This window comes from Lolium perenne, chromosome 1 (genome assembly GCF_019359855.2).
Source record: "Lolium perenne isolate Kyuss_39 chromosome 1, Kyuss_2.0, whole genome shotgun sequence".
NCBI classification, from domain to species: domain Eukaryota; kingdom Viridiplantae; phylum Streptophyta; class Magnoliopsida; order Poales; family Poaceae; genus Lolium; species Lolium perenne.
This window is the reverse complement of record NC_067244.2, coordinates 88,408,903-88,479,727: the sequence shown is the minus strand read 5'-3', so window position 1 is coordinate 88,479,727 and position 70,825 is coordinate 88,408,903. Positions and strand designations below refer to the sequence as shown.

Below are 70,825 nucleotides of genomic sequence, written 5' to 3'. Positions count from 1 at the left end.
TTCGCGACGGAGGCTTTAAATAGGCGAAGAGGCGGCGCCAGAGGGTCGAAGGGGTGCCCACACCATAGGGTGGCGCGGGCCCCCCCTGGCCGCGCCGGCCTAGGGTTTGGTGGGCCTGTGCCCCCTCTCTGGCGGCTCTCGGGTGTTCTGGATGCTTCCGGGGATTCTAAGATCTTCGGCGTTGATTTCGTCCGATTCCGAGAATATTTCTTTACTAGGATTTCTGAAACCAAAAACAGCAGAAAACAGGAACTGGCACTTCGGCATCTTGTTAATAGGTTAGTTCCAGAAAATGCACGAATATGACATAAAGTGTGCATAAAACATGTAGATAACATCAATAATGTGGCATGGAACATAAGAAATTATCGATACGTCGGAGACGTATCAGCATCCCCAAGCTTAGTTCTGCTCGTCCCGAGCAGGTAAAACGATAACACAGATAATTTCTGGAGTGACATGCCATCATAACCTTGATCATACTATTTGTAAAGCATATGTAGTGAATGCAGCGATCAAAACAATGTAAATGACATGAGTAAACAAGTGAATCATATAGCAAAGACTTTTCATGAATAGCACTTCAAGACAAGCATCAATAAGTCTTGCATAAGAGTTAACTCATAAAGCAATAATTCATAGTAAAAGCATTGAAGCAACACAAAGGAAGATGAAGTTTCAGCGGTTGCTTTCAACTTGTAACATGTATATCTCATGGATATTGTCAACATAGAGTAATATAACAAATGCAATATGCAAGTATGTAGGAATCAATGCACAGTTCATACAAGTGTTTGCTTCTTAAGGTGGAGAGAAATAGGTGAACTGACTCAACATAAAAGTAAAAGAATGGTCCTCCATAGAGGAAAAGCATCGATTGCTATATTTGTGCTAGAGCTTCTATTTTGAAAACATATAGAGAGCATAAAAGTAAAATTTTGAGAGGTGTTTGTTGTTGTCAACGAATGGTAGCGGGTACTCTAACCCCCTTGCCAGGCAAACCTTCAAAGAGCGGCTCCCATTTTATTTTATTTTTGGATGGCACTCCTTCCAACCTTTCTTTCACAAACCATGGCTAACCGAATCCTCGGGTGCCTGCCAACAATCTCATACCATAAAGGAGTGCCTTTTTATTTTAGTTTTATTATGATGACACTCCTCCCAACCTTTGCTTACACAAGCCATGGCTAACCGAATCCTTCGGGTGCCGTCCAACAATCACATACCATGGAGGAGTGTCTATTTAGGTTAATTAATTTGGGACTGGGAATCCCATTGCCAGCTCTTTTTTGCAAAATTATTGGATAAGCGGATGAAGCCACTAGTCCATTGGTGAAAGTTGCCCAACAAGATTGAAAGATAAACACCACATACTTCCTCATGAGCTATAAAACATTGACACAAATCAGAGGTGATAAATTTTGAATTGTTTAAAGGTAGCACTCAAGCAATTTACTTTGGAATGGCAGGAAATACCATGTAGTAGGTAGGTATGGTGGACACAAATGGCATAGTGTTGTTTGGCTCAAGGATTTGGATGCATGAGAAGTATTCCCTCTCGATACAAGGTTTAGGCTAGCAAGGCTATTTGAAACAAACACAAGGATGAACCGGTGCAGCAAAACTCACATAAAAGACATATTGAAAACATTATAAGAATCTACACCGTCTTCCTTGTTGTTCAAACTCAATACTAGAAATTATCTAGACCTTAGAGAGACCAAATATGCAAACCAAATTTTAGCATGCTCTATGTATTTCTTCATTAATGGGTGCAAAGTATATGATGCAAGAGCTTAAACATGAGCACAACAATTGCCAAGTATCACATTACCCAAGACATTATAGCAATTACTACATGTATCATTTTCCAATTCCAACCATATAACAATTTAACGAAGAAGAAACTTCGCCATGAAAATTAAAAGCTAAGAACACATGTGTTCATATGCAACAGCGGAGCGTGTCTCTCTCCCACACAAGCATGATGTAATCCAATTTATTCAAACACAAACAAAAATAAAAGCATACAGACGCTCCAAGTAAAGCACATAAGATGTGACCGAATAAAAATATAGTTTCAAGAGAAGGAACCTGATAATTTGTCGATGAAGAAGGGGATGCCTTGGGCATCCCCAAGCTTAGACGCTTGAGTCTTCTTGATATATGCAGGGGTGAACCACCGGGGCATCCCCAAGCTTAGACTTTTCACTCTTCTTGATCGTAGTATATCATCCTCCTCTCTTGACCCTTGAAAACTTCCTTCACACCAAACTTCTCATAAACTTCATTAGAGGGGTTAGTACATAATCAAAAACTCACATGTTCAGAGGTGACACAATCATTCTTAACACTTCTGGACATTGCTCAAAGCTACTGGAAGGTAATGGAACAAAGAAATCCACCCAACACAGCGAAAGAAGCAATGCGAAATAAAAGGCAGAATCTGTCAAAACAGAACAGTCCGTAAAGACGAATTTTTAATAAATACTTCCGTTGCTCAGATCAGAAAACTCAAAACTAATGAAAGTTGCGTACATATCTGAGGAACACGCACGTAAATTGGCATATTTTTCTGATTTTTCTACAGAGAAAACAGCCCAGATTCGTGACAGATAGAAATCTGTTTCTGCGCAGAAATCCAAATCTAGTATCAACCTTCGATTAGAGGCTTCACTTGGCACAACCAAACACAAAACTAAGATAAGGAGAGGTTGCTACAGTAGTAAACAACTTCCAAGACACAAATATAAAACAAAGTACTGTAGCAAAATAACACATGGGTTATCTCCCAAGAAGTTCTTTTCTTTATAGCCATTAAGATGGGCTCAGCAGTTTTGATGATGCACTCGCAAGAAATAGTATTTGAAGCAAAAGAGAGCATCAAGAGGCAAATTAAAAACACATTTAAGTCTAACATGCTTCCTATGCATAGGAATCTTGTAAATAAACAAGTTCATGAAGAGCAAAGTAACAAGCATAGGAAGATAAAACAAGTGTAGCTTCAAAAATTTCAGCACATAGAGAGGTGTTTTAGTAACATGAAAATTTCTACAACCATATTTTCCTCTCTCATAATAACTTTCAGTAGCATCATGAGCAAACTCAACAATATAACTATCACATAAAGCATTCTTATCATGAGTCTCATGCATAAAATTATTACTCTCCACATAAGCATAATCAATTTTATTAGTTGTAGTGGGAGCAAATTCAACAAAGTAGCTATCATTATTATTCTCATCAAGTGTAGGAGGCATAGTATAATCACAACAAAATTTATTCTCCATAGTAGGTGGCACCAAAAGACCACTATCATTACAATCATCATAAATAGGAGGCAAAGTATTATCAAAGAAAATTTTCTCCTCAATGCTTGGGGGACTAAAAAGATCATGAAAACCAGCTTCCCCAAGCTTAGAACTTTCTATATTATTATCAACAATGGTGTTCAAAGCGTTCATACTAATATTACTACCAGCATGCAAATAAGATTCCATAGGTTTTTTAATTTTCGCATCAAACAATCCATGTTTTAAATCAGGAAATAGAATAAGAAGATCATTCTTGTCCATTATGCCAAACTAGTGTAAACAAGAAACAAAAAGTTGCAATTGCAGGATCTAAAGGAAATAGCTTCGAGTACTTACAACGGCGAAAATAGCTTAGTAGCCGAGATCCGGAGTGTGAGTACCTTTTACCTTTCCTCCCCGGCAACGGCGCCCGAAAATAGCTTGATGTCTACTTCCCCCTCCTTTTCCTGTAGACAGTGTTGGGCCTCCAAGAGCAGAGGTTTGTAGAACAGCAGCAAGTTTTCCCTTAAGTGGATCACCCAAGGTTTATCGAACTCAGGGAGGAAGAGGTCAAAGATATCCCTCTCATGCAACCCTGCAACCACAAAGCAAGAAGTCTCTTGTGTCCCCAACACACCTAATAGGTGCACTAGTTCAGCGAAGAGATAGTGAAATACAGGTGGTATAAATAAGCAGTAGCAACGGTGCCAGAAAATAGCTTGCTGGCATGTAGTTGATGGTGGTAGTATTGCAGCAGTAGTAACGCAGTAAAACAGTAAACAAGCAGCGATAGCAGTATTTAGGGACAAGGCCTAGGGATTAGACTTTCACTAGTGGACACTCTCAACATTGATCACATAACAGAATAGATAAATGCATACTCTACACTCTTGTTGGATGATGAACACATTGCGTAGGATTACACGAACCCTCAATGCCGGAGTTAACAAGCTCCACAATTCAATGTTCATATTTAAATAACCTTAGAGTGCATGAAAGATCAATTCGACTAAACCAAGTACTAACGTAGCATGCACACTGTCACCTTCATGCTAAGTAGGAGGAATAGATCACATCAATACTATCATAGCAATAGTTAACTTCATATTCTACAAGAGATCATGATCATAGCATAAACCAAGTACTAACACGGATGCACACACTGTCACCATTACACCGTGCAGGAGGAATAAAACTACTTTAATAATATTGCTAGAGTAGCACATAGATAAATTGTGATACAAAACACATTGCAATCATAAAGAGATATAAATAAGCACCTCACTATGCTATTCATAACAGTGAATAAGTATTCTGTGAAATATAGCCTAAGAGACCCACACGGTGCACACACTGTCACCTTTACACACGTGGGACAAGGAGTCTCCGGAGATCACATAAGTAAAATTCACTTGACTAGCATAACGACATCTAGATTACAAGCATCATCATATGAATCTCAATCATGTAAGGCAGCTCATGAGATTATTGTATTGAAGTACATAGGAGAGAGATGAACCACATAGCTACCGGTACAGCCCCGAGCCTCGATGGAGAACTACTCCCTCCTCATGGGAGCAGCAGCGGTGATGAAGATGGCGGTGAAGATGGCAGCGGTGTCGATGGAGGAGCCTTCCGGGGGCACTTCCCCGTTCCGGCGGCGTGCCGGAACAGAGACTCCTGTCCCCCAGATCTTGGCTTCGCGATGGCGGCGGCTCTGGAAGGTTTATGTGGGTTTCGTCGAACGTATCAGGGTTTTCGCGACGGAGGCTTTAAATAGGCGAAGAGGCGGCGCCAGAGGGTCGAAGGGGTGCCCACACCATAGGGTGGCGCGGGCCCCCCCTGGCCGCGCCGGCCTAGGGTTTGGTGGGCCTGTGCCCCCTCTCTGGCGGCTCTCGGGTGTTCTGGATGCTTCCGGGGATTCTAAGATCTTCGGCGTTGATTTCGTCCGATTCCGAGAATATTTCTTTACTAGGATTTCTGAAACCAAAAACAGCAGAAAACAGGAACTGGCACTTCGGCATCTTGTTAATAGGTTAGTTCCAGAAAATGCACGAATATGACATAAAGTGTGCATAAAACATGTAGATAACATCAATAATGTGGCATGGAACATAAGAAATTATCGATACGTCGGAGACGTATCAGAACCCCAAGAGGAAGGTGTGATGCGCACAGCAGCAAGTTTCCCTCAGTAAGAACCAAGGTTTATCGAACCAGTAGGAGTCAAGAAGCACGTTGAAGGTTGATGGCGGCGAGATGTAGTGCGGCGCAACACCAGGGATTCCGGCGCCAACGTGGAACCTGCACAACACAAACCAAGTACTTTGCCCCAACGAAATAGCGAGGTTGTCAATCTCACCGGCTTGCTGTAACAAAGGATTAGATGTATAGTGTGGAAGATGATTGTTTGCAGAAAACAGTAGAACAAGTATTGCAGTAGATTGTATTTCAGTATAGAGAATTGGACCGGGGTCCACAGTTCACTAGAGGTGTCTCTCCCATAAGATAAACAGCATGTTGGGTGAACAAATTACAGTTGGGCAATTGACAAATAGAGAGGGCATGACCATGCACATACATATTATGATGAGTATAGTGAGATTTAATTGGGCATTACGACAAAGTACATAGACCGCTATCTAGCATGCATCTATGCCTAAAAAGTCCACCTTCAGGTTATCATCCGAACCCCTTCCAGTATTAAGTTGCTAACAACAGACAATTGCATTAAGTATTGCGCGTAATGTAATCAATAACTACATCCTCGGACATAGCATCAATGTTTTATCCCTAGTGGCAACAGCACATCCATAACCTTAGAGGTTTCTGTCACTCCCCCAGATTCACGGAGACATGAACCCACTATCGAGCATAAATACTCCCTCTTGGAGTTACTAGCAAAAACTTGGCCAGAGCCTCTACTAATAACGGAGAGCATGCAAGATCATAAACAACACATAGACATAAATTGATAATCAACATAACATAGTATTCTCTATTCATCGGATCCCAACAAACACAACATATAGAATTATAGATAGATGATCTTGATCATGTTCGGCAGCTCACAAGACCCGACAATTAAGCACAATGAGGAGAAGACAACCATCTAGCTACTGCTATGGACCCATAGTCCAGGGGTAGACTACTCACACATCACTCCGGAGGCGACCATGGCGGCGTAGAGTCCTCCGGGAGATGATTCCCCTCTCCGGCAGGGTGCCGGAGGCGATCTCCTGAATCCCCCGAGATGGGATTGGCGGCGGCGGCGTCTCTGGAAGGTTTTCCGTATCGTGGCTCTCGGTACTGGGGGTTTCGCGACGAAGGCTATTTGTAGGCGGAAGGGTAGGTCAGGGGGCGTCGCGAGGGGCCCAGGAGACAGGTCAGCGCGGCCAAGGGTGGGGCCGCGCCGCCCTACCCCCTGGCCACCTCGTGGCCCCACTTCGTTGACTCTCCGGTCTTCTGGAAGCTTCGTGGCAAAATAGGCCCCTGGGCGTTGATTTCGTCCAATTCCGAGAATATTTCCTTACTAGGATTTCTGAAACCAAAAATAGCAGAAAACAAAGAATCGGCTCTTCGGCATCTTGTTAATAGGTTAGTTCCAGAAAATGCATAAATATGACATAAAGTATGCATAAAACATGTAGATATCATCAATAATGTGGCTTGGAACATAAGAAATTATCGATACGTCGGAGACGTATCACTCCCCAGACCGAAATTCGGCGCTATTTAGTGCCAGATGGATGAAACTTTCGGTCTGAGGAGGCCTAGTTTTCCAACGGCGAGCTCAGGGGAACGTGGCGAAAAACTTGTAGTATGAACGAAAGTTGTAAAAACACAATGAAATTAGGCGAAATTTAGGCTAAATTTGTACATATTAGACGAGTTCGAAGTTTTTTCATCGATTTTTTTACCTATATGAATTCGAACATACATACGCTAGATAAAAACAAAAAAAATTGGCGTCCACATGCCGAAATGACGATAGAACGCTGTGTAGTCGCCGGCGTCCTCGTCCTTCGCCGGCGTCCTCGTCCTTCGCCGGGGACAAGTGTTGCTGGTGGCTGCTGCCTGGCCTGGGTCCCCGACGAGTCGCGGCGGAAGGGAAGGCGCTCCCCCATCATCGTCGCTATCATCGAGGACGACGACGAAGCGGGCGTGGCGCAACGCTGCCTCCTCGAGCAGCCGCTACTGGCGCTCCGCCTCCTCCTTCTCCCACTCCGCCTTCGACCAAGCGAGTGTTGCGCCGAGCGGCATCTGGAGATCGGCGGGATGACATCGTTCGTCGAGCGCGCCAGCACCGCCTCGAGGATGGTGTCTTCCTCGGTGTCGAGTGAGGTCACGGGCGCGGGCTCCTTCTTCGGCTTCCGGACGCCCGCCGACGTGTCCTCCGTCCTCCTCCGTCTCGCGCTTGAAGCAGACGAGACGGCCGCGGGCACCTCTCGCGATGACTACGCCGCCTCCTCGGTTGCGCAGCGGTGAGATGGAATCCGGCTTTACGCGGAGCAGGGTCATCGGCGTCGCTAGCGGCGCAGAGCCCGTGGAACGCGAGCGCGACGCCGATCCGGAGGACGGAAATGTGGATGTTAGAGTATACGTACGGTTTAGGTAATCTAGGATAGAGATAGATCTCGTGTCTTGTCTTACACTCCAAGATGATCCCTGTACGCCTATATATACTCGCTCATGAGGCTCAATAATACATCCATCATATTCCGCATATCCCTCTATCCTTCAACATGGTATCAGAGCGGCGCTGATCTTGACCTAGCCGCCGCTCGCGCTTCCGCCCGCGCTGCCCCCGGGGAGGTCAATCTCCATGGCCTACTCCGGGGGCCTCGCAACCCGTATGAGGGTTCGTCCGCTGATCCGTTGATCCGCTGCCCTCGAGTCTTTTTTTCCAATCTGTCGATTGGTTTTCTTTTTGCTCCGCCGGTCGCTCGACCGGCGTTTTCTTTTTTGGTTTACCGATCATAGATCGGATTGAGTTGCCCATCGCCGTCGTCCACTTGCGCCTCTACTCCGACAACGGCATCGACCTGCACCGGCCATCAACTGCACGGCACAGCCGCAAGCGCCGCACACGGGGCGCCCCTACGTGCATCGCAGCAGGCTGTTCTTGCTCGCGCAGTCTCCATCGCCTGTCCGTTGATAACCCACAAGTATAGGGGATCGCAACAGTCTTCGAGGGAAGTAAAACCCAAATTTATTGATTCGACACAAGGGGAGACAAAGAATACTTATAAGCCTTAACAACTGAGTTGTCAATTCAGCTGCACCTGGAAGAGCACTAGTAACAGGGGTGATGTGAAAGCAGCAGTAATATGAGAGCAATAGTAACAGTAACACAGCAGCAGTAGCGGTAACACAGAGGCAATGGCACCAGAAAATAGTTGATACTACTTCTAATGGAATATAGGACCGAGTGAGTATTTGATGATGAAAGATGGACCGTGGTTCCCAGCTATCTACACTAGTGGTAACTCTCCAATAACAAGTGTTGGGTGAACAAATTACAGTTGGGCAATTGACATAATTATTATAGTATTAAGACAGAACATCCATTTTATTAATCATGTAGGCATGTTTTCCATATATAGTCATACGTGCTCGCAATGAGAAACTTGCATAACATCTTTTGTGCTACCAGCCGGTGGCAGCCGGGCCTCTAGGGAAACTACTGGTAATTAAGGTACTCCTTTTAATAGAGCACCGGAGCAAAGCATTAACACTTGGTGAAAACATGTGATCCTCATATCTAAGCCATCCCCTCCAGTTATCCCGATTCTTTGTCACTCACGGGGCCTCGGGTTCCGGACATAGACATGTGCAAACAACTTGTAGATACAATCTAAGCAATAATTATAGAGCTTAAATCTAAGATCATGCCACTCGTGCACTAGTGACAAGCATTAAACACAACAAGATTGCAGCAACAATAACTTCACAAACTTTATAGATAGACTGATCATAATGTAACAATTCATCGGATCCCAACAAACACAACACCGATTACATCAGATTGGTCTCAATCATGTAAGGCAGCTCATGAGATCATTGTATTGAAGTACATGGGAGAGAGAGTACCAATTAGCTACTGCTAGAACACGTAGTCCATGGGGGAACTACTCACGGAGCATGATGGAGGCGGTGGCGTCGATGGAGAAGGCTCCGGGGGTCGATCCCCGTCCCGACAGAGTGCCGAAATAGGAACTTCTGACCCCCCGAAACTAGGTTTCGCGATGGCGGCGGCGCTCCGGGAGTCTTTCTAGAGTATGATAGATTCATGTAGGGTTTTCGAGTCACGAGGAATATATAGGCGAAAGGGCGGCGTCGGAGGGGTCCCGAGGGGCCCACCCCATAGCTGGGCGCGCCCCCCCTCTTGGCTACGCCGCCAGGTGGTGTAGGGCCCTCTTGGCCCCTCTCCGTCTCTCCTTCGGTGTTCTGGGTCCTTCTTGGTAAAATATAAGGTTTGGCTTTCGTTTCGTCCAATTCCGAGAATATTGCCTGAACAGCTTTTCTGGAACCAAAAACAGGAGAAAACAGGAACTAGCACTTCGGCATCTTGTTAATAGGTTAGTCCCGGAAAATGCATAAAATCATTATAAAGTGTGAGCAAAACATGTAGGTATTGTCATAAAACTAGCATGGAACATCAGAAATTATAGATACGTTGGAGACGTATCAAGCATCCCCAAGCTTAGTTCCTACTCGCCCTCGAGTAGGTAAACGATAAAGAGAATAATTTCTGAAGTGACATGCTACTAACATAATCTTGATCATACTATTGTAAAGCATATGAGATGAATGAAGTGACTCAAGGCAATGATCTATAGTTTGCTAACAAATAGATAACATATAGCAAAAACTTTTCATGAATAGTACTTTCAAGACAAGCATCAAAAAGTCTTGCATAAGAGTTAACTCATAAAGCAATAAATTCTTAATAAGAGGTTTTGAAGCAACACAAAGGAATATTTAAGTTTCAGCAATCGCTTTCAACTTTCAACATGCATATCTCATGGATAATTGTCAACACAAAGTAATATGATGAGTGTAAATAAGCAAGTATGTAGGAATCAATGCACACATTGACACAAGTGTTTGCTTCTAAGATGGAAAGAAGTAGGTAAACTGACTCAACATAAAGTAAAAGAAAGGCCCTTCGCAGAGGGAAGCAGGGATTAAATCATGTGCTAGAGCTTTTTAAGTTTTGAAATCATATAGAGAGCATAAAAATAAAGTTTTGAGAGGTGTTTGTTGTTGTCAACGAATGGTAGTGGGCACTCTAACTCCCTCATCAAACAGACTTTCAAAGAGTGGCTCCCATGAAGGATGTTATCTCTACCAGCAAGGTAGATCATCCCTCTTCCCTTTTGTTTACACATGTACTTTAGTTTTATTTAAGGTTGACACTCCTCCCAACCTTTTGCTTTCACAAGCTATGGCTAACCGAATCCTCGGGTGCCTTCCAACATTTCACATACCATGGAGGAGTGTCTATTTGCAAAATTAAGTTGCTTACTGATGAATCAGGGCAAAACATGTGAAGAGAATTATTAATGAAAGTTAATTAATTGGGGCTGGGAACCCCGTTGCCAGCTCTTTTTGCAAAATTATTGGATAAGCGGATGAAGCCACTAGTCCATTGGTGAAAGTTGCCCAGCAAGATTGAAAGATAAAACACCACATACTTCCTCATGAGCTATAAAACATTGACACAAATAAGAGATAATAACTTTTGAATTGTTTAAAGGTAGCACATGAAGTATTTACTTGGAATGGCAGAAAAATACCACATAGTAGGTAGTTATGGTGGACACAAATGGCATAGGTTTTGGCTCAATGTTTTGGATGCACGAGAAGCATTCCCTCTCAGTACAAGGCTTTGGCTAGCAAGGTTGTTTGAAGCAAACACAAGTATGAACCGGTACAACAAAACTTACATAAGAACATATTGCAAGCATTATAAGACTCTACACTGTCTTCCTTGTTGCTCAAACACTTTTACCAGAAAATATCTAGACCTTAGAGAGACCAATCATGCAAATCAAATTTCAACAAGATCTACGGTAGTTCTCCACTAATAGGTTTAAACTACATGATGCAAGAGCTTAAACATGATCTACTTGAGAGCTCAAAACAATTGCCAAGTATCAAATTATTCAATACAATATGAAGAATTTTCTGTTTCCAACCAAATAGCAATAAATGCAGTAGCTTCCAACTTTCGCCATGAACATTAAAAGTAAAACGAAGAACACCAGTGTTCATATGAAAAAGCGGAGCGTGTCTCTCTCCCACACAAGGATTGCTAAGATCCGATTTTATTCAAACACAAACAAAAATAAAAGCACACAGACGCTCCAAGTAAAGCACATAAGATGTGACCGAATAAAAATATAGTTTCACTAGAGGTGACCTGATAAGTTGTTGATGAAGAAGGGGATGCCTTGGGCATCCCCAAGCTTAGACGCTTGAGTCTTCTTGAAATATGCAGGGATGAACAACGGGGGCATCCCCAAGCTTAGACTTTTCACTCTTCTTGATCATATATCATCCTCCTCTCTTGACCCTTGAAAACTTCTGCCACACCAAACTTCTCATAAACTTCATTAGAGGGGTTAGTACTCAAAAACTTTAATCCACTTTAGTCCTGTAGTGACACATTGCAAGAACTCAATAAAACATTAGCTACAGATCTCCACGTCTAGAAAGCCTTACTTAAAGTCCACAAGAGACAATGCAAAAAACAGAGACAGAATCTGCCAAAACAGAACAGCCAGTAAACATGATTTTTTTCGAGGTACTTCCGTTTCTCAAATCAGAAAACTCAAAACTAATGAAAGTTGCGTACATATCTGAGGATCACTCATGAATTTTCGCAGATTTTTTTGAGTTCCTACAGAGAGATCTACTCAAATTTGTGACAGCTAGAAATCTGTTTCTGCGCAGAAATCCAAATCTAGTATCAACTTTCTATTAGAGACTTTACTTGGCACAATAATGCAGTAAAATAAAGATAAGGAGAGGTTGCCACAGTAGTAACAACTTCCAAGACATAACAAAACAGTAGCAAGATAAAAACATGGGTTATCTCCCAAGAAGTGCTTTCTTTATAGCCATTAAAATGGGCTCAGTAATTTTAATGATGCTCTCGCAAGAAATAAGAGTTGAAGCAAAAGAGAGCATCAAAAGCAAATAAGAAACACATTTAAGTCTAACCCGCTTCCTATGCATAGGAATCTTGTACACAAATAAATTCATGAAGAACAAAGTGACAAGCATAGGAAGATAAAACAAGAGTAACTTCAAAAGTTTCAGCATATAGAGAGGTGTTTTAGTACCATGAAAATTTCTACAACCATATTTTCCTCTCTCATAATAATTTTCAGTAGCTTCATGAGCAAACTCAACAATATAACTATCACATAAAGCATGTTTTTTCATGATCCACAAACACATAATTTTTATCAAGCTCAAAAATAATGGGATTAAAACTTTCAAACCCACTTTTATCAATAATATAACAAGATGATTGATCAATCTCAAGAGATATGGGACTCCTAGATAAAGTCAAGACTTCTCCAATCTCATTTTCATTAGTAGTACAATTAATATTATCAAGTAACATAGGACCATCATCTAGAGCTTTATCATAAACATTTGCCAAGCAAAACTCTTTAGTACCATGCATTTCGATATCAGGCACAAACAAAGCATTATCATAAGATTTATCAAAATAGCATGGATTATCATAGATAACAGTAGCATAATTATTCTCACAAGTTTTACTCATAGGGAATATTTCAAGAGAATCCACAGGAACATAACATTCATCCTCCTTTGGTAAGCATAGAGGACAATTAAATAGTGTAAGAGATAAAGAGTTACTCTCATTAGAAGGTTGGCATGGGTAGCTAATCCATTCTTCCTCCTTTTGTTCATCACTCTCCTCCTCTTTTTCATCCAATGAGCTTTCAGGTTCATCAATTTCTTCTTTCACTGGTTCCTGCAAATTGTGAGTGCATTCTTGTGCATGAATGAGTCTCTCTTTATAATCAATGATATAAGGATTATTGTTGTAATATTCTATGCAATAATCAAGGATAGAAGAGACATAATCTTTAAGGTCCTTACAAACAACACATGTTTCATAATTTTTAGACATGAAGGATTCTATTTCAGAAGCTCCCATAAATAAAACAAATTGTTCTACTTCTTCGAACCCAAGATGAATATAGTTATTCCAATGATAGTTCATAATTAAAACTTCTTCACTAAAGCCACATTGGAATTTAAGATGTTTAGTATCCTGTTTAGAGCAACAGTTTATATCATGGCGTTTAAGCAAGATTTTAGCAATTGTATTCAATTTTTCTAACACGGCACTCATGACTTTACCCTTTCTTTGATTCTCTATAATTCATATATAATTCTATAAGCTCCATTAAGGTTGTGGGTTCTTCCATAACAACAGTTTTTAATTTTTCGGTTTTTCAAATTTTTATGGATTTTCGGGTATATTAAAATAAAACAAGACAAAAACAAACTAGACAAAAGTAACCTAAGCAAAATAATACTAGACAGAAATAAACTAAGCACAAATAAACTAGACAAAAGTAAACTAAGCAAAACAAAATAAAATAAAAATAGAGAGAGATGTAGAGTGTACTCCCCAGGTGAACTTACGAGTAGAGCTATGCTCCCCGGCAACGGCGCCAGAAAATAGTCTTGATAACCCACAAGTATAGGGGATCGCAACAGTCTTCGAGGGAAGTAAAACCCAAATTTATTGATTCGACACAAGGGGAGACAAAGAATACTTATAAGCCTTAACAACTGAGTTGTCAATTCAGCTACACCTGGAAAAGCACTAGTAACAGGGGTGATGTGAAAGCAGCAATAATATGAGAGCAATAGTAACAGTAACACAGCGGCAATAGCAGTAACACAGAGGCAATGGCACCAGAAAATAGTTGATACTACTTCTAATGGCATATAGGACCGAGTGAGTATTTGATGATGAAAGATGGACCGGGGTTCCCAGCTATCTACACTAGTGGTAACTCTCCAATAACAAGTGTTGGGTGAACAAATTATAGTTGGGCAATTGACATAATTATTATAGCATTAAGACAGAACATCCATTTTATTAATCATGTAGGCATGTTTTCCATATATAGTCATACGTGCTCGCAATGAGAAACTTGCATAACATCTTTTGTCCTACCAGCCGGTGGCAGCCGGGCCTCTAGGGAAACTACTGGTAATTAAGGTACTCCTTTTAATAGAGCACCGGAGAAAAGCATTAACACTTGGTGAAAACATGTGACCCTCACATCTAAGCCATCCCCTCCAGTTATCCCAGTTGCTGTCACTCTGGGGCCTCGGGTTCCGGACATAGACATGTGCAAACAACTTGTAGATACAATCTAAGTAATAATTATAGAGCTTAAATCTAAGATCATGCCACTCGTGCACTAGTGACAAGCATTAAACACAACAAGATTGCAGCAACAATAACTTCACAAACTTTATAGATAGACTAATCATAATGTAACAATTCATCGGATCCCAACAAACACAACACCGATTACATCAGATGGATCTCAATCATGTAAGGCAGCTCATGAGATCATTGTATTGAAGTACATGGGAGAGAGAGTACCAACTAGCTACTGCTAGAACCCGTAGTCCATGGGGGTACTACTCACGGAGCATGATGGAGGCGGTGGCGTCGATGGAGAAGGCTCCGGGGGTCGATCCCCGTCCCGGCAGAGTGCCGAAACAGGAACTTCTGACCCCCGAAACTAGGTTTCGCGATGGCAGTGGCGCTCCGGGAGTCTTTCTGGAGTATGATAGATTCATGTAGGGTTTTCGCGTCGCGAGGAATATATAGGCGAAAGGGCGGCATCGGAGGGGTCCTGAGGGGCCCACCCCGTAGCTAGGCGCGCCCCCCTCTTGGCCGCGCCGCCAGGTGGTGTAGGGCCCCCTTGGCCCCTCTCCGTCTCTCCTTCGGTGTTCTGGGTCCGTCTTGGTAAAATAGAAGGTTTGGCTTTCGTTTCGTCCAATTCCGAGAATATTGCCCGAACAACTTTTCTGGAACCAAAAACAGCAGAAAACAGGAACTGGCACTTCGGCATCTTGTTAATAGGTTAGTCCCGGAAAATGCATAAAATCATTATAAAGTGTGAGCAAAACATGTAGGTATTGTCATAAAACTAGCATGGAACATCAGAAATTATAGATACGTTGGAGACGTATCATCCGTCTTCGTCGCCATCGACCGGGACTACATCGACAACGCCGCCATCAACTCTGATCTGCGCATCGTCCACGCCATGGCGCGTACATCGCTGCCGTCGGTCTGATCAACCGATAGCGCGCACGTCTTCGCCAAGCACGTCCCCGAGCAAGCGCCTACCACTGATCGAGCTACGGGTTGCCGCTGCGTCGCCCCTTCGGGCCGCAGCGCCGCTGCCTTTGGTCCTACCGGCCTTCGACACGCCTTCCGAGGCATGTACATCGCTGGTGGCCCCCCGCCGCTGCACCGACTCGCGACCTGCAGCTACGCCAGCCCCTCGAGCCGAGACGTCGCTGCACGCAGTCTACTTCACCGTCACCGCGCACCGACGTCCCAGGAAACCTCCGCGCCCCCTCCCTTGGCGCGCTACGCCACCGTCAGCGCAAGGTCTACATCAAGCCGCCGGGTTCTTCCTCGCCTACTTCGAGTACCGCCGCCGCACCTCCACATGTAACCTGCAATACCACTTATGGTCGTCGCAGGCCTCGCCGACCACCTCTACGTTATAGGCATCCAGCATGGCCACTCCTGGCTGTCGCTAGTTTTGCCGCCTTCTACGTCTCCGTCCACCACGACCTCGTCGCCAACGTCATCGTCTCATCCCCGACTACTTCGTCTACTCCGACAACCGCGGACTGCATCGGCACCTCTCCCTCTTCGCCGCTCTGCGTCTCGCCACCGCTCTGGAGGCCTCCTCTGATGGTCCCCCTGACACTAGCGCATGGTCAATGATGGTCCCTACCCTCGCACGCCCGGTATTGGCAACACCGACCCGTGCCTTCATCCCCGACGCGTCCCCAGGCCTGGCAAGCTCGGATCGGCGCATCGTCTTCATCGGTTTCGACAATGTCTTCATAGGCATCGACTCTTCTACGACTGCCTCGACCGCGTCGCCGACTTCGTCTTTGCGTACTCGGTTCTGGCAAAACCGGAGTATGTGTAAGGGTACATTGCCCCTATGTGTGGTTTCGGTAATTAATGACAACCCCTATGGACTAATGTTTTCATTGAGTTTATATGAAGGAATATTCCATAGGTACTACTTGCTCTCCATGTGTTGGATTCAAGTATGGATGCCATGAAGATAAAGATATACCTTGTGTATTGGCATCATGATCATCGATATGAAGATATATATGTGATATGATCAAGAAGAAGAAATGAAGATGGAGTTCTTATGTGGAACTCAATATTATCCATGCTCTATCTTAAGTGAGTATGAGAAGATACAAGGTTGAGTTGGGCAAGTTCAAGATGAGCATCTTGTGTGGATCACATGCTTGAAGCTTGCCGTCCACTTGGTGATAGTGAAGATGTGCATCAATGAACCTTTCCCATCATAGTGTATGGGGGAGCATTTGTGAGTATACACGAAGCGACAATGATCAAGTGATGGGATGCGCAAGGCAAAGGTATGACCTTGATAGGTTTTCCTTTTACCGGTCTCGAGGTGGTTGATGGGAGACCGGATTATAGGATAGATAGCCGCACTATCAAGAGGGGCTTTCGGTTGGTTAACTTGATCACATCGTCTTAGGGAGCTCAATCCTTGCATGCGTTGCATATTCTTATTGCTTCTTGGTATTTCTCGGTGTGAGGTTCTTGAGCTTGTTGCTAGCTTTACAACAAGCCCAAGTTCATCGAAAACGGAGTTCACATGCATCTTCTATTGCGTTTTCGAGGTTGGGTGATTTTACCGGTTATTCATGATATAAGGTTCTACCTTTTATATTCATGATAAAATCCCCTCCTACAGATTCTTGGGTTTTCACTTTCCATAAAATAGCATTTGTTGTTATCTTCCAAACAAAATTGGTTTCATGCGATTCGGAGTTCGGGAGCAATAGTTATTAAAGAAAAGGGAAAAAGGAAAAAGTTTAAAAGGAAAAAGAAAAAGGAGGGGCCAGCCGACCGGCCGGTCTGACCGGACCGGCAACCGGCCCACCCGGTCCGGGACCGGACTTGGCACCGGTGCCATCCGGCCTGTGTCCAGTGGCCATTTGGCCCGTGACCGGTCGGTGGCCCGGTGGCCGACCGGCCCGCCCGGCGCCTCCTCCGGTCCGCCCGGACCCTTAACCGGGCCGCCACCCCGTCCGGCCCACGCTCCCGTCGCACGCCCCGCGCGGCTCGGGCTCCGCGCCGCTCGGCGCTGATGGGCCGCCGTGGCCCACGCGGCCAGGCGTCTCTCCCCCGCGCGGCCTGTGGCTGTTTGCCGCCCAAGCGCACCACTGCCCTGCCCCGGTCGGTGGGTCGGTCCGACCGGGCAGGCCTCCGGCCGCTCCGGCCCAGGCTCCGGTCAACCGGCCTGCTGGCCGGCTGGGCTGCCTTTTTAGAGCGTTTTTTCAGCCCGTTTTACTTTGTTTATTTCCTGTCTTTTTCCCCAACAGCTCTATTTCTCCCTTTGCTATAAATAGGCTTCTTCCACCTTGAGCCAAGTTAGTTCTTCCTATTCTCTCTCCTCCATTGCTACTATTTGAAGAACTTGCTCTCCCCCTTGAATCCTCCAACCATTCTTGCTCATATTTGAGGATTTGGGAGAGGGGATCTAGATCTACACTTCCACCGATCGATTTCTTCTCTAAGTGAGGGAAACTCTTGGGATCTAGATCTTGGAGTCTTTGGTTGACTTTCCCCCTTGTTCTTCCTCTCCAATCTCATCCTAGCATTCGTTGCTTTGGTGGGATTTGAGTGTGAAGGACTTGAACACCTCCGGTGTTCTTGCTTTACATCATTGCATAGTGTTGAGCTCTCCACCACGATTTGTTCGAGTGAGAGACCGTGAGCTTGTTACTCTTGGAGGGTGACCTCCTAGTTGGCTTGGTGATTGGTGCTCCGGTGATCTCTTCAAGAAGATTGTGAAGAGGCCCGGGCTTCTCCTTCGTGGAGCTTGTGAAGTGGTTGTGGAGCTTGCCATCTCCGGAGCGGAGGAAAAGCTAACCATAAGGAAAGGGCCATTATCCTTCGTGGGTGTGGTTCGGAGAATAGGGTGAGCCTTCGTGGCGCGGGGAATCCTTCGTGGGACCTCCACTCCTCCAAACGTGACGTACCTTGTTGCAAAGCAAGGGAACACGGGAATACATCCTCGTCTCCGCGTGCCTCGGTTATTTCTATACCCGAGCTCTCTTTCCTTGTGATAGCCATCGTGCTTGAACTACATATATCTTGCTATCACTTGTGCTACATATATCTTGTGCCTATCTTGCTTAGCTCTAGTTGCTATTGTTACACTTAGTTGAGCTTAGCATATTTAGGGTTTGTGCTTGTAAACTAAACGATAGTTTAATTCCGCATTCATACAAGACAAATCTGCAAGAGTTTGTAATTGCCTATTCACCCCCCCCCCCCCTCTAGGCGACATCTCGATCTTTCAGTATGCCTTCGTCCCTGACGTGCGCCTAGTTCTGACAAAACTAGGGCAGCATCTCGTCCTTGACGGCTCCGACTGCATCGACTTCGGCATCGACACCCTCTCCACGACTACCTCGACGCGTCTCCGTCACTCTCCTCGCGCACTATACGCTTGTGGCTTCATATGCGGCTACCTCGACACCTGCACCCGACCACGACATCTACCACGGCATCTCCTCGTGCGGCTACCCCGACCAAGGTTGCAACACCCACACTCTCAGCTATCTCGACATCGGCACAAAGGGCTATCACCTCGCATGAGCACCTCGGCTCTTCTACATTCCAAGCATCCACGACGCGTCATCGTCCACGATGCTCCCGCTACGACTGCGGGGGAGTGTCAGCCTTCTGGGGTCCACTTCGGTTTATCTCCTGTCTGACCGTCCACGTCGTTCATGTTGTTCACGACGCTCCCGCTACGACTGCGGGGGAGTGTTAGAGCATACGTACGGTTTAGGTAATCTAGGATAGAGATAGATCTCGTGTCTTGTCTTACACTCCAAGATGATCCCTGTACGCATATATATACTCGCCCATGAGGCTCAATAATACATCCATCATATTCCGCATATCCCTCTATCCTTCAACAGTGAATGCCCTCCGTCGTGGCATCCAATATGAACCCTCGCGGCGCCAGGAGAAGGACGCCGACGTCCACAGCGGCATCAGTAGGACGGCGGAGTTCCCCGCCTGGATGTGGTCGAGGACGGTGGCGAGGTTCCGTCTGGGGGCGCTCCACCAGCGGCGCCTACCATCGGCGTTAAGCCTCGCCGGCGGCGGTGGAGCGTTGTCGTACGCGTCGAGCTCCAGCTGGTGCCTCTCGTGGAAGTACGCGTCCCAGGCGGAGTGGTTCTCGAGGTACCTCTCCGGCATGGCGCGCTCCTCGTCCGTCATCACGGCGAGGGCTTGCTAGATCTCCTCCTCCAGCGTGGCGGCGCCCACCAGCAGCGGTGGGATGTAGACGTCGCCGAGGTTGAGCCACCAGGATGGTGCCCGCGGAAATCCGGCGACGCCGGGTAGTTTGCCTCGTAGAGGATGCGCACCTCCCACTCGTGCAGCGCCACCACCGGGGAATCTCTTTGCCATCTCTCGTCGGAGTTCATGGAGGTGGGTGGCGAGGGGAAGTGCGGGGGAATGGTGCTCTATCGGTGGTTCGTGGAGGAAATGGGGGAATATATAGCTCTTCGGCGAGTAGTGGCCGAGTGGCGAGTAATTGCGCGGCGAAGCCGGGATACAACGGTGTACTGCGTCGCGTCTCCACTGGTCTGCCACTCCGACAAGTAATTACGCGGGGAAGCCGAGGGAGACGTGTTGAAGCCGAGGAGACGCCGGTTGACCGCGCGGCGTGTGTCGCTGACCGGACAGGGCCATTGGCAGGGCGTGTTTGTTCGCGCATTTTCTCGGCGATTCGTGTCCTTTTCATTTCATCCGGTGCTCCCAGACGCTCCCTGAGGTGTTAGGTTTGGTCAGGGATCGCCGGATGAAAAATAGGCCCAAACCGACGAAAATTGGGCTCCTGTGGCCGCGACCGGGGAAATTTCATCCATCCGGCGTTAAAAATCGGCCTGGGGAGTGTGTTGGGGAGCCGAGTGGAGATGTTTTTATCGGGAGGTGCTATATACCGACCGGGTAAAGCGCGAACGGGGTGTCGCACACCCCTCCGACCTGACGGATGTTAATTGGGCCATGGCCCATCAGGTAAACATTTTTTTTTCTGTTCACAATTCTATTTTAAAAAACGAACGTTTTTATGTTTTTTGATGTCTCTAAAATTTGTTCAATATTTTCAGTATATAGATTTTATAAATGTACGATTTTAGTTTTTTCAAAATTCAAATTTTGTTTGAAATTTGAAAATCGTTAAAAATCAAAATCGTTCAAAATTCGAAAATAATTTAAATTTCGAAAATTCATTCAAAACTCGAAAAAATTCAAATTTCGAAATTCGAAATTCATTCAAATTTTAAATTTGTTCCAATTTTAAAATTGTTCATATGTAGAAATTTGTTCAACTTTTGAATATGAACTTTTTTGCTTGAACATTTTTCAAATTTGAAAATTTTCAAAAATTATTATTGAACTTTAAAAGAAACACAGAAAAAGAAAAAAAAGGAATACCGAAAAGAAAAAATACAAAAAATCAACAAAAACCAAAAAAACGAAAAAAATAGCAGCAAACGGAAAACCCATTAAGTGATATACGGGCCAGGCCCATGCCCAGAGGAGGGTGTGCGGCGGTCGGTGTATATGGATCTGCCCTTTTATGCCCCAAATCCAACTCGGGAAGGAGGGAATCCTGGGGAGGCGCTATATGCCGACCGGGTTGGCACGAACGGGGTGCCGCACACCCCTTCGGGCTCCGACCCTGCGGCTATTAATTGGGCCGCAGGCCATCAGGTAACTTTTTTCTGTTTTCCTTTTTTCATTTTTTCTGTTTACAATTCTGTTTGAAAAAGCTAACGTTTTTCTGTTTCTTTTTTATGTTTCTGACAAGGGGTGGCTTGATCTTCGCAGTAAGCAACGGTGGTGATGATGATCACGGGGTGATTGCAGCGAAGATAACTTGATGAAGTGGATGATAACTTGTATGACGCAACGAGATCTCTCGATTGGTCCATGTCGCCAATGCAACAGCTCTCAACCCTGCAAGATATTCGCAACTCCACACACTTGCGCACGTAGCCGCCGACCACGAAGCGGTAAGTTGCAACCGTCTAATTCCCAATGGAACAGCAGATCACACAAGACTTTATCAGGATCTACACAATATCAAGCAATATGGTGTAGGGAATTCAATAGTTTTGCAGAGCAAACAACTAAGAACTAGGGTTTATCTTAAACGTGGTCTAAAGCAACTTTGGGGGCCTCCTATGGACTTATATAGGTGTCCAGGACGACCTCAGGTCAAAAAATTACGAAAATAACCGACCCAGAATAGATCTGGTCGAGACAGACTCGGACACCCGGTCTGGAATCCGGTTGACCGGGCCTGGGACCGGCCGGTCCGGTTTGGACCGGGTCTGGTGCCAGGCGACGACCAGGTGGACCTCCCGGGCTTACTGGATAGTGCCCGGTTGGCACAAGCGTAGAATCCGGTTGAAACCGGATGGATCCGGCGTGGGGACCGGTTGGACCGGCCATGGGACCGAGCGGCCCGGCGGTGCGGCCGGTTGACCGATCCTGGCGCCGGCTGGAACATCTCCTCCTCTCGCGCATGCCTCCCGCTCCTCCCTCGCGCGTCCATGGAATGTCTTCACGTCCAGCTTCATGTTCATCTTCTGGTCCAGCTGCTCCTCTCCTCCTCGTGCGATGCTTGCTTCCTCCTCATACCTGATCAGACATAAATAATAGGACTTAGGCAGTATAAAGCTCTCGTCGATCAAAGTATCATTTAAGAACAAGTTCACCTGTTGTTTAAGTAGCTCGCACGAGCTCGTGTCATTGGTCCAATCCTAACTTCATTGGACTTGAGCTTCACAGCAGGATCATCTTCAACTTGCAATGACGGAGGTAGTAGGGATGTCCTCATCAGTTTCTAAATTTGTTCAAAATTTTATGTATATAGATCTTGTAAATGTACGATTTTACTTTTAAAAAAATTTGAAAATCGATCAAAATTTAAAAAAAAATCGAAAATCATTACAAAATCAAAATATGTTCAAAAATTCAGAAATTGTTCAAAATCCGAAAATAATCCAAATTTCGAAAATCGTTCAAAATCAAAATTTGTTCAAATTTTGAAATTCGTTCAAAACTAAAAATTTATTCAAATTTCAAAATTCGTTCAAAACTCAAAATTTGTTCAAATTATAAAATTGTTTAAAATTTTGAAATTTGTTCAACTTTCGAATATGAACATTTTTCAGACATGAACATTTTTAAATTTTGAAAATTTTTGAAAATTATTTTTGTACAGAAAAATAAAACGATAAAAAATAAACACAGAAAAAGAAAACAAAAAAGGAAAAAGGAAAAAGGAAACCGAAAAGAAAAACCGCAAAAAACCAGCAGAAACGGAGAAAAATGAAGAAAACCGTACCAAACGTAAAAACCAACATACTATATGGGCCTGGCCCATGCTCGGGGAGGGTGTCGGAATCCTGGGGACAGCTATACGCCGACCTGGTCGGCTCGTGCGGGGGCGCCGCACACCCCAGCGACCAGGTCAGGTAGGCTGGGCCTCGGCCCATTAGCCTTAGGTACGATTTTTTTCTTTTTTTCTGTTTCTTTTTTGTTACTAATATTTTCTTTTTCATAATCTAACATTTTTTAGAAAAATAAATTTTCGAGATTTTTTCGAAATATGAACAGTTTTAAAACTTAAATAATTTCTAGATGTGAAAAGTTTTAAAATTTGAACGGATTTTCAAAATCTGAATAATTCAAAAAAACATAATTTGAATAGTTTTTAAAGCTGAATATTTTTATTGAACAAATCAAAATTTGAATTTGAATTTTTTTTTGATTTGAACAATTTTAAAATTTGAATAGTTTTTAAATATGAACAATTTTTCAGATTTGAACAATTTAAAATTTGAACAATTTTCAGATTTGAACTATTTTCAAATTTGAACAATTTTCGGATTTGAACAATTTTCAATTTTAAACAATTTTTGGATTTGAACAATTTTTAAATTAAAAAAATTTCTAATTACAATTTTTATCATTTGTTTGAATTTTGACATGTTTAAATCCTATAAGAAAAAACAGAAAAGAAAAAGAAACAAAAATGAAAAAAAAAAACAGAACAGAACAGAAAAAACTCAACAAAGAAAACGGCCAACTGGCCCAACACCCGAACAGGGCTGGCCCGTACCGCGCGCGGAGGTGTGCGGCGCGCGGTACGCGCCGACCTGGTCGGTGTATAGGAAATCCGGGGAATCCTTAGTCAGTGCCATGGTCGTGGGAACAACCACAGAAGCAGTGCGCCGCCATGGAACCGGCCGAGAGGTGCCAGCATAAGAGCATCTCCACTCGTTGGGGCTCCCCACGCCCAAATCCGGCGATATTGTCGTCCGGATTGGAGGAAAATTTGGCCCGGGGAGGCCCATTTTCCCAGCCGCGAGCCCAGGATGGATGTAACGTAATACGGCGAATTCAGACAAAATTGGCGAGTTCGTTCAAACATAAGCGAAATTTAATGATATTTAACATATAGAGGCGAGTTCGTACATAAATAGGCCAAATTCGTACATATATTTGAATTCGGCGATTGGCAAACTAAAACTTAAACTAACAAGCGGCCTCCTACATGCTGAAATGGCGGTAGAAGGTCGTGTAGTCGCTGCCGTCGTCGTCGTCGCTCGAGCCGGCGTCGTCCTGGGGCGGCGGCGCCTCGTACCAGCGGCTCGTGCCCTGGCCAGCGTCGCCGGCGCGTGGCGGCGATGGACGGTAGATGTCGTCGTCGCTGCTCTCCTCGAGCTTGATCACCTCCCCGGGCGCGGCGTTCGCGCGAGGAGGACGGTGCGGCGGCGCGGGCGGCGAGTTGACGCGCGGCGGCAAGATCCAGCATCCGCCGCTGCTGCTCCGCCTCCTGGCGCTCCCAGTCGCGCCTGGACCACTACAGTGCGGCGTCGATGGGGAGGCTGTTGTCGGCAGGCACCAGGTCCTTCAGCGACCTGGCGATCGCCTCCGCCACCGCGGCGTCCTCCGCGCGCTTCGCCTCCTCCTCGGCGAGCTGGTTGGCGGCGGCCGCGGCAGCCTCCTTCTTCGCCGACTTCCTCTTCCGCCCGCGCTGCGGCGAGGAGGGCTGGTCGCGGATGACGAGGGCGCCGCTGCTGCGCCCTCTGGTCGGCGGTGGAGACGCCGGCTCCTTCTTGACGGTCGAAGGAGACGGCCACTCCTTCTTGATGGTGGCCGGCGTCGACCCGCCGGACCTGGACGCCGACCTCGAGCCAGACGACGAGGAGGATGGCGCCATCCTCCTCGGCATCCAGGAACTACCGTGCCGGCGTGACACGGTAGCCGCCACCGGCGGCGGCATCCCCAGGACGGGGGAGTTCCCGTCCTCGATGTGCGCGAGCACATTCTCGAGGGTGCAGCCAGGCGCGCTCCACCATCGGCGGCGGCCGGCAGCGTTGTTCCTTGCCGGAGGAGGAGGAGGGCCGTCGTACACGGCGAGTTCACGTTCGTACATACGCCGGAAGAACGCGATCCACGCTTCGTGGTTGTCAGGGAAGAAGCGTGGATCCGCGCGCTGCTCGCCGCTTCGAGTGCGCCCCCACCCGTTGGCGGCGGCGGGATCGGCACGCCGCCTGCGCTCAGCCTCCATCCTCCCGGCGCGCGGAAGTCCGGCGGCGCAGGGTAGCCCGCCGCGTGCAGGAGTCGCCCCTCCCATTGGTGGAGAGAGCGGCGGCCGAAGCCGTTGTTGGCCGCACCGTCGTTCTCCATTGCTGGTTCGTTCGAGTTCGGGGAAGATTTGGGGGAAGGCGGGCGAGGTGAATGCGGGGCAACCGGGTAGTTCGGCGATAAATAGTGGTAGGCGCGCGTGAAACCGAGGCGACGGCATTAACTCGCCGCGTGGAAGCTATGCGTCCGGCGAATGCTAACCGGCGGCAGGCTTTTACAGCGCGTGGAAGACGATGCGATGAGGACGACGATCGGTGTCTCTCGCTGACAAGTTGGGGCCACCAGATGCGCGGGAAGTTTCCTCGGCGTTTCCCGCGCTTTCGTTTCATCCGGACTCCCCGAGCGCTCTCCGGGGGGCCGGGGATGGCGTGGGCTCGCCGGATGAATTTAGGCCAAAATCCGGACGAAAACGAGGAACCGGGGGCGCGACTGGACCGAATTTCGCCGTCCGGATGACAAAACGCGGTCCTGGGGGCCTCGTCGGGAGACGAGTGGGGATGCTCTAAGACTCACCACCCACCCTTCTCCACCTAACCATCTCACAGCCGTCGACACGAGTTTGAAGGAGAGGAGCAATAAGACAGTGATGGATCTGGATCCGACCGCCTGTTTATTTGTCGGGCAAGAGCTAAAAGGAGAGAAAACCTGCAACTACAAGGAGCAAGACCCTCCTCCCACTCGTCAGTGGGGTTCAATAAGGAGAAAAGGAAGTGCTGGAACTCCACCATCGCCTTGGTCTGGTGGACACTTTGGAAGAAGAGGAATGATTTATTTTCATCAGCAAAGCTTCCTCGATGTCAGGATCCGCCAGTATCTGAAGCTGAAGACTCTTTGTCAGTTAACCAACGGTCAAGATGAAGAGCATCGGACGGCTATCCTGCGATACCGAGTTTAAACCCGTTTTCGCGCGAATTACTGTTTAAGCGTTGTAATAACGAATTACTGAACAATTGCATGGTCCTGCTCTTGTTGTATAAAAGAGTGGGAGAGGGTGGAAGGGAGGCACGCATGAATGAAACCCTAAATTTATTTCCTGTCTTGTACTTTACCTTTCCTAGTTGTGTAGATCTGAGCCACCGGAGCTCCTCTTCTTCCCCCTCTCCGGCATGGCCAAGTCTTGACCCTCAGGTCCTGACACTCAACGTTGTATCCCTACCCTCCCTCCCTCTCACCAACAACCCCATGGCGCCCGAGATCCGATCCAGATCTGAATCCCGGGAGCGGCGGCCTCGCACCGATGGCGTCCACTCCTCCGCGGCGACAACCGACGAGGACCAGGAGGATGCACAACGTCTTGCCAAGCTACCACGAGAGGTACGCACAATCCGTCGTCGATTGGGCAGACAAGAACGAGCCGCCGACGACTCGACGGTTGCGCTCCACGCCATGCAAGGTGAGATCGCTCGTATGTCCATGATGATGGGCTCACTGTGTGCAACTCTCGCTCGCCCAGGGTCTCCTGAAACCTCCATCTCCAACCCCACCCCTACCACCGCCGCCACTTCCGTCCCACCACCACCACCACCACCTTCGTCATACCAAAGCCACCCCTTTTCCACCCCACCTCACTTACCACATGTCTCACTCTTGCCGATCCCGGAGTTGTCGACACCGGCGCCGACGCCGACCACCCACCCTACTCCTCCTCCCAAACTCGGCGTCCTACCACCAGAACACCTTCCCCACCCGATGTTTCCACCAAAATCCACCCCTTTCACCAACACAAACTTCGCCCCGATATACACAAACACCACACCGATCGTCACAACCAACATCACCCATCCCAACCCATCATCATCGACACACGTTCACCAACACACAAACCCAAACACCCACCCACACCTCTACCAAAACTGCTCTTTTCAACCAGCAGAACCAACCCAGTGCCAACCCTGTTCGAGCCAAAATACGCCGTATCCGTCCTATTACCACCCACCTTTCAATCAACCTCATTGCACCCAACCACATTTCCACCAACAAATTCCATACACTACACCACATTCCCAACAACACTACACCCACCACGATCCCTACCCAACCCCTCCCAACAGAAACCTGGGATACCACAACAATGGTGTTCATCAGACCAACCATCAGTAGTACAACACCACTGACCTGCACCTCCGCACCCCACATGTCGAACTTCCTATATTTCTGGGCGAGTCACCACGGGCATGGTTGCTTGAGTGTGAAGATATATTCGATTTGGTTAACATTCCTGCAGAAAACAGAGTGAAATGGGGGATTGCTCACATCCGTGGACAAGCCAAGACATGGATTAGCAGCTCTGGTATTGATTTGCAGCGCCTGACATGGATGCAACTCAGTCAGGTCCTTCTTGACAGATTCCCTGACAATGTGGCTATTGACCCTATGGACCAACTCCAGATACTCAAGCAAGTCAACTCAGTGAACACATACATTGACACATATGAAGTGTGGATGACACATATGAAAAGAGAGAAAAGCTACCTGCCACAAGACTTCTTTGTTGCTCGATTCATCAGCGGTTTGAAGGACAGTATCAAGCACACAGTCCAGTGTCAAAAACCTGACACGCTACTAGCTGCTTACTGGTATGCCCGCCAGTATGAGAAGGCTTATCTTTCCAACAACAAAAAGACAGCCATAACACAAGCTATACCGCGTGCTTACCCTCAACAACAACCTATCCGACCTATTCCAGCTAGAGAGGTCCGAAATAGAGCACATGTGTACAGAGTCCAACGAGAACCGCGAAAATGTTGGTATTGCCCTGACAACTGGTTTTTGGGACACAAATGTCAACCTATGCAACGAGCACTGAATGCAATAGAGATGCAGGGACATGATGAGGAACAGGACAGACCTGCAGAAATACTGGAGGAACAAGTCCAACCAAATGATGTCCCTCTCCATGAACAACAGGCTAATATACAGGAGGAACAGCCAGAACAACTGATGAATATTTCAGTGGTTGCCTACAGTGGTTGTCCCAGCAATTCCACCATCTCCTTGCTTCTCCAGTTCAACAAAGCAACTGCTATAGCTTTGGCAGATACTCGAAGTACCAGCACCTTCATGGACCTTGCTTTTGCCAGGAAACACAACTTTCCCCTGACACCCTGCAAGCAACAACTAGTGACTGTGGATGGTGGAGGAACACTCTCTTCTGATGTTATTGCTTATGACTGTAAATTCAGTATCCAAGGGCACCAATTCACAACAAACTTCAGAATCCTCTAGTTACAGGGTTCAGATGTCATTTTGGGGGTTAATTGGTTCAAACAGCATAACCCAATCACATTTGATTTCTTGGCTCGCCAGTTAACAATTGGTATTGGAGACAAACTCTTGACTCTGTCTGATCACCTTTTCCCCAAACAAAAGCTCCTCATATCTTCTGACCAATGCAACAAATTATTGTCAAAGGGAGCCTCAGGATATATACTGCTAAATGCAGTAATAGACACTGAACCTACTGACAGCTTGGTGCATCAAAACTTTTCCTCTGGAATTCATGACATTCTGCTACAATTCCAAGACATATTCCAGTAACCTATGGGACTACCTCCTCACAGGGCTGCTGACCATCAAATTCCTCTCCTGCCCCATGCCAAACCACCCAACATTCGACCATACAGAATGTCTCACAGTCAGAAGAATGCAGTGGAGTTACTGATCAGAGAAATGCTGAGAAATAATGAAATAAGATTAAGTACAAGCCCATATTCAATTGAGGATATTGTCAATTGTAAAATTCCTCAAACAATCACTCAACTAAGAGGCTTCTTGGGTTTAACTGGTTATTACAGACGATTCACTCCCAAATATGCTTATATCTGTCAGCCTCTCCACAAAGCTCTCAAGAAAAACTCCTTTCAATGGAATAGTGAACAGCAAAATGCCTTTGACAAATTAAAAGCAGTCATGTCACAACCTCCACTGCTTGCTCTACCAGATTTTTCTATACCATTTTCCATTGAAACTGATGCCTGTGATACTGGAATTGGGGCAGTCTTGATACAACAGTCCAAACCATTGGCTTATTACAGCAAAGCTTTAGGGCCAAACAATGCTTCTAAGAGCATCCCCACTCGTTGGCGCTCCCCACGCCCAAATCCGGCGAAATTTTTGTCCGGATTGGAGGAAGGTTTGGCGTGGGGAGGAGTAGTTTCCCAGCCGCGTGCCCAGGCGAAGACGACGATGCGAATTTGAAAAATGTAAACTTGACAAACTACGGCTAAAAACGGGCGAATATAGACTAAATTTAATGATATTTACTATATAACGGGCGGAGTTCATACATAGAGGCCGAATTCGACTATATTTCGAATTCGGCTAGGGGAATTCAACTGCTAATTTTAAAACACGGCGCTCTACATGCCGAAATGGCAGCAGAACACCGTGTAGTCGCCGCCGTCGTCGTCGGAGCCGTCGTCATCGACCTGCGGCGGCACGGCCTGGCTGCTGCTGCCCTGGCCGGCGTCTCCCCACCGGCCGCTGGTGCGAGGCGGGGATGGCTTGTACCATTCGTCGTCCGAGGCCTCGAGGTCGACGAAGGGGACGGCGACGCCGGATGGAGGTGTCGCAGGACGGCGGTAGCGCGCGACGTCGTCGGCGGCGGTTGGAGCGGCGCGGGCGGCGAGTTGGCGTGCGGCGGCCAGGTCCATCGGCCGCCGCTGCTGCTCCGCCTCCTCGCTCTCCCAGTCGCGCCTCGACCACGCCAGGGCGGCGTCCTCGGGGAGGGCGTTGTCGGCGGGCACCAGGTCGTTGAGCGACCTGGCGATCGCCTCCGCCACGGCGGCGTCCTCCGCGCGCTTCGCCTCCTCCTCGGCGAGCCTGTTTGCGGCGGCGTTGGTGGCGGCCGCGGCGTCCTCCTTCTTCACCGCCTTCCTCTTCTGCCCACACTGCGGGGAGGAGGGTGGGTCGCGGATGACGAGGGCGCCGCTGCTGCGCCCTCTGGTCGGCGGTGGAGATGCCGGCTCCTTCTTGACGCACGCCGGCATCGACGGAGACGTCGCCTCCTTCTTCACCGGTGCCAAGGATGGCCTCGGCGCCGATCCGGAAGACGACGAGCTGGCAGCCATGCGCCGTGGCTGCCAGACGTTTCCCCGGCGGTGGCTCGCCGATGCCCTCGATACAGGGGGCATCGTGAGCACTAGGAAGTTTCCGCCCTCGATGTGAGCGAGGACGGCCTCGAGTGTCCGGCCCGGCGCGCTCCACCAACGTCGGCGGCCCGTGGCGTTGTTGCGCGGAGGCGGAGGCGGCGGGCCGTCGTAGGCCACCAGCTCCCGCTCCCACCGCCGGAGGAAGTAGGAGTTCCACCGCGTGTAGTTGTCGGGGTGGTGGCGCGGATCGGCGCGCTCCTCGTCCGTCATGGTCATCCGCGCCTCCTCGATGGCGACGTCGAGGGCGTAGCCCCGAGGCGGCGGCGGGATTGGTACGCCGCCACGACTTAGCCGCCACCCGCCGCTGGGAGGCCTCGTGTCCGGCGGGCAGGGGTACCCCGCCTGGTGGAGGAGGTGCCCCTCCCACGCGTGGAGCGAGCGGCGGGGGAAGCCATTGTTGGCTGCGCCATCGTCGTCGGAGAACGCCATCGGGAAAGTGGACGGAGAGTGGAGGGAGATGAGAGCAGGGGTACGCGTCGCGGCGAGCGGAGCGGCCTATATAGGCGCGGCTGGCGCGGGGGATTAATGCCGCGTGGAATGCGACGCGTCCGCGGCGAGCTGACCGGCGGCAGCCTTTACTGCGCGCGGAAGACGATGCGACGACATTAACTCGCCGCGTGGAAGCTACGCGGCCGGCGAATGCTGACCGGCGGCAGGCTTTTACAGCGCGCGGAAGACGATGCGATGAGGACGACGATCGGTTTCTCTCGCCGACAAGTTGGGGCCACCAGACTCGCGGGAAGTTTCCTCGGTGTTTCCCGCGCTTTCGTTTCGTCCGGACTCCCCGAGCGCTCCCCGGGGGGCCGGGGATGGCGTGGGATCGCCGGATGAATTTAGGCCCAAATCCGGACGAAATCGAGGAACCGGGGGCGCGACTGGGCCGAATTTCGCCGTCCGGATGACAAAACGCGGTCCTGGGGGCCTCGTCGGGGAGACGAGTGGAGATGCTGTAAATCTATCTATGAGAAAGAAGCAATGGCAATTTTGGAAGCTCTGCGCAAATGGAGACACTATTTCCTATGCAACAAACTCATTATCAGAACTGACCAGAGCAGCCTGAAATATATTGCCAGCCAAAAGCTCTTGGAGGGAATTCAACATAAGTTAATGTTGAAATTACCGGAGTTTGATTTCTCTATACAGTACAAGAAAGGTAGTGAGAATTCTGTTGCAAATGCCCTCTCCAGAAAATACCAACCACAGGAACACAAGGAAGAAACTGACTTGCCAGACAATACCTGTCACACCCTGTCAGTGGCAATCCCATCCTGGACTAAGGAGATCACAAACTCCTATCTCGGTGACCCTGAATGCACACAACTCCTACAGGAATTGGTGGTTGATCCTAACAGCCATGCAAATTACACAGTTCATTCTGGAGTACTCAGGTACAAGGGAAGAATATATATAGGCAACTCATCTGACCTCAAACACAAGATATTTGCCTCCTTCCATTCCTCTGTTTTCGGTGGACATTCTGGAATTCGAGTAACATACCAAAAACTCAAGCATGCTTTCTTTTGGCCTAAGATGAAACAATTCCTGATAGATCAAATAGCTGATTGCCCTGTCTGCCAAATCTGAAAGACAGAAAAAATCCAATACCCTGGCTTACTTGAACCACTACCTATTCCCAAAGCTAAATGGTCAGAAATCAGCATGGATTTTGTGGAGGGTCTTCCAAAGTCAAAAGGCAATGATGTTATATTAGTTGTGGTTGACATACTTACCAAGTATGCCCACTTACTTCCCCTCTCTCACCCTTACACTGTCTAGAAGGTTGCTGATCTGTTCATCAACAATATCATCAAATTACATGGGCCTCCAACAGTGATAACTACTGATAGAGACAGAATTTTTCTTGAGCAAGCTCTGGCATGAAATCTTCTCTGCCATGAAAATCTCCTTACACTTCTCTACTGCCTACCACCCTGAAACTGACGGCCAAACTGAGCGGATAAATCAGTGCCTGGAACAATACTTGCGCTGCATGGTTTTTGAGGAACCAACAAAGTGGTGTGATTGGCTCCCAGCTGCTGAATTCTGGTACAACAGCAGTCACCATACAGCAATCAACATGTCGCCCTTCGAAGCATTATATGAATATGCACCACCACTCTTGACAGAACTTCCTGCATTGGAAAACATATCTGCTGAAGCTCAAGCAACTATGGCAGATAAAGAGCAAATGATTTCCATCCTACAACGGAACCTAGAAAAAAGCACAGAAGAAAAAGAAACAGTTTGCTGATGCCAAGAGAACTCCAAGAACTTTTGAACTGGGAGATATGGTCTACCTGAAGATGCTCATCGTGAACACGCTCTGGGTAAGGGCAACCCTCTAAAGCTAGCATCCAAATGGTACGGTCCCTTCAAGATCATTCAGCTTGTGGGCAACAGAGCATATAAACTGCAGCTACCAGAAGGAACACTGTTGCACAATGTGTTCCACATCAACCAATTGAAGAAACACATTGGTGACAAGGCAGTTCCTACTCCTGGACTTCCTCTGGTCACTCCTACAGGTAAGATCAAGGGCAACCCTGCAACAATACTGCAGCGTCGCCAGGTGCCTCGCCGAGAAGGATCATACGATGTCGCTGTTCCACAATGGTTGATTCATTGGCAAGGCATGACGGAGGCAGAAGCTACCTGGGGGGATGCCTCATGGGTACAAGCAACCTTTCCTTCATTCAAGCCCTGAGGTCTTGCCTCAAGGGGGGAGCATTGTCAGGATCCGCCAGTATCTGAAGCTGAAGACTCTTCGTCAGTTAACCAACGGTCAAGATGAAGAGCATCGGACGGCTATCCTGCGTTACCGAGTTTAAACCCGTTTTCGCGCTAATTACTGTTTAAGCGTTGTAATAACGAATTACTGAACAATTGCATGGTCCTGCTCTTGTTGTATAAAAGAGTGGGAGAGGGTGGAAGGGAGGCACGCATGAATGAAACCCTAAATTTATTTCCTGTCTTGTACTTTACCTTTCCTAGTTGTGTAGATCTGAGCCACCGGAGCTCCTCTTCTTCCCCCTCTCCGGCATGGCCAAGTCTTGACCCTCAGGTCCTGACACTCGACGCTGATAGCTTTTGACAAAATCGTGGATCTGGCCGCTGACTGGTGTGCGGGCTGAAGATCAATGACGCGTGCACTAGTTGTAAGACCAAGAGAGCCCAACTGAGGGCTCCTCCTAGCTGTTAGCTTTCAAATAAAAATCAGCTAGTTCTTTTTTTTTTTTGTGTTGATCTCTGTGGCCCAATCAGGCATTATTTTCAGGCATCTTAGCCTCGTACTATCTTCTCCTTTAAGCAATGAAAGCATACACATACCTGCACCAAAGAGGGTCATTTTTTTCCATCTTCTGACAATGTAAATTCTTCCAATACATAACGTATATACATGCAAGATGCTAATTAATTCAATCAAGAGAATAAAATGCTAAAGTTGCATCGTACCAAACCAAACTCGAGAAAAAGGAGAAAAAAAAACTAGAACCAAAAGTCAAAATCAGTTAAGGCGCTGGTGCTTCACCAAACCGATAAACCTACCATTAGCTGCAAAGCTAAATTATAGCATGACATTTCCCCGGGACATAATTTACAGGCATTTTTACATCTTAAGTTAAAGAAGCTAGGGGAGTAAAAACCAGTAGCTCATACAACATTAATAACCAAATTAGTGCCTAATATTCATGCTTAACACGCCCTTTCAGTATCCCTGGAATAGGAGGGGAGGTACGAAGCCTAATTCCATTTGGCCTTGCAGGTTGTGGTGACTGATGCCCATAAATACTTGCTGTGCCTGAGCATTCAACTCCGTTTGCAACCAGAGCCATGGTACCATCAGTTTCTTCTTTACCGGAAAACCCCATTGCTTTCAATACAAAGGAATCATCGTGCAACTCAAATGGAGTGCTGCATTTTCAGAAATACACATGTCAGCCATGGTTTCGAAATATCTTCCTTTTGCAGTTAGAGTTCATAATATTTCATGACTCAATTGATTCTGCATCATTCATAGCGCTAAGCACGAGTAACAATATCCATTGCCAATAAAGTAGCGGGTGTGGGCGGGCTGATCATGCCAAGTATACAACAAGCTTGCCTTCTAAAAAAAATAACAAGCAGGGTACATCCTGGCCTTCACTGAATACTGGTAGTCTTGTACTACAGTTTGCAGACACCACAGGGCCTTCGATTGGTATAATCAACAGATATTTTGTTTCTAATGAATGGACTGTATGCTGATCATATACGAGAGGATTAACTTGGGAAATTGGACATATTAAATTTAAAAAAAAAAACTTAAATTTCTTTTTAAAGAAATGTCACTTATTACTGAACTCTTGTCAAAGGACACATAGTTGAATAAGTTTTTTACCTATTGAAGTCAAAATGCACCAACTGCATATCTTCTGAAATCTCCACTTCTACAGTTGCATGAGGACGTGTCTGGTTGCACAACAAAAGGCAGTCCTTGTCACACCACCACATAAAAAATGCATTGTATGGGGCATATAATTGGTGAGAAAAAGGGAATTAAGGAAAAGCCATGAGGGTTAGTGTGGATAGTTCATGCATCCAATTTAATATTTCAACAAAGTAGAATTGATTCACACCGACCTAAGAATGTACACATCCAATGCAACACTGCTCACACAAATATGAATATGTAGTTCTGTTGGTCAAAGGTCCATTTAGGCCAGACCTAAACACAGGGTAAAGATTTTGGGAACAGAACCTGGAGCTATTTTCCAAATGGCTGTGCAATAAGAGCACTAAAACCCAATTAGGTGAATATTCCAAACCTTGGCAGGATGCTAAGACCTGAAATGCAATCTGAGTAATTTTCATTTTCTTCATATTTGTTTGTTCTTGAGGTTAGTTGCTACTACGTATTATTAAATACCAGTGCGTACTTTTCTTTCAGATTCATAAGAAAATGAGTAGCCCATGAAAAACAACAGCAAAGTTCCCATTTCAGGAATTCACTACAGCACCCACGACCCACTGAGAAAACCAGGAATCAGATGAAATAGACTCCTTTGCTACAGGCTCCTCAATCAATAGAATCCAATTCCAAAACTCAAAAAAAATGGATGCTCCTTAGAACTGAATCACGTACTCCATCAAAAGACATGCATTTTGTATATCGAATTATATTTTCTCTAATTTTCAATGTGCGTAACTTGAGTTTCACAATGAACAAAACATGCCCCATAGCCCCGAAGAGGAAGAGGAAACTTCTTGAAGTTCATAGAATTCCCATAATGTTTTGTTTCCCGAATAAAGCTCCAAAGTAACTTCAATAGAAATGCCAACACAAGTTAGCTAGATCATCCAATTGGCGTTTGGATTTGATGGCATGATTTACATTACTGAAGACAATATATGAATATAAGGATAACATTTTGTTTACCTGAACCAATATAAATGGCAGGGCCACTCCACCTGAAGGAGCATCTCCTGAACAATATAACTGCTCATTCCGCTCTACCAAATTTTGAAGGCCTACATACTTAAATACAAGTAAAAGAATACATGTTCAACAGCCAGTTATTTACAGTAACTTTTCATATCACATAATCGAGTATCTTACTGTGACACTAGAGAAGAAACAACAAGCTACTGGCATACCATATACCTTCAATGTGTTGTATTCTAGCACTATTATAACATTAAAACAGCTAAGTACCGAACTAAGTGATCAAGTGTATGAAACCAAAGCGCCTTATCATAATTTAAGAGATTGGGGTTACAGAATAATTAAATTATCAATCCATGTAGCAATGATGTACCCTTACTTGGTCTTGTAGCTCCTGCAAATATGCACTTTTCTTGTCAATTCTACCTTTCAGTCCAATGAGCTCAGTCTGTAAAATGTCCATGCACTCATGAGGGAAATGGCCAACAGAAAGGTGGAACTGTTGTTGAACATATAATGAGGGGTAAACTTACCTTAAACTTGTCAATATCACTCAAACTTGTCCGTGGCAAGCCCTTCCACTGAATTTCCTTTTTATCTTTAGATATAATATCCATAGCCATCAGGACGTTCAGAGCATCATAAACCCTTCTTCGTATATTTTTCTCATCATATTGTTGCTGTATTTTACATATAATCAGCACATCGCGTTTAACAGATAACAGATCAAAGGGAGTAGCCATAATTCTTAACTGTGTTAGGATTATCAGGATCTGGTGACCCGATGTTACTATTTGGATCTGCAAACTCAGCTACAAGTTCATCTGCCACCTGAAAAAGACAGGCCTTACATTATATAAGCAATATATAAACTGCACTGCATATGACATAAGATTTCCTTACAACAGGCCTTATTGTATACACAACACCTAAGCTCAAGAATGGGAATTCAGGCTCCCTTTTTTTCCTATACATTTTCCTATAGATGGACCATGGAGAAGATTTCCTTTGATTCGTTGAACAGCTGGGGAACCCGATAATAAGGATTCTAACACAGAGCAGTAAGCTTCATAAAATCATTGAAAAGAAGAAAAAAACGCAGTTGGTTGGTCCATTTGTTTTCTTATCAAGCAACTGGCAGGGAGCTCTGCCTATTCATTGACAAGTCATTACAGACGCCTCATTTTTATTACAAACAAAGAAACAGCGGAAGAAAGTTTAGAATCCCATGCACCATCTTAGACGCAAATTCTTTCACAACATGCCGCTCGCAAATCGCGTGAGTGAAGAAGACAATAAGATTGCTAAATGCTTGCGCAATAAAAAAAAAGGCAGCCCGGTGCATGAAGCTCCCGCTTTGCCTAAATGCTTGCGCAATATTCCATATATTATGGTGGGGTTGGCTTGGGCCCTCCTCATAAAGTCGCCACTGTGGATATCTCAGATGAGGAGTCAGTCAGAGCTGAAGTGGACTAGCTTCAACCGGTTTGCAGGGTTTTTTGGCTTTAGTAATGATGCTGCTGACTAGTCTTTTGTTAGTTTGCTGCTTTATAATTTAGTTGGTCCTGTAATATATAACGATGCCAAACAATAGATCTGGTGTGTGCGTGGTTTTTGGCTGGTTAACCCTTCTCCGTTATCTCCAATAGTGGAATCCAGAGCAGATTGCTTTAAAGTACAGAAAAGAAACGCCATATTTTTCACTATGTAAATACAGGAAAAAAAACGCCACATTCTTGACTATGGACCGCAGCAACAACAGGAACTTGAACTTGTTGAGAAAGGGTGAACAGGTCATGTCGTCAAACTTTGCCATCTTATCCATGAGACTGCAGCCTGCAGTCCCTCGTCAGCAGCTCCTAGCCCTATCCCTCTGCTTCTACTTCAGCCGCTCAATGCGGCCACTCTGGCAAGGCTTATTGTTGGGTCTGACAACACCCCCACCGAATCCTTTTGAGGTTAGGATATGGCTGAGGATGACTCACATATATTCTTGATATGTTGGAATACTGTGTATACCATGTGATGAACCAATACAGGGTCCAACGATCATGCACCATCGGATAGAATATTAGAACCATTATGAAACAGTTACGGAAGGATCCTTGAGATATTTATGTTCTGCATACTCTACAATTTAGATATACCAAAACAAGATAAATTGTAGCATACAAAGAAACAAAAACAAATACCTCATTGTAGGTTGTTCTCCCTTTGCCTTCAACTTTCTCACAGACTGAAATGGGGCAAACAAAACACTTCATGAGAACTTTTAACGTTATATTTGGTTAAATATGACAGAATAATTCGACTTTCTTGAAAAAAAATATCAACTACGATTTTACATCATAGAATATAAGGAAGAGTATCTCAGCTGTAATCTGCTTATGCGTCAATATGCTTATATGATGATGAGTAGATGACTATGGCAGAAGTTCTAGTGGAAAGAGGAGTATTCAACTCACCTTTCATACTGAATTGGCGCAGTCCACGGTTACCTTTGTCAGGACCTACCACCCGTGTTCCTTTCTTTTTCTTCTTGCTGCATTGTGAAAACCAAAACATTTATGTTTATAAGTGCACAGCTATTTGTAAATTGCCAGCATTAATAAATCTATACCTAATAATAAAGAAAATAAGATTTCTTGCGAAATTTTTGTCCAACTTAAAATTGCCCATGAAGTTAATAAAAATTACTGTTAGAATTAATGCATGAGACTGTTAGAATTAATCTTGGCAAGAGTCTTCTAACGTGTATGTCTGCATGGTCTTGTGAGTAATTAGTGCATGAATTAGGAGTTAGTGGCCCAGAGATTGGCCAAGTCGTGGAGTTAGCTAGTGACCTGAAGAAGAGGTCGCCGTGTAAGTTGTAGTCAGTTTGTTAGCAAGATGTTTGCATGTTGGCCAGATCAAGTTAGTGGCTGAGGTAGTGGCGTGGTTAGTGCTTGCGTGGAGTTAGTCGTTAGTGGAGTCCTTATCTTGTGCTAGCTATATAAGGTGAGCAAATGAATGAGTAAAGTGAAGCCGTCAGGGCAAGAGAAAACCATGTAGCCATTGTGATCACCAAGGAAAATATGCATGTTGCAAAGCTAGTTAGGCAACTTCCTTGGTGTATGCGGGTGGGTTCTTGTGTGTTTTCTTGAGAGAAACCATGAGAGAGAAAAGATTGTGAGAATTAGAGATAGAAGAGAGGAATAAGGAATGTTGGGGCTCAGACGCCGGTGAAGCCGACAATGGTGGCGGCGGTGAACTCCATGCGAGGTGGAGGAAGACGACGCGAGGTGAAGGTCGCCGGCGGTGTGATGCCGCTAGCAGCCCGGCGCGGTGCGATGCTGCGAGAAGGAGACGAGGTGTGAAGCCTCCACGAGACGACGGCGGCGCGATGCCGCTGGGTGCCAACGACGATGGTGCGATGCCGTTGCGCAGTGACGGTGCGATGCCGTCATCTCGACGAGAGTCGGCCCGATGCTGGCAGCGGTGGCGTGATGCCATCATCATCATGGAGAGCTGGTGTGAAGCTGCGGGAAGGCGGCGTGGTGAGCGGTGTTGTGAAGGAGTCGTCCACGACAAGAAGATGGTGATCGGCGCTGTGAAGGTGCCGTCCACAACTTGGTGAAGCCGATCCAAGGACTAAAGCTGCGGTGTCAAGATTGGCGCGATGGCGTGCGCGGCGGCGTATGTCTGGGCGGAGAAACATGGGGCACCGGTGGGAGGCCGGCTGCAGCACCATGCGCCCAGAACAGAACATGACGACGTCTGGAGGTGCGGCCATGCCGAGGTGGGCTGCAAGAAGGCGGGTGTTGTGAGCACCGGAGGCAAGGAATGGCGGTCCGGCGACGTGGAGAGCAGCGGCGGCGCACCAAGGGCTGACTCCATGAGATGTGGAGACCACAAGTGGCAGCAGTTTCCATGAGATTTGGAAGCCGGTGTAGGTGTCCATGGCTATCATTGCTGGTTGGTTTGTATGATGCTGATGGTGAACACAAGAGGAGGCCGTCGAGTTCAGCAAAATGGCATGGTGGTTGATGCTGTGAAGGCGTCATCCACCACAAGGAGGAGTACTGCATGCAGCAGGTCGGCAAGTCATCCATGGCGAGGTAAAGCTGCAAGCCTGCAACACGCAGCAAGGTGTTGCATGTGATCTGCATTAAAGGTTAGATAAGTTGCATATCAAGATTAGGAGGGAAAATGTTAGAATTAATCTTGACAGGAGTCTTGTAATGTGTATGTCTGCCTGGTCTTGTGAGTAATTAGTGCATGAATTAGGAGTTAGTGGCCCAGAGATTGGCCAAGTCGTGGAGTTAGCTAGTGACCTGAAGAAGAGGTCGCCATGTAAGTTGTAGTCAGTTTGTTAGCAAGATGCTTGCATGTTGACCAGGTCAAGTTAGTGGCTGAGGTAGTGGCGTGGTTAGTGCTTGCATGGAGCTAGTCGTTAGTGGAGTCCTTATCTTGTAGTAGCTATATGAGGTGAGCAAATGAATGAGTAGGGCAAGAGAAAACCATGTAGCCATTGTGATCACCAAGGAAAATATGCCTGTTGCAAAGCTAGTTAGGCATCTTCCTTGGTGTATGCGGGTATGTTCTTGTGTGTTTTCTTGAGAGAAACCACGAGAGAAGAAAGATTGTGAGAATTAGAGATAGAAGAGAGGGAGAAGAAGATGGGGCTGCGAGAAGCAGCCCCAACAACCACTGCCACCCATAAGTTACATACCGCTTCGTATGTTTAAAAGAATCCGCACGGTGCTTGGTTTGATCGCTAAAAATAATTCCATCGTTAATCTGGGCCTGGCTTTTCTTCCGTACGTGTCGTGCACATAACCTAGCCAAACAAACCCCATAAAACGAACGATGAGCAGAAACGAAAACCACATACGCATCTCGCCGGCCTTGTTGGGGAACTTGCTAGGTGTGCCAAGGGCGGAGGGCTGCTCCCATGCCACTGCCATGACCGAGCGCGTATGCATCCCCCTGCACGATTGGGAGAAACACGGGCAGCAGCGGAACTCGGATGATTCAAGGTCGGAGGCGGCAGCAGGAATGACGGCGGGAATACTCGGAAGCTGCGGCGACCGTGGAAGGCCGGCAACGACCCACCTGCCCCGATCTCAGATCTTTGTGTAATTTCCATGCACTTAGGTCACTGGATCACTATTTAAAATCGTATCATGTAGTACCTCAGCTTGAAGAGACAAGGTACTACGGCCGGCCGCACCTTGGTCACTGGATAGTGCCTCGACGCGCCATAAGCTGGGAAAGTTTACCAGATCGGAGCCCATCGACGGCAGCCAACCCGAGTGCCTGACGGCCTCCCAATCGGCAAGGTGCGACGGACGCCATTGACTAGCCCATGGGGCGGCACACAAGTGAGCAACACAATAGGCCGATACAGTCCAGTTGATCACTAGGAACAACATCTCATGACGACCCTGAGCAAACTGTGTACAAGCCTGGGCGGAGGATTTCTGAAGCAATTTATTTTGAAGCAATGAACACATAACTGAAACTACCATACAATACAGATTACTGATGTTTTAGCTGGTTGATCAAGAACCGGCGTTTTCGACGGTTTACCCTATGTGTTGTTTACTTGTTTAGCAGGTATCTTCATTTGCTCACTATTTTGACATGTCGCAAGAATGTATGATATTACTAAATATTTTGCACTTCCCTTTTGGCTTATTGTGTGTTTTTTTGCGCGGCCTGTTAGCTCATGGTGTTTGATACAAAAGCCACAGAAATATATGCAGATGGTAGCCAATTTTCTATATTTAAAAAATGATCTATTGTCTCATATCTCAAATTCGTTTTGATTTTTTCTAGGTTAGAGTAGGTGTAAGCCCGGTTTTCTTTGTCCCTGAATTAGAAAAAGTATTGGATGTATAATATAATAAGATGTATGAATGGGAGATCATATCCTCGACTAGCCTCTCATCGAGCAATCCTTAGCAACGCAAGTACATATATGCTATAAATCCTAAAATTTAAACCGTAGCAACTCAGGGGCAAATTTACTAGTAAATAAATAAATAAGCATACAGGAAATAAGTTTTGCAATGATAAAGCAGAAGCACTGTAAAATCTTCAATTACTGATATCTTTAAATCAATCAAGAAATGAAAAGGCCAAATCTCAAGAAGAAAAAAGGAGAGCGTCTAACTTAAGGAAGCCAGCAAGGAGCAGCTTTGATCATGGACAAACAAAAGGCAGCAAAACCTGCGATCAACTTCAGTACCATGTTCCACTTGTGTCCTATAGAGTATAGAGTATTCTGCGCAATTAGACATATATGCTATCAATACCTATCATAGCAACATATTCGATGGTCAGCATGAGTACCCATATAAAGGATAAGTAGCTGATCTTGTTTACCTGATTTACTTATCTACTCCACAACGGAAGCAATAGATCCAACACTGATATGACTGGAATGTTGCATCCAATAGTGCAAACTATAGAAGTCCCTACTCCTAAAGTGACATGAACTTAGACTTAAAAGTTACAATACAATGAGCTTCAGCAAGCATGTTACTGACCCAGACAACAGTTGCTATTTTTAACAACAAATCCAATTCAAAGCAATCATAATTCCATAAAACTTCACTGAAGTTCAGAAGTCCACTGGCGCATCTTCCTAAAATTATCTTACATAGCCAATGCACACCAATTGAAACCAACATAAGCTGCAAGAACTACGCATCAACCGAATCTAGTGCACACTGGACAGCAGAATGCAGCTCCACATGGTACAGCCCACTAGACCAAAAACCCCTATCTCTGATCACAAAACAACTCTACATCTACCACGCGGAAAATCACCAAGTGCTCAGATGGCAGTGTACAGTCCCCGGGAAAAGCAAGTGGTGGGCAACTCGACTTAAGCAGCAAAATGACAGCAGATTTCACGGACCTCGCGGTGGGCTGCGACGATGGCGCGTCGTCTCCCTGAATTTCGAGATCATTGAGGCGGCGGGCGACGGTGCTCCCGCTGGCCGGCGTGGACACTGAGGCTGACGTCGTGGCGGCCGCCGCCGCAGCCCCTTTGCTGGGTCCGGCGAGGCCGGATGGGGAACCGGTGCTTCCGGTGCTGTTCGAGGCCGAGTGAGCCACGCCGCCGGAACTACGGGCGCTGGAGACCATCGCAGTGGGGATCGCGCGGACGGGGGCGCGGAATTGGGGAGAGGGAATGGGGGAGAAAACCCTAGGAATGAAGCGCAAAATGGAGGGAGAGACAGGAACGGACGGGAGAGCGCGGAGGAACAGGCATGAGAAATTTTAAGATTTTTTTCTTTCCTATTTTGTTCCGAGAACATCTCCACTGGATGCCCCCGTTTCACATCCGTCTAAGGGCATCTCTGCGCACTAAATTTCGGCGTGCTAAATGTCGTTTCTAGCGCGGCGTAAACGTATCCCGCGTGTTGCACTGAATTTTTCCCGCCGGATGCTCTGTTATGTAGCACGTGCTCGGGTGGTAAAAAGGTTTCTCTGTTGGGCGCACCAAAATACAGCGCGCGCCGGTGGAAAACAACTTTCTAAACTACTATGCATTCAACAAGATCAAGCACTCACATAAATCATGAAACAAATGATCTACCATAGTTCAAATGGACACAAGGTACAACACACACATCACATAGTTCAAGAACGACACACAACATGACGTAGTTCAACAACGACACACAACATATGGTTCAAATGGACACAAAGTGCAACAAACAATTTGCATATCACAAATGCATCTCACACTTCCGCATTTTCCAAGTCATCACCTTCTTTTGCTTCTTCTTCATGGACATCTTGGGTTGAAGGAGGAATAGTAAGATCCATCGAGGCCACGAATCCTCCCGGTGGTGCTCCCATGGCTCCATACACATCACTCACCGATGCTCCCATAGTCCCTCCGAAGACTCCTCCATAGCTTGGTCCTCCCATGTCGGCCATGCCTCCAAAGCCTCTCATGGCGGGCATGCCTCCCATGAACGGCATGCCTCCCATGTCGGTCATGCCTCCCATACCGGCCATGCCTCCTATGCCTCCTTTAAACATGGGCATGGCTCCTCCAAACATGTCGGTCGTGGGTGTGTTCATGTTGGCTACCAACAATTTCTTCTTTGCGAACACTTCGTCGCGAGCAAGGTTGATGTACTCCTTTTGTCTCTCATCCATGTGGAAAGTATCCATCAAGAAAAGCTTCATCTCCTCATCCACTAGGCGTAGGTGCTCCTCGTTGGCTTGCCTCTTCTCCTCCAAAGGCAACTTTCTCTCCTCGTTGGCGGCTAGCCTCTCCTCCAAAGCGGCTCTCCGAGCCTCCATTGCATCCATAGCCTCTTTCCCCAAGTTTCTTGCCACCTTCATATCTTCACTTGCTTGCAACCTTGCATTTCCAATCCTTTTCATAGCAATGGCAATGTCATCATCTCCGGCCTTCTTTCCCTTCATATCTTTAGCGGTCTTCCTACCAAGCACATTCCTCCTTCCTTTGTTCATCGAGTGAGGAGTGGAGCTTCTTTTCATGCCTTCGTCACCTGAATCATCATCATCGATGATTGTTGCATCACTGGTTGCATTGGCGGCCATGGTTGCCGCATCCAATTTCCCATGGGTCGTCCACTTTCCTTCATTCCCTAGCACTTCATAGCAATGATCCAAGGTGAATATGTGGGGACCCTGGACTAGCTGTCCGAAATACCCGTTATGTATACAGTTCACGATCCCATGATCAGTGCGCCGTGAACTGATACGTCTCCAACGCATCTATAATTTCTTATGTTCCATGCTAGTTTTATGCCAATAGCTACATATTTTATATGCACTTTATATCATATTATGGCATTTATTGGACTAACCTATTAACAAGATGCCACAGTGTCAGTTTTTGTTTATTATGTCTGTTTATTGCAGAAAAGGCCCAAAAACCAAAGTGCTCGGAAAAATCCAAAAAAAATACAGAAATTCTATTTCGCCAGAAGACCCACGGAGCCAGAAGGGCTAGGCCAGAGGAGGCCCACGGCCTCCTCCCCATCCACTGGCGCGGCCAGGAGGGGGCGGCGCCGCCCTATGGGGTGGGCCCCTCGGGCACCCCCTCGCGCCGCCCTTTCGCCTATATTAAGCTCCTGCCCTGAAAACCCTAAGGGGGTCGACAATTTCTCCAGAAGATTTCCGTAGCTCCGCCGCCACCAAAAACCCTAATTCGGGGGACAGAAGTCTCTGTTTCGGCACCCTGTCGGGACGGGGAATTGCCCCCGGAGCCATCTCCATCGACTCCATCGCCATCTTCATCGTCGTTGTTGTCTCCCATGATGAGGAGGGAGTAGTTCTCCCCCGAGGCTGAGGGCTCTACCGGTAGCTATGTGGTTCATCTCTCTCTCCCATGGTGTGATCTTTATGTGATCATGAGCTTTGTAATCTAGTTGAATATGTAGATGTTACTCTTGTCTATTATGCACTCTAGAGGTTACTTTAATATGAACTCCGGAGTCACTCTCCACGGTGTGATGGTGACAGAGTGCGCATCGTGTGTGATTCCTTCATGACGTTGCGGAGCTTGTTTACTCCGGCTTGAGGTGTGCTTTTGCAGCCCTACACAATGAATGGTGTTTGTTATCCAACAAGAGAGTGTTTGAGAGTAGCATTTATTTATTCAATTATGTGATCATTGTTGAGAGTGTCCACTAGTGAAAGTATGATCCCTAGGCCTTGTTTCTAAGCATTGAAACACTGTTTCCAACAAGTTCTGTTGCATGTTCGCTTGCTGCCATTTTTATATCAGATTGCAATTACTACTTATAATCATCCATATTACTTGTATTTCACTATCTCTTCGCCGAACTAGTGCACCTATACATCTGACAAGTGTATTAGGTGTGTTGGGAACACAAGAGACTTCTTGTATCTTAATTGCAGGGTTGCTTGAGAGGGATATCTTTGACCTCTACCTCCCTGAGTTCGATAAACCTTGGGTGATTCACTTAAGGGAAATTTGTTGTTGTTCTACAGACCTCTGCTCTTGGAGGCCCAACATTGTCTACAGGAATATAAGCGTGCGTAGACATCAAGCTATTTTATGGCGCCGTTGCCGGGGAGGTAAGGTAAAAGGTATTCACATCCTCCGACTATTAAGCTATTTCCTAGCACTGTTGCATGTGTGTGAGTGCTCGAAGCTATTTCCTTTAGATTCTGCAATTATATCTTTTTGTTTCTTGTTTTTATTTCACTAGTTAGGCTTAATGGAAAACAACAAAAAAATTAGAGATCTTTATGAAGTTTATATTGAATTAGGACATGATGCTTTTGAAGAGAAAATTAAAAAACCTATGGAAGTTTGTCTGCATAATAGTGGTAGTAATGTTATTATTATAAATTTTTTGGACACCATTATTTTTAATGTTATGGAAAAACCCAAGCTTGGGGACCTAGTTTATATAAAAATAATCTATTTTGCTCCTCAGCTTTGGATGAAGTATTTTGCCTTGATAATGCTTTGTCTCCAATATGTGGTAATTTGAATGATGCTTGTGATATTCCAAATCCACCTGTTGAAAGTATTCCTTTTAAAATACCTATGAAAATTGTTGAAAGGGTTATGAATGATCAGTATGTAGGGGATGGATCAGTCCATCCAAGTGTTCACTTGTCTAAACTTACAGAACTTTGTGAGTTATTTGAGATTGCAGGTTTATCAAGAGAAAATGTTATGAGGAAACTATTTCCATTGTCACTTAAGGACAAAGCAAAGGAATGGTATAGGCTGCTGGATGAACAACCATCGAATTGGAAACAGCTTGAATCTCTCTTTTACTCTAAATTTTATCCTCTTCATGAAGTGCATCTAGATAGGAATCGCATTTATAATTTTTACCCTCGTGATGAAGAAAGCATTGCGCAAGCTTGGGGAAGACTAAAAACATTAATTTTCAAATGTCCTAACCATGAGCTTTCTGAGGAAATAATTGTTACTAATTTTTATGCAAGGCTTTCAAGTCATTATAAGAATTATGTAGATGCATGTTCACAGGGTTCTTTCACAAGTAAGAAGGTTGAAGCTATATGGGATCTTCTTGAAAGAATTCAAAGCAATACTGAAGATTGGGAGAACGACAAAGGTAAAGAATCAGGTATAAACTATGAATATGAATGCATTAAGTCTTTCATTGAAACTGCTAGTTTTCAAAAGCTTAGTGATAATTATGGTCTTGATTCTCAAATTATTGTTGATTGTTGTAGAACCTTTGCTTCTCATATTAATGTTCCTAAAGAAAATTAGGACGCGTATCATGAACCTTTCAAAGACACTTGCATGGAAAATGAAATTGTTGTTAATGATTGCAATAAACATGCTCAAACTTCTGAAAATATTATTTCTTATAAGCATGTTAATTTTTGTGGAATGCATAGACCTTGTGGAATTAATCAAATCGAAGATGAATATTGTATCCATCATAGGAATGAAAAAACTAGAATGTGGTACAAGGCTCTAAAAGATCTTTGTGAAAAAGTTTGTGACCTCCATCCTTTTATTTGTGAACTTTGCTATGAAGTGGGTCATTTTAATTTTCAATGTTCTGGTCATGATGATAGTATTTCGAATTTAATGAGTACTTCAAGTCTATATTGTGATAACATGATCACTCCTAATCAGCATGATGAACTTACTTTATTTTTGGGGTGTGAAGAGCTATCAAGAAAAATTTCTTTGTTAGATATGAGTGATCTTGATATGAATAGCGTGTTGCATGGATGTTATCTCTATTGTGTTAATAATTGCCATGCCAACACCTACATACAAAGTGTTATAAAGGATGGGACTTTACCAAAATATGACAGGACTAATATGTGTTTTGTTCTTATTAATGAAAGAGAGGTATCCTCCCAAGTTTCTTCTATTGTTTCTAATAATAAACCAGGTTATGTGGAGAAGCTTCCTTTCAAGCCTCTCCCTCCTAAAGAGGAAAAGAAGAAGAAGAAGGGAACGAAGAAGAAGAAGAGGAGGAGTAAAAGGAGAGAGGAAACAATATCTTCTCCCAAACTTGTTGCTCCTATTACAATTGATACTTATAATTCTGAATTCGATGATTCTGAACTTGATGATGAACCTATGCATGTTATTTATATTAGTGATCATGATTGGGAAAAAGCACACTTCTTTTGATATTGAAGATCTCTGGGACACTAATTCTGAAAATGATGATGTTAATAATTGCCATAGTATTAGTACTATCCATGTTTCTTCCCATGATGATATAGAAAGCTCTAAGCTTGGGGATGAGGTGTTTGAAAATCTTTTTGCTACTGATGATTATATGTTTGATACATCTCCTTCTAGTAACCATGATGGTATGTTTACAGATGAGCACACTTTGGAAGATAACTATTCTATTTCTTATGATGACACTATGCCTCCAATCTTTGACAATTATTATAAAGAATACTATGACATAGGTTATAATTACAGTCATCCTCATGAAACTTGTCATAGTTATGGAGGGATTACCCAAAACCATCTCTCTAATATACAGCTTGTCTATCATATTCAAGTTTGTTATGGTGATTGTGATATTTTCAGTCCATCTACTATTGAGGATAAAATTCATTAAGATTATTCTATGCCTCCAATTTATGATGATTATAATGATGGATGTGATAGTTTTACTCCCACTATTACTAATAAAATTGATTATGCTTGTGTGGAGAGTAATGATACTTTTATGCATGTGGATCATGATAAGAATGCTTTATGTGGTAGCTATATTGTTGAGTTTATCGATGATGCCACTGAAAATTATTATGAGAGAAGGATACATGGTTTTATATATCTCAATTATATTAATTCACCTCTCTTTTTGTTGAAAATTTTGAAGTTGCACTTGCTTTGTCTTTCTATGATAATAGCTTCATGCTTCAATAATTTGTTTTCTTACAAGATTCGTTTGCATAGAAAGTGGGTTAGACTTAAATGTGTTTGGTATTTGCTTTTTGATGCTCTCTTATATTCAACTCTCATCTTTATAAGAGCATCATGAAAATTATCATGCCTAGCTAAAAGGCTTTAAAGAAAAGCGCTCTTGGGAGACAACCCATTGTTTTATTTCTGCAATTTTTGTTTTATATTTGAGTCAATGTGCTTGTTACTACTGTAGCAATACCTTTGTATCTTTATTTTCTTGCATTGTTGTGCCAAGTAAAGTCTTTGATAGAAAGTTGATACTAGATTTGGATTTCTGCGCAGAAACAGATTTTTAGCTGTCACGGTTTTGAGTTTTTCTCTCTGTAGAAAAATCTAAAAATCCTGAAAAAAATCATGAGTAATCCTCAGATATGTACGCAACTTTCATTCAACCGGAGCTTTTCCATCTGAGCATGTTAAGTGCCTCGAAAAAATTTGTCTTTACGGACTGTTCTGTTTTTGACAAATTCTGCCTTTTATTTCACATTGCCTCTTTTACTGTGTTTGAGTGGATTTCTTTGCTCCATTAAATTTCAGTAACCTTGGGTAATGTCCAAAAGTGTTGGGAATGATTGTGTCCTTGCTGAACATGTTAATTTTTGATTATGCACTAACCCTCTAATGAGATTGCTTTGAGTTTGGTGTGAAGGAAGTTTTCAAGGATCAAGAGAGGAGGACGATATAATATGATCAAGAAGAGTGAAAAGTCTAAGCTTGGGGATGCCCCCGTGGTTCATCCCTGCATATTTCGAGAAGACTCAAGCGTCTAAGCTTGGGGATGCCCAAGGCATCCCCTTCTTCATCAACAACTTATCAGGTCACCTCTAGTGAAACTATATTTTAATTCCGTCACATCTTATGCACTTTACTTGGAGCGTCTGTGTGCTTTTATTTTCGTTTTGTTATTTCATTCTCTGAATAAATCGGATCCTATAGCATGCTTGTGTGGGAGAGAGACACGCTCCGCTTTTTCATTTGAACACTGGTGTTCTTCGTTTTACTTTTAATGTTCATGGCGAAAGCTGAAAGCCGCAACACTTATTGCTATTTGGTTGGAAACAGAAAATGCTTCATGTGGTAGTTGGTATACTGTCTTGAATAATCCACAAGGAAGACAGTGTAGAGTCTTATAATACTTGCAATTTGTTCTTATGTAAGTTTTGCTGTACCAGTTTATACTTGTGTTTGCTTCAAACAACCTTGCTAGCCAAAGCCTTGTACTTAGAGGGAATGCTTCTCGTGCATCCAAAACCTTGAGCCAAAACCTATGCCATTTGTGTCCACCATAACTACCTACTATGTGGTATTTTCTGCCATTCCAAGTAAATACTTCATGTGCTACCTTTAAACAATTCAAAACTTTATTACTCTTTATTTGTGTCAAAGTTTTATAGCTCATGAGGAAGTATGTGGTGTTTTATCTTTCAATCTTGTTGGGCAGACTTTCACCAATGGACTAGTGGCATATACATCCGCTTATCCAATAATTTTGCAAAAAGAGCTGGCAACGGGGTGCCCAGCCCCAATTAATTAACTTTCATTAATAATTCTCTTCACATGTTTTGCCCTGATTTATCAGTAAGCAACTTAATTTGCAATAGACACTCCTCCATGGTATGTGAAATGTTGGAAGGCACCCGAGGATTCGGTTAGCCATGGCTTGTGAAAGCAAAAGGTTGGGAGGAGTGTCATCTATAAATAAAACTAAAATACATGTGTAAACAAAAGAGAAGAGGGATGATCTACCTTGTTGGTAGAGATAACGTCCTTCATGGGAGCCGCTCTTTGAAAGTCTATTTGACAAGGGGGTTAGAGTGCCCACTACCATTCATTGACAACAACAAACACCTCTCAAAACTTTATTTTTTTATGCTCTCTTTATGATTTCAAAAACTTAAAAAGCTCTAGCACATGATTTAATCCCTGCTTCCCTCTGCGAAGGGCCTATCTTTTACTTTATGTTGAGTTAGTTACCTACTTCTTTCTATCTTAGAAGCAAACAATTGTGTCAACTTTGTGTGCATCATTTCTTATGTGCTTGCTTATTGCACTCATCATATTACTTTGTGTTGACAATTATCCATGAGAAATACATGTTAAAAGTTGAAAGCAATTGCTGAAACTTAAATCTTCCTTTGTGTTGCTTCAAAACCTTTTATTAAGAATATATTGCTTTATGAGTTAACTCTTATGCAAGACTTTTTGATGCTTGTCTTGAAAGTACTATTTATGAAAAGTTTTTGCTATATGATTCAGTTGTTTAGTCATTATCTATTTGTTAGCAAACTATAGACCATTGCTTTGAGTCACTTCATTCATCTCATATGCTTTACAATAGTATTGATCAAGATTATGTTGGTACATGTCACTTCAGAAAGTATTCTTGTTATCGTTTACCTACTCGAGGACGAGTAGAACTAAGCTTGGGGATGCTTGATACGTCTCCAACGTATCTATAATTTCTTATGTTCCATGCTAGTTTTATGCCAATAGCTACATGTTTTATATGCACTTTATATCATATTATGGCATTTATTGGACTAACCTATTAACAAGATGCCACAGTGCCAGTTTCTATTTATTATGTCTGTTTATTGCAGAAAAGGCCCAAAAACCAAAGTGCTCGGAAAAATCCAAAAAAATTACAGAAATTCTATTTCGCAAGAAGACCCACGGAGCCAGAAGGGCCAGGCCAGAGGAGGCCCACGGCCTCCTCCCCATCCACTGGCAAGGCCAGGAGGGGGGCCGCCGCCGCCCTATGGGGTGGGCCCCTCGGGCACCCCCTCGCGCTGCCCTTTCGCCTATATTAAGCTCCTGCCCTGAAAACCCTAGGGGGATCGACAATTTCTCCAGAAGAGTTCCGTAGCTCCGCCGCCACCAAAAACCCTAATTCGGGGGACAGAAGTCTCTGTTTCGGCTCCCTGCCGGGACGGGGAATTGCCCCCGGAGCCATCTCCATCGACTCCATCGCCATCTTCATCGCCGTTGCTGTCTCCCATGATGAGGAGGGAGTAGTTCTCCCCCGAGGCTGAGGGCTCTACCGGTAGCTATGTGGTCCATCTCTCTCTCCCATGGTGTGATCTTTATGTGATCATGAGCTTTGTAATCTAGTTGAATATGTAGATGTTACTCTTGTCTATTATGCACTCTAGAGGTTACTTTAATATGAACTCCGGAGTCACTCTCCACGGTGTGATGGTGACAGTGTGCGCATCGTGTGTGATTCCTTTATGACGTTGTGGAGCTTGTTTACCCCGGCTTGAGGTGTGCTTTTGCAGCCCTACACAATGAATGGTGTTTGTTATCCAACAAGAGAGTGTTTGAGAGTAGCATTTATTTATTCAATTATGTGATCATTGTTGAGAGTGTCCACTAGTGAAAGTATGATCCGTAGGCCTTGTTTCTAAGCATTGAAACACCGTTTTCAACAAGTTCTACTACATGTTCGCTTGCTGCCATTTTTATTTCAGATTGCAATTACTACTTATAATCATCCATGTTACTTGTATTTCACTATCTCTTCGCCGAACTAGTGCACCTATACATCTGACAAGTGTATTAGGTGTGTTGGGGACACAAGAGACTTCTTGTATCTTAATTGCAGGGTTGCTTGAGAGGAATATCTTTGACCTCTACCTCCCTGAGTTCGATAAACCTTGGGTGATTCAATTAAGGGAAACTTGCTGCTGTTCTACAAACCTCTGCTCTTGGAGGCCCAACACTGTCTACAGGAATAGAAGCGTGCGTATACATCATGAACACATAACCGAACTGATATCAAAGTTACACCATCCATTACAAAACGGAATAAGAAAGTTACAAAGAGGTCGTCTGACCAATCTTTACATAATAGCCTCAAAGGTCCTAACTTAATCACCAAAGTAGCGGAATCACTTCAACAGCGCAGAGCCCAAGTCATCTGCCATAACCCTACATGCAACTGATTGGGAGAATTCCTAGCTCGCATAGACGTCGTCCAATCCTTCTTCGTTTGTCGAATTCCTCCAAGTCTGGCCAAGTAAATAGCCAGGGACAAAGCTGTGAGTACATTGTAATTGTACTCGCAAACCATCAAGAAGGTACTTTGCAAGAGTGCAAGATAACAAGCGCTAATCTAAGATGACAAGAGGGAAAGACTAGTTTCTCTTGTGGATATAGCATGTGAAAGAGAAATAGTTTCCCTTGTGGCTATAGCATCCCGACATCTAGGTAGAGAGGGATACTCAAAAGGGTTCTATGACATCTCTATATCTTTGTTGAGGAAGATACTTCAAAAGAGTACTACGACATAAAACACTAGGATGGGGTAACCCGATTTATTTCCTTTCCGACCATCTTCATATGGTCATCACAACTTTCCAGTACCTTTTCGGTACTCCGAAAACAAGTTCCTTCCTTTCCTTTGTCAAACACTTTCATAACCAAAACACATCAGGCTAAGCAACGACCATTCCAACCGTCCATGACTGCGGACGCGGCTATTCGAATAGATTTGACTCTGCAGAGTTTGCACACTTTCCCCACAATATCTACGAGTCTATCATGTGGGCATCATCCCTGCATATCAACTATGCCATGACAAAAACTCGGACATAGCCTTTCGCCTATTCGTCTTAGCACGGGATCCTACCCTATGGAGTATGTACCTCCCCGGCACCGCGGCAGCTCACCTCACTTTGAGCGTGACTCCACCGCCACGCCAGGAGACCCATAGTGTCTTCCGGACGGGTAGCCCCAAAAGCAAGACTCCACCACCATCACCCTATCTTGCTGGACCTTCATGATCAGCTATCCATCTCCCTTGGTCCAATCTTGCTTAGCAAGAGGAGGAGCCGGCCACCCCATGCATTGCAACCAGTGCCATGTGAACTAATCTCTCTTCTCTCTCTTATCTTGCTCTACTAATGGAAAGCCAAGGCCTGCACCTCTCTCTCTCTAGTCGTCCAACCATGTAGCCCTACCCTTCCTCTTTGTTTGATTGTGGTTGGAAGAAAGGAGATGGGAGAGAGAGAACTGCTGCAGCCCTCCCCCCTCTCTGCTCTGCACGACCAACCACTGGTGGAAACCGACCACCATGACCCCTCTCCTTCCTGGACATGCCCCCTCTCACTCCACCTCCCTGCACTACGCAGACAACCCCGTATGCCAGTCAAGCACACCACCTGGGGCACGACCATGCCAGCTTCACCACAACTTTTCCCCGCCCCTTTAGGAATGTCACAGTGATGCACTAGTATACAACGCATTTACGAACGATCGAAGAACCCTTCCCAAGCCATGTCGTCCACGCTCTCGTCCGCGTCTTTCGGGAGTAGTTTTGTCGAGCATCTGGCAGACGACGCGACAACTCCCTCGTCTAGATGGTTCCAAGCAACCTCAAACAGCGGCTCCGCTACAAAATTGTTGCAGCATGCTACTGACACCACGCCACCACCCCTCCCATCCAGTAGCAAGCTGCCGCACCTCTCCATGCTAGTGCCTGCACTCGGCTCACTATGGCCGCGTCCCACCCGTTTTAAAGGCCAGAACACCACTACCCTCTCCCCATTTTGCCTCAACACTCGTTAACCACTCCTCACCCTCTCCGCCTATCCACTAAAGCACAGACTAAGCCCCGCTCCGTTACCATCTCTAGCCGAGGGAGACAGCGATTCGGTGCTCGTTGGCCCGTAATCTCCATGGCCGAGGCCGTCATTCTCGCGAGGAGGCATTTCTCGTCGAGAACTGGCCGCTTCCCTTCCATCCTCGTCATCGACCTTGCCGTCATGTGGGAGCCCGTGGGCATGTCCTTGAAACCGTCGCAAGCTGCGTCAGGCCGCCTCGGACCCCCATGTCTCTCTTGAACCGCCGCCGTCGCATGCATCGCTTCTTCACCCCTCCGTCCCTCTCTCTCAACTCCCTCTCTGGTCGCTCCCTTTATCCCTCTCTATGGATACCCTAACGCTCTCGCTTCCTTGTGAGGAATCCTCAGAAGATCGTCGTTGTCAGGATCTGTCCGTGCCGATGCCTCGCTTGCCCTCCGCTCCGTTGATGACCCAGAGCTCCACCAGCTCGACCAAGACGCCAGACCGCGCCGCTTCAGTCCTCCACATAGACCCGGCCTCGCCTCTTCCTCCTTCGACCTCCCATCGTGAGATAGTGCTGCTTCTCCGTCGCGTGATGGTCGTGGTCACGCCGTTATTTTTCTTCATCGTCGAGTATTGACCGCGACACCTCCAACCTCGTCGTCAACCCTGCCGGCGTCCGACAACCCTACGAGCTCATCCTTGATGCCGACTCGAGCCTCCACACATCGCCGCTGCATCCGCCACTCCATCTCCGCCCCCACGAATCCCCTCGGTGAGCCCCTATTTTCCCTCTATCGTGCCATGAGAGTGCCGCCGTATTTCCATCATCATGGGCCAAGTACTGCTCGTGGATCAGAAGGATCCACCATGGACCGTTGGATGCAGATCCAGCTGCTGCATGCGGTCTGGCCATGCATGTGCCGCAGGCCGGCGGGCCCCTCCCTGGCTGTTTCAAAACACCAGCTCTGGCGTGCGCCTGTAATATCCGTGGCGGCCCGATGTGGCATGGCCCTAATCCGGATGATCTGGGCCGGTCCTCTTATGTTGTCCTTTCCTTTTTTTCTGAGAAAATATTAGCCTGCTGATCTGCTCTAGGTTTAAATCCACCAAAAATTCCTCACACCTCCAAATTTGATGTTCCAAATTTCTTCATGCTCCTAAACCAATTCCTAACCACATGAAAATGCGTGCATGTCTTTTACTTCTTTAGATAAATAGTAGTATTTATGTTGCCGCAATTATTGTTTTGGTATAAAATTGTTTGTGAGAGTTTTATAAAATCTTTTGCAGTGAGGTTAATTTTGCTAGAAAGTGCATTCCAGTAGCTTTAATTTGGATAGGGTACCGTAGCATAAGCTTCCTGGTATTTTGTATGTGATTAAGTTAAATTTTGTCCAGATCTGATTTTAAGGAGTTTTGTTTGGAAGTAGATAATGAATTTTGAAACAAAACCATGTCCCAGTGATTGGTATCACATTAGAAAATTAGTGTGCCAGTGGGAATATTTTTGAAAACTCTAGATTATTTTTAGGATTTTTGTAAACAAAACAGATCCCTTTTTTAGTAGAAAAATTCTAGAAATTATTTTATATCTTCAAAATTAGTAAGTACAATTTTGTGTGAACACCTGTATGAATACCTATCCAGGAGTATAGGTCTTGTTTGTAGTGGTGTATTGCTGATCTTTTAGATTTAAAAAGGAGTTAGATGGTTTCTAGCTTTCAGAAAATGTTTAAAATTTATTTTATAAATATTTTTGAACCAAAACCAAGTTGGTTGAACTCTATAAGATCATATCAACCTATAGATATAAATATTACCCACTGGTTTGGTACTGTGAGTTTTTGACTCTTAATAGGATTCTAGGCCTTTTACCACTAGAAAATTTGAGTGTTTTTTCTTAAAAATGTTGTGTAATGAACGTTGGCACCAGAACACTTCTAGTGGTTTCCGAAAGTCATTATCCACTAGTGCTCTTGTATATATTGTTTTGATGTAAGGCAGAGCCTCTTTAGCAACTAGATGTTTTGTTAAGACCTTTTATAATAGAATCACCCTCTTGCCCTAGGTGTTGTTTATTTGACATGTTCAGTATCTCTGATTGAATGATTTTATACTTTATTTTGTGTGTGTGGTTAATGCTATGACTAGGTGTTGATTGTTTGCCTTTTATTTTGCGACGTTAGAATGTGAATGCTATCGAAGAAGGAGAGCATCTTGGTGACGGTTTCGAAGAGGAAGGAGGAGCCGATGGTTCGTGAAGATGAAGTCCAGGGACAAATAGCCAACCAAGGCTACCTTATCCTACTTGTCTTACTCTTGCATTACTTGAAATTTTATAAATTGCATGTCTAGATTTATTTATGTGAGTGGTTCCGCCACTCGGAGTTTTGTTATTCCACCCTTACGGGTGCTGCCCCTCGTTGATACCTACTGGACAATCCTGGTAGCGATATGGTGCTTAACACCTTATCCTCTCTTTGTCGTTGCTTTTCAAATAAAGCTGTACTATAGGTTGGGAGCCCTTTGAAAAGATGATTTATGAAAAAGGTTTCAAGAAAGGAAGTTTTTCGAAAACCTTGGAACGGGGCAACCCTGCCCAAGTGTGAGTTTTTGAAAACAGAAAGTGTTTGCAAAGGAAGTTTTGCTCGAGGCAAGTGGAAATAAAAATGGTTTTCGAAAAGCTTTGGTGACTGAGTATTGATACGTCTCAAACGTATCTATAATTTCTTATGTTCCATGCTACTTTATTGATGATACTCACATGTTTTATACACACTTTATGTCATATTTATGCATTTTCCGGCACTAACCTATTGACAAGATGCCGAAGAGCCAGTTGCTGTTTTCTGCTGTTTTTGATTTCGGAAATCCTACAAAGGAAATATTCTCGGAATTGGACGAAATCAACGCCCAGAGTCTTATTTTTCCACGAAGCTTCCAGAAGACCGAAAGGGATACGAAGTGGGGCGACGAGGCGGCGCCACGCCAGGGCCACGCGGCCAAGGGTGGGGCCGTGCCACCCTGATGTGTGGGCCCCTCGTGACGCCCCTAAACCTACCCTTCCGCCTATAAGAAGCCTTCGTCGAGAATACCCCAGTACCGAGAGCCACGATAAGGAAAACCTTCCAGAGACGCCGCCGCCGCCAATCCCATCTCGGGGGATTCAGGAGATCGCCTCCGGCACCCTGCCGGAGAGGGGAATGATCTCCCGGAGGACTTTTCATCGCCATGATCGCCTCCAGATTGATGTGTGAGTAGTTCACCCCTGGACTATGGGTCCATAGCAGTAGCTAGATGGTCGTCTTCTCCTCATGTGCTATCATTGTTCGATCTTGTGAGCTGCCTAACATGATCAAGATCATCTATTTGTAATGCTACATGTTGCGTTTGTTGGGATCCGATGAATATGGAATACTATGTTATGTTGATTATCAATCTATCATCTATGTGTTGTTTATGATCTTGCATGCTCTCCGTTGCTAGTAGATGCTCTGGCCAAGTTGATACTTGTAACTCCAAGAGGGAGTATTTATGCTCGATAGTGGGTTCATGCCTCCATTTAATCTGGGACAGTGACAGAAAGTTCTAAGGTTGTGGATGTGCTGTTGCCACTAGGGATAAAACATCAATGCTTTGTCTAAGGAGATTTGTGTTGATTACATTACGCACCATACTTAATGCAATTGTCTGTTGTTTGCAACTTAATCGGAAGGGTGCGGATGCTAACCCGAAGGTGGACTTTTTAGGCATAGATGCATGCTGGATAGCGGTCTATGTACTTTGTCGTAATGCCCAATTGAATTTCACACTACTCATCATAATATGTATGTGCATTGTCATGCCCTCTTTATTTGTCAATTGCCCAACTGTAATTTGTTCACCCAACATGCTAATTCTTATTGGAGAGACACCACTAGTGAACTGTGGACCCCAGTCCATTCTTTTACATCGAATACAATCTACTGCAATACTTGTTCTTACTTTTCTTCGCAAACATCATCTTCCACACTATACATCTAATCCTTTGTTTACAGCAAGCCGGTGAGATTGACAACCTCACTGTTACGTTGGGGCAAAGTATCTTGATTGTGTTGTGCAGGTTCCACGTTGGCGCCGGAATCCCTGGTGTTGCGCCGCACTACACTCCGCCACCATCAACCTTCACGTGCTTCCTTGACTCCTATTGGTTCGATAAACCTTGGTTTCTTACTGAGGGAAACTTGCTGCTGTACGCATCACACCTTCCACTTGGGGTTCCCAACGGACGCGTGCTGTACGCGTATCAAGCTAAATTTCTGGCGCCATTGCCAGGGAGATCAAGACACGCTGCAAGGGGAGTCTCCCACTTCCAATCTCTTTACTTTGTTTTTTTCTTGCTTTACTTTATTTTATTTTCTGTCTTGTTTGCTTTCTTTATATCAAAAACACAAAAAAATTAGTTACTTGTTTTACTTTACTTAATTCCATGCATGTTTTTATTTCACTAGTTAGGCTTAATGGAAAACAACAAAAATATTAGAGAGCTTTATAGTATTTATCTTGAGTTAGGACATGTGGTGTTTGAAGAGAAAATTAAAAAACCTATGGAACTTTATATGCATGCTAATGGCAAAGTTATTAGTATAAATGCTTTGAACACCATTGTTGCTAATGCTATGGAAAAATCTAAGCTTGGGGAAGCTGGTTTTGATGAGCATGATATTTTTAGTCCCCCAAGCACGGAGGAGAAAATTTACTTTGATGATACTTTACCTCCTATATATGATGATTATGGTGATGAGAATAATAATGATAGCTATTTTATTGAATTTGCTCCCACTACAATTAATAGTAATGACTATGCTTATGTGGAGAGTAATAATTTTATGCATGTAGCTCATGATAAGAATGTTTCATGTGATAGTTATATTGTTGAGTTTGTTCATGATGCTACTGAAAATCTTTATGAGAGAGGAAAATATGGTTGTAGGGATTTCCATGTTACTAAAACACCTCTCTTTTTGCTGAAAATCTTGAAGTTGCGCTTGTCTAGTTTTCCTATGCTTATTGCATTATGCTTACATGAGTTGTTTATTTACAAGATTCCTTTTCATAGGAAGTGGGTTAGACTTAAAAGTGTTTATTATTTGCTTTTGATGCTCTCTTTTGCTTCAACTCTTATTTCTTGCGAGAGCATCATTAAAATTACTGAGCCCATCTTAATGGCTATAAAGAAAGCACTTCTTGGGAGATAACCCATGTGTTTATTTTGCTACTGTTTTGTTGTGTTTTGGAAGTTGTTACTACTGTAGCAACCTCTCCTTATCTTTATTTTATTGCATTGTTGTGCCAAGTAAAGTCTTTGATAGTAAGGTTCATACTAGATTTGGATTACTGCGCAGAAACAGATTTCTTGCTGTCACGAATTTGAGTAGTATTCTCTGTAGGTAACTCAGAAAAATCTGCCAATTTACGTGAGTGATCCTCAGATATGTACGCAACTTTAATTCAATTTGAGCATTTTCATCTGAGCAAGTTTAGTGCCCCAGAAAAATTCGTCTTTACGGACTGTTCTGTTTTGACAGATTCTGCCTTTTATTTCGCATTGCCTATTTTGCTATGTTTGATGGATTTCTTTGTTACATTAACTTTAAGTAGCTTTGTGCAATGTCCAGAAGTGTTAAGAATGATTATGTCACCTCTGAACATGTGAATTTTTGATTATGCACTAACCCTCTAATGAGTTCGTTTTGAGTTTGGTGTGGAGGAAGTTTTCAAGGATCAAGAGAGGAGGATGATACAATATGATCAAGGAGAGTGAAAGCTCTAAGCTTGGGGATGCCCCCGTGGTTCATCCCTGCATATTTCAAGAAGACTCAAGCATCTAAGCTTGGGGATGCCCAAGGCATCCCCTTCTTCATCGACAAATTATCAGGTCACCTCTAGTGAAACTATATTTTTATTCCGTCACATCTTATGTGCTTTACTTGGAGCGTCTTTATGTTCTTGTTTTGTTTGAATAAAATTGGATCCTAGCATTCATTGTGTGGAAGAGAGACACGCTCCGCTGTTGCTTATGAACACATATGTTCTTAGCTTTATTCTTAATGTTCATGGCGAGGGTTGAAACTGCTTCGTTAATTGTTATATGGTTGGAAACATAAAATGCTACATGTGGTAATTGGTATAATGTCTTGAATAATTTGATACTTGGCAATTGTTGTGCTCATATAGATCATGTTTAAGCTCTTTCATCATGTACTTTGCACCTATTAGTGAAGAAATACTGTAGAGCTTGTTGACATTTGGTTTGCATGATTGGTCTCTCTAAAGTCTAGATATTTTCTGGTGAGGGTTTGAACAACAAGGAAGATAGTGTAGAGTCTTATAATGCTTGCAATATGTTCTTATGTAAGTTTTGCTGTACCGGTTCATACTTGTGTTTGCTTCAAACAACCTTGCTAGCCTAAGCCTTGTATTGAGAGGGATTACTTCTCGTGCATCCAAAATCCTTGAGCCAAAAACTATGCCATTTGTGTCCACCATACCTACCTACTACATGGTATTTTCTGCCATTCCAAGTAAATTGCTTGAGTGCTACCTTTAAAATTTCATTCCTTTGTCTTTGCAATATATAGCTCATGGGAAAAATAGCTTAAAAACTATTGTGGTATTGAATATGTACTTATGTATCTTATTTCTTAATAAGTTGATTGTTGAGCGGTAACCATGTTTCTGGGGACGCCATCAACTATTACACCTTTGTTGAATATCATGTGAGTTGCTATGCATGTTCGTCTTGTCTGAAGTAAGGGTGATTTATCATGAGTTGAATGGTTTGAATATGCATATTGTTAGAGAAGAACATTGGGCCGCTAACTAAAGCCATGATCCATGGTGGAAGTTTCAGTTTGGACAACAATCCTCAATCTCTTATGAGAATATTATGTGTTGTTGAATGCTTATGCATTAAAGAGGAGTCCATTATCTATTGTCTATGTTGTCCCGGTATGGATGTCTAAGTTGAGAATAATCAAAAGCGAGAAATCCAATGCGAGCTTTCTCCTTAGACCTTTGTACAGGCGGCATAGAGGTACCCCTTTGTGATACTTGGTTAAAACATATGTTATGCAATGATAATCCATGTAAATCCAAGCTAATTAGGACAAGGTGCGGGCACTATTGGTAATCTATGCATGAGGCTTGCAACTTATAGGATATCTTATACATAACACATATGCTTTATTACTACCGTTGACAAAATTGTTTCTATGTTTTTCAAAATAAAAGCTCTAGCACAAATATAGCAATCCATGCTTCCCTCTGCGAAGGGCCATTCTTTTACTTTTATGTTGAGTCAGTTTACCTACTTCCTTCTATCTTAGAAGCAAACACTTGTGTTAACTGTGCATTGATTCTTACATACTTGCATATTTGCATTCATCATATTACTTTGTGTTGACAATTATCCATGATAAACATGTTGAAGTTGAAAGCAACTGCTGAAACTTATATCTTCCTTTGTGTTGCTTCAAAACTTTCTACTATGAATCTATTGCTTTATGAGTTAACTCTTATGCAAGTCTTATTGATGCTTGTCTTGAAAGTACTATTCATGAAAAGTCTTTGCTATATGATTTAGTTGTCTACTCATTGCCTTTACCATTGCTTCGAATCGCTGCATTCATTACATATGCTTACAATAGTATTGATCAAGATTATGATATCATGTCACTTCAGAAATTATCTTTGTTATCGTTTACCTACTCAAGGACGAGTAGGAACTAAGCTTGGGGATGCTTGATACGTCTCAAACGTATCTATAATTTCTTATGTTCCATGCTACTTTATTGATGATGCTCACATGTTTTATACACACTTTATGTCATATTTATGCATTTTCCGGCACTAACCTATTGACAAGATGCCGAAGAGCCAGTTGCTGTTTTCTGCTGTTTTTTGTTTCAGAAATCCTACAAAGGAAATATTCTCGGAATTGGACGAACTCAATGCCCAGGGTCTTATTTTTCCACGAAGCTCCCAGAAGACCGAAAGGGATACGAAGTGGGGCGACGAGGCGCCACCACGCCAGGGCCGCGCGGCCAAGGGTGGGGCCGCGCTGCCCTGGTGTGTGGGCCCCTCGTGACGCCCCTAAACCTACCCTTCCGCCTAAAGAAGCCTTCGTCGAGAATACCCCAGTACCGAGAGCCACGATACGGAAAACCTTCCAGAGACGCCACCGCCGCCAATCCCATCTCAGGGGATTCAGGAGATCGCCTCCGGCACCCTGCCGGAGAGGGGAATCATCTCCCGGAGGACTCTTCATCGCCATGATCGCCTCCGGATTGATGTGTGAGTAGTTCACCCCTGGACTATGGGTCCATAGCAGTAGCTAGATGGTCGTCTTCTCCTCATGTGCTATCATTGTTCGATCTTGTGAGCTGCCTAACAAGATCAAGATCATCTATTTGTAATGCTACATGTTTCGTTTGTTGGGGTCCGATGAATATGGAATACTATGTTATGTTGATTATCAATCTATCATCTATGTGTTGTTTATGATCTTGCATGCTCTCCGTTGCTAGTAGAGGCTCTGGCCAAGTTGATACTTGTAACTCCAAGAGGGAGTATTTATGCTCGATAGTGGGTTCATGCCTCCATTTAATCTGGGACAGTGACAAAAAGTTCTAAGGTTGTGGATGTGCTGTTGCTACTAGGGATAAAACATCAATGCTTTGTCTAAGGATATTTGTGTTGATTACATTACGCACCATACTTAATGCAATTGTCTGTTGTTTGCAACTTAATACTGGAAGGGGTGCGGATGCTAACCCGAAGGTGGACTTTTTAGGCATAGATGCATGCTGGATAGCGGTCTATGTACTTTGTCGTAATGCCCAATTGAATTTCACACTACTCATCATAATATGTATGTGCATTGTCATGCCATCTTTATTTGTCAATTGCCCAACTGTAATTTGTTCACCCAACATGCTAATTCTTATTGGAGAGACACCACTAGTGAACTGTGGACCCCGGTCCATTCTTTTACATCGAATACAATCTACTGCAATACTTGTTCTTACTGTTCTTCGCAAACATCATCTTCCACACTATACATCTAATCCTTTGTTTACAGCAAGCCGGTGAGATTGACAACCTCACTGTTACGTTGGGGCAAAGTATCTTGATTGTGTTGTGCAGGTTCCACATTGGCGCCGGAATCCCTGGTGTTGCGCCGCACTACACTCCGCCACCATCAACCTTCACGTGCTTCCTTCACTCCTACTGGTTCGATAAACCTTGGTTTCTTACTGAGGGAAACTTGCTGTTGTACGCATCACACCTTCCACTTGGGGTTCCCAACGGACGCATGTTGTACGCGTATCAAGTACCTAACCGGACCTAGCTAGTGCAACCATGATGACCCACAAGTATAGAGGGTGTATCGTAGTACTTTCGATAAATAAGTGTGTCGGACCCAACGAGGAGCAGAAGGTGTTGACAAGCAGTTTAGATGAAGGATTCACTTTAAATGCTCACAGACAAGTATTCCGGGGGTTTTGATATAGCAGATAAATAGAGTACAAGTAAGTAAAATGCGAGAGTAATAATTGCAGCGAGTGGCCCAATCCTTTTTAGCACAAAGGACAAGCCGGTTTGTTTACTTATGATGACCAAACGTTCTTGAGGACACACGGGAATTTAGTCTAGTGCTTTCGCTTCATATAGTTGATTAATCTTCATTGTTTTGATAAGTGTTGTGTGGGTGAACCTATGCTAATGCATCGCCCTTCCTAGGACTAATACATACTTGTGATTATACCCCTTGCAAGCATCCGCAAATACAAGAAAGTAATTAAGATAAATCTAACCACAGTCTTAAACTCTGAGATCCTGCTATCCCTCCTGCATCGATATACCAACGGGGGTTCAGGTTGCTGTCACTCCGGCAACCCCACAATTAGCAAACGAATACAAGATGCATTCCCCTAGGCCCATAAAGGTGAAGTATCATGTAGTCGACGTTCACATGACACCACTAGAAGAATAACACCACAACTTAAATATCAAACCATTAAATATTACTCAACATAGTTCACTACTAACATTTAGACTTCACCCATGTCCTCAAGAACTAAACGAACTACTCACGAGACATCATATGGAACATGATCAGAGGTGATATGATGATGAGTAACAATCTGAACATAAACCTTGGTTCAATGGTTTCACTCAATAGCATCAATAACAAGGAGTAATCAATACCGGGAGAGTTTCCCCTATGAAATAATCAAGATTCAACCCTAGATGTTACAACGGTGACGAGGTGCAGTGGTGGAGATGAAGGTGACGATGGTGGAGATGATGGTGATGATGATCCCAATGAAGTCCAGCTCGATGGCGGTGACGATGGCGACGATTTCCCCCTCCGGGAGGGAATTTTCCCGGCGGATTTCAGCCTGCCGGAGAGCTCTTTTCTCTCTGGTGTTTTCCGCCCCGCAGAGGTGGCTGTGTCACCTCGCGATTATTCCCAGTACCTTAGGTTTTCGGGTAGATGAAGTACGCGAAAGAGAGGCTGCCGAGGGGGGCTGTGGGCCCTCTCCCCACAAGGCGGCACGGCTAGGGTGGAGCCCGCGCCGGCCTATGGGGGGCCCATGGTGGCCCTCCTCGGCCCCTCCTTTTGGCTGGATCCTTCTTCTGGAGAAATAAGACCTTCGGTGTAATTTCCGTCAATTGTTGATCTTCAGAAATATTGCATTCTGACGGTGCTTTTTCCAGCAGAATCCTGACTCCGGTGAGTGATTCTCCAATAATCATGAAACATGCAAAATAGGTGAAATAACATAAGTATCATCTCTGAATATGAAATATATCAATAAATAACGGTAAATTATGATATAAAATAGTGATGCAAAATGGACGTATCAACTGCCCCAAGCTTAGACTTCGCTTGTCCCCAAGCGAAACTGAACTCAGTAAACAAGACCACATGTTTATGGAGTGAAGAGTTGATAAATAAAATACGGACAAGAAGCATCACATTAATTCACACAAGACATTCTAGTGAACAACTTCCTCATATAATTCAACTTGAAACAAGTAGAAGGAAATCACAAATAAAGGTGCATAAGAAATCATAATTGGTGATGGCAAACTTCGTTCTTGGTCAAAGAACAATTAACAGATTGTACTTATCTGTCGAGCAGCGCTCTTATATTAAAGCTTATATAGCAAAACTTGCATACTCAATCATAATAATATCCTCATAATCATTGATAACCTCCAAAGCTATATTCATTCGGATAAAACTTGTACTAAACAAGGAAGAATAAAAGGCATGATTAAGTAGATCACAATATAAATGGTTGGATCTCAACAACTCAATTGCTTGCTTAAGATAGAGGGGAATAGGTTTACTGACTCAATATAAAGTAAAAGATAGGCCCTTCGCAGAGGGAAGCAGGGATTAAATCATGTGCTAGAGCTTTTTAAGTTTTGAAATCATATAGAGAGCATAAAAGTAAAGTTTGAGAGGTGTTTGTTGTTGTCAACGAATGGTAGTGGGTACTCTAACCCCCTTGCCAAACAGACTTTCAAAGAGCGGCTCCCATGAAGGACGTTATCTCTACCAGCAAGGTAGATCATCCCTCTTCTCTTTTGTTTACACATGTACTTTAGTTTATTTAGTGATGACACTCCTCCCAACCTTTGCTTTCACAAGCCATGGCTAACCGAATCCTCAGGTGCCTTCCAACATTTCACATACCATGAAGGAGTGTCTATTGCAAAATTAAGTTGCTTACTGATGAATCAGGGCAAAACATGTGAAGAGAGTTATTAATGAAAGTTAATTAATTGGGGCTGGGAACCCCGTTGCCAGCTCTTTTTGCAAAATTATTGGATAAGAGGATGTGCCACTAGTCCATTGGTGAAAGTCTGCCCAACAAGATTGAGAGATAAAACACCACATACTTCCTCATGAGCTATAAAACATTGACACAAATAAGGGATGCTAACTTTTGATTTGTTTAAAGGTAGCACATGAAGTATTTACTTGGAATGGCAGGGAAATACCACATAGTAGGTAGTTATGGTGGACACTAATGGCATAGGTTTGGGTTAAGGGTTTGGATGTACGAGAAGCATTCCCTCTCAGTACAGGTCTTTGGCTAGCAATGTTGATTAGCAAGCATAAGAGTTGAGGGAAACAAACAAATAGACATGTGATAGGAACAATCATGCATCTTCCTTGTAAGCACAAATAATTTTAACTTCAGAATACTAGGCTCATTAGCTAACAAGAAAGAAAGATAATGAAATAACATATCTACATGTATTTCCTCTTTTCTACTTAAACCTCAAAGTGTTGTTGCTATTGACCAATGCTAAGTTTGCCGAAACCAAATAGATTTACTCAATGCTCCCAAAGTGATACCAATACTAACAACAAGATCAATCATCTAATAGAGATTGCAAACTAAAATAAGGTGTGCAATATGTAAATGATAAAACTTCTCATTAATATTCCATAACGATAAGTCACACCAAGGGACACATAGATAACCAACTAAAAGAGAGATACTTCCACACTGCAACCCATCTTATATGATAACTTCCCTACTCATGATATGACACTACTTGATAGTAAAAAGGTAAAAGATAGTGATGATGTGATACCGCGGCACTCCCCCCAAGCTTGGAACAAACCAAGGGAGTGCCAATACCAATGATGAATTACTCCTTCGGTTGTGGTGATGATGGGACGACCCTGATGGGAGCGAGGAACCACTCTAGCATTCTGCGAAGTCGATTATTCTCCTCCTGAAGTATCTCCACTTCCCTTCTCAGAGCACGGTATTGATCACAAAATTCATCGTTAACCCGTAAAGCTTCCTCCAAAGCAGGGAAAGAGTTGAGGCTAGGAGCAGGTGGTAAGGGTCCCTGCAAGTTATGAGAAAAAGAACGTTGAGTGTTAACCGATCCCACCAAGATTTGCTTACTCCCAACAGCTTGTCGCTCTCTTTTTATTGATGACATCTTCTCCACTTCTTCCTTGACACTCTCATCCATCTCTTTCCACTCGGGATCTTGAATATCTTCCTCCGAAAGCCCCTTGCCCTTGTTGTTGGAGACCATGGTGCTTCTAGATCACAAACAGATCCTGGCAGAAAACAGCTCAAAACAAAACACGGCGAGAAAACGATATACGGACCTCCAGGGGTCTGGGGGATTATATAGCTAAAATTTTCACGACAGAAGGAAAGTACCAGGTCGAAACAGAGTTGGAGAGGGACTCCGAGGGGCCGCCCTCATAGGGCGGCGCGGCTAGGGTGGGGCCCGCGCCGGCCTATGGGGGCACGCCCTCTTGCGTCTCCTCCTCTCCGTTTCGATCTCGTAATTTTTCATATTTTCCAAAAGTAGCAAAAACATTGTTCGGAAAGTTAAACGCAGACTTTTTATTACCAGAACTGTTACCCATTCGAAATCGAACTCTGCAGAACTGTCAATTTGGCCTTTGATGAAAGCTTCCGGAGTCACCACTCGAATAACATCAACATCTTCATTATAAGAATCTCCAGAAATATAATGCTTGTGTCTTTGTCCATTCACCACTCGTGTGGCATCACCTTTCAGAGAACTAATTTTAATTGCCCCTGAACGATTGATACGTCTCCAACGTATCTATAATTTCTGATGTTCCATGCTAGTTTTATGACAATACCTACATGTTTTGCTCACACTTTATAATGATTTTATGCATTTTCCGGAACTAACCTATTAACAAGATGCCGAAGTGCCAGTTCCTGTTTTCTGCTGTTTTTGGTTCCAGAAAGGCTGTTCGGGCAATATTCTCGGAATTCGACGAAACAAAAGCCCAAGACCTTATTTTCCCCGGAATGTTCCAGAACACCGAAGGAGAGCCGGAGGGGGGACAAGGGGGACCCACACCATAGGGGGGCGCGGGTCCCACCCTGGCTGCGCCGCCATGTGGTGAGGGAGCCCTGTTGCCCCTCCGACTCCGCCTCTTCGCCTATATAACCCCTCGTGACCTAAAAACGCGAGACGAATGGACGAAACTCCAGAAAGACTCCAGGGACGCCGCCGCCATCGCGAAACTCCATTTCGGGGGACAGAAGTCTCTGTTCCGGCACGCCGCCGGGACGGGGAATTGCCCCCGGAGTCATCTCCATCGACTCCACCGCCATCTTCATCGCCGTTGTTGTCTCCCATGATGAGGAGGGAGTAGTTCTCCCCCGAGGCTGAGGGCTCTACCGGTAGCTATGTGGTTCATCTCTCTCCCCCATGTGATCTTTATGTGATCATGAGCTTTGTATCACTATTAATCTATGTGCTACTCTAGTGATGTTATTAAAGTAGTCTATTCCTCCTCCATGATGTAATGTTGACAGTGTGTGCATCATGTAGTACTTGGCGTAGGTTATGATTGTAATCTCTTGTAGATTATGAAGTTAACTATTACTATGATAGTATTGATGCGATCTATTCCCCCTTTCATAGCTATTGTTGACAGTGTGTATGCTATGTTAGTACTCGGGCTAAATTGCAACGGTCTATTATGCACTCTAGAGGTTACTTTAATATGAACTCCGGATGTTGTGGAGCTTGTTTACTCCGGCTTGAGGTGTGCTTTTGTAGCCCTACACAATGAATGGTGTTTGTTATCCAACAAGAGAGTGTAGAAAGTAGCATTTATTTATTCAGTTATGTGATCAATGTTGAGAGTGTCCACTAGTGAAAGTATGATCCCTAGGCCTTGTTTCTAAGCATTGAAACACCGTTTCCAACAAGTTCTGTTACATGTTTGCTTGCTACCATCTTTATTTCAGATTGCAATTACTACTTACAATCATCCATATCACTTGCATCTCACTATCTCTTCGCCGAACTAGTGCACCTATACATCTGACAAGTATATTAGGTGTGTTGGGGACACAAGAGACTTCTTGTATCGTAATTGCAGGGTTGCTTGAGAGGGATATCTTTGACCTCTACCTCCCTAAGTTCGATAAACCTTGGGTGATTCACTTAAGGGAAACTTGCTGCTGTTCTACAAACCTCTGCTCTTGGAGGCCCAACACTGTCTACAGGAATAGAAGCATGCGTAGACATCAAGCTATTTTCTGGCGCCGTTGCCGGGGAGGTAAGGTAAAAGGTATTCACATCCTCCGACTACTAAGCTATTTCCTAGCACTGTTGCCGGTGTGTGAGTGCTCGAAGCTATTTCCTTTAGATTCTGCAATTATATCTTTTTGTTTGTTGTTTTTATTTCACTAGTTAGGCTTAATGGAAAACAACAACAAAATTAGAGATCTTTATAAAATTTATCTTGAGTTAGGACATGAGGTGTTTGAAGATAAAATTAAAAAACCTATGGAACTTTATATGCATGCTAATGGCAATGTTATTAGTATGAATGCTTTGAACACCATTGTTGCTAATGCTATGGAAAAATCTAAGCTTGGGGAAGCTGGTTTTGATGAGCATGATATTTTTAGTCCCCCAAGCATGGAGGAGAAATTTAACTTTGATGATACTTTGCCTCCCATTTATGATGATTATAATGATAGTGGTATTTTGGTGCCACCTACTATGGAGGATAAAGTTTATTATGATTATACTATGCCTCCTATATTTGATGATTATGGTGATGAGAATAATAATGATAGCTACTTTGTTGAATTTGCTCCCAGTACAATTAATAAGAATGACTATGCTTATGTTGGGAGTAGTAATTATTTTATGCATGAGACTCACGATATGAATGCTTTGTGTGATAGTTATATTGTTGAGTTTGTTCATGATGCTACTGGAAATTATTATGAGAGAGGAAAATATGGTTGTAGAAATGTTCATGTTACTAAAACACCTCTCTACATGCTGAAAATTTTGAAGTTACTCGTGTTTTATCTTCCTATGCTTGTCACTTTGATCTTCATGAATTTATTTGTGTACAAGATTCCTATGCATAGGAAGCGGGTTAGGCTTAAATTTGTTTCATACTTGCTTTTTGATGCTCTCTTTGCTTCAACTCTCATCCTTATGTGAGCATCAAAAATTACCGAGCCCATCTTAATGGCTATAAAGAAAGCACTTCTTGGGAGATAACCCATGTTTTTATTTTCTACTGTTTTGTTCTGTCTTGGAAGTTTTTACTACTGTAGCAACCTCTCCTTATCTTTATTTTATTGCATTGTTGTGACAAGTAAAGTCTTTGATAGTAAGGTTGATACTAGATTTGGATTACTGCGCAGAAACAGATTTATTTCTGTCACGAATTTGAGTAGCCCCCTCTGTAGGTAACTCAGAAAAATCTGCCAATTTTCATGAGTGATCCTCAGATATGTACGCAACTTTCATTCAATTTGAGCTTCTTCAT

At 44.5% G+C, this 70,825-nt stretch overlaps 1 protein-coding gene across 1 annotated transcript; it reads right to left on the bottom strand.

Moving 5' to 3' along the window:
- Window positions 1–34,036: 34,036 nt before the first annotated feature.
- LOC127304895 (transcription factor-like protein DPB) lies at window positions 34,037–43,229 on the bottom strand. Its single transcript, XM_051335455.2, has 9 exons — window positions 42,842–43,229; window positions 38,400–38,476; window positions 38,127–38,170; window positions 36,688–36,765; window positions 36,468–36,614; window positions 36,314–36,382; window positions 35,929–36,027; window positions 34,891–34,961; window positions 34,037–34,424 (listed from the first exon to the last, which is right to left on the bottom strand). Exons 1-9 carry the CDS (start codon window positions 43,069–43,071, stop codon window positions 34,193–34,195), a joined length of 1,047 nt encoding a protein of 348 aa, XP_051191415.1. The 5' UTR covers window positions 43,072–43,229; the 3' UTR covers window positions 34,037–34,192.
- Between the last annotated feature and the right edge of the window lie 27,596 nt (window positions 43,230–70,825).

Excerpts from the sequence above, each read along its gene's own strand:
- LOC127304895 (XM_051335455.2), bottom strand. The coding sequence starts at position 43,071 with ATGGTCTCCAGCGCCCGTAGTTCCGGCGGCGTGGCTCACTCGGCCTCG. Across the intron at positions 38,171-38,399 it reads GCGCCAATTCAGTATGAAAG|TCTGTGAGAAAGTTGAAGGC; the intron begins GTGAGTTGAATA and ends GCCCCATTTCAG. Across the intron at positions 34,425-34,890 it reads GTGCATTTTGACTTCAATAG|CACTCCATTTGAGTTGCACG; the intron begins GTAAAAAACTTA and ends CTGAAAATGCAG.